The 72,089-nt window shown below is 40.2% G+C and overlaps 1 protein-coding gene across 1 annotated transcript; it reads right to left on the minus strand.

The window, feature by feature from the left end:
• Positions 1-5,949: 5,949 nt before the first annotated feature.
• Positions 5,950-45,962, minus strand: LOC135701427 (fatty acid hydroxylase domain-containing protein 2-like). The gene is made up of 3 exons (XM_065222220.1): positions 45,866-45,962; positions 12,018-12,654; positions 5,950-6,145 (listed from the first exon to the last, which is right to left on the minus strand). Exons 1-3 carry the CDS (start codon positions 45,960-45,962, stop codon positions 6,004-6,006), a joined length of 876 nt encoding a protein of 291 aa, XP_065078292.1. The 3' UTR covers positions 5,950-6,003.
• Between the last annotated feature and the right edge of the window lie 26,127 nt (positions 45,963-72,089).

Genomic DNA, 72,089 nt, shown 5'->3' on the forward strand with positions numbered 1-72,089 from the left:
GCCTCGAGATCAACAAACAACGTAATTCAACTTTACTCAACAGGGATCAAGGAAACGGACACACATGGCTTTTCAAGTTACTACCTAGGACACATCAACGAGTAAGCAGCAGAGTACCTGTTCCTATAGAAAATTAAATTTAAGTTTACCTAGTTTCTAAGTGAAAATGTTGGCTTCGGCAATACCTTAACCTATCATCGTCAGGGAGGTAAACAAAGTCCTAGAGCACTCAAATTTGGCCAATAGTTGCTCTGAAATACAATGTATCCACATGCCAAAATTGAGCTCTCAAGGACGTTGTTTACCCCCTCACGATAATAGGTTAAGGTATTGCCGAAGAGAACTTTTCCCCTATATATTCGGTAAATGCGATGTTTTTTTCAGTCGAGTATTAGTACAAGACACTGAAAAAGTCTGCACATTGTAGATGAAATACGCGTATCTGTCAAGGATAAGCAAATAAAGTAGTGGAATTAAATGGAAAATACTAATCCTTCTCTCACTCATTATACAGGTATTCCACTAAGACGCCCACATTCATCAGGAATCTAATTGTTGTTATTAGGGATGGTCCATTAATTATGTGGAACGCCCCCCCCCCTCCCCCCTTTGTCACATTTTTTGTATGGCTCGTCACAGTTTTCAAAACCCCCCTCCCCCCTAAATGTGTGACATAATTAATGGACGACCCCTTATGATCTATAAATGATTGATTTGATATAATGTTTGGGATCTCACAATTTGGTTCTGTAATTTTTGAACTTTACCTGTACAAAATAATTCGAATTTGCGTCTGTTTTGGTGAATTCGACATTTTTCAATATATCGTACATCACTTTTAATCGAAATGACGTCTGAGAGAAAGTTGTAGGGAAAAATAAAGTCTTTCAATGAATATTTTTTTATTATAATTATGTGAAATACAGAACAGAGACCGGCGTTAAATAAAGGAAAGAAGAAGAAGAAGAGGTTTTTTTTTCATAAGTCTGTGAAAACAGTCCAAGTTTTGGATTATTTTAATCCTTCAACACTTAAAAATAATGAAGAGCTTGTTTAGTGTGTTGATTTATTTCCTTTGAATTTCATTATAATTGCTAATTTTTTGACAGGTAGGCGTCGTATTTTGTCTACTTGCAGACTTCATTAGTGTCAAGTACTCAACACCACTGAAGAATCCAAATTTTATCCAAGACTTATAAGTATAAGTACTATAAATCCAACTGCTATGTTGCATGTACCTAACCAGTTTGGTTTGTACATAAATTTAGCCTCCAACAGGAAGAGGCATGTCAATGTGTGGTTTTAGATAGCATGCTAAAGAGTCTCGAGTATCCGTTTCGTTGATCTCTGTTAAGCAATGTTGATGAATTATATTTAAGACTAAAAACACCGTCACTAAATTTGAATTCAAGCAAAACTTTCTTTTTCTCGTTCTTGCCTACTGAACTGTTGTTTGTTACTGGTTGTTTGGTAGAATCCATGTTCAAGGCAAGTGATGTGCAAAGGTGAAGCCAAAAAAAAAATCAATATTAAATTGCAAATGCAAATGCACTGAAATTTTCTTTTTGAATCGAAACAAAAATCGAATGAAAATGATCGATCCAGTCGATTTTTGTCGTGTTTAGGATCGATTAAAAAAATCGATTAATCGAACCAAAAAAATCGATCTTTTGAGCTACGATCCAAGATCGCCCATTGCTATTCTCCATCCAACGCTTTCTTTGTGGCTTGCGATCCATCGAAATGGTTTCTATGTACTTTTTCAGAACACGCCATTCGGTATTTCTGGGAAAACCTAACACCACAAACGAAGTGACAGACGGAGTGGCTCGAAAACTTTGGTGACGCACCTGCTATTGCAATTTTTCAGTGTACCACATTTCAGCACCACTACTACTGGATTGTACCACATGGCAACACTAAATGTTCTATCTCTTTCACTCTACTCTAAACTGAAATGCATAAAAAAAATGACAAAATGATACACTCTTTGCACACTGTCAAAGATCATATTGCACACAAAATCAACTATGTTCAAATCAAAACAAAAATACTAGCCCATCTGGTGGCGGATGGCAAAAGCTTCTTAGAAAATTCTATTACAGCGAACCACATTATTTTAATTGATTTCTTCGCCAGTTAGTCGTCTGTCACTTCGTTTGTGCTAACACTTTTGCAAGCGCAGGTTCAGCCCACGAAGGGTTTTCCAAATGACAGCGCACAATTATTTTCATTATTTCTTCTTCCATGTTGAATTTCTCTGGAGCACGTTCGAACTGCGCTGTGAAAAAAATCTTCTGATGTGGTTATTGTTATAGCGAAGACAACAAACCAAGAAGACTGGCAACTCTTCCATTTTCTCATACACTCAAAAAATTCTACACGTCATCATCATGTGTCTCACACTTAATTTTGCGCTTATTGTGAAACACATCCATTTCATGTGTGAATCTTATGCTATGAATCATGCCTGAACACTATGGATTTGAATTGTTACACGTTTGGATTCTATGTACCTCATATGGTGATATCAATAGCTTTGCACATCATAGTTCAATATTCTACAATATTCTACATTATCGACTACTACTTTGCCGACTCTAAAAACGAATCGACAAATATATATAAACAAAACTGCCAGAGGCCAGAGCTTTCACATATCTTTTTAATGGGTCTGATTTGGGATTCGATCATGGACTGTTGAGGTGAGCTGCTGCCGGAGTCTTCGTTCGATCCCTTTGTGCCACGATTGTTCTCATATATGAGGCGGGTTGATAGGATAAAGTCACAACTCTTGTTTTCGATGTTTACCTTTCTGAGCAAGCAATTCACATCGCATTGAAATGCACAACACTTTAAATCCATCTGTTTTGAACAGTAATCCAATGTGCAATACACTTGAATAGATAGTGAAATAGTTTCAACATTTCAAAGCTTGAAACACTAGAAAATAACGTGTATAACACATTGAGCCAAGGTGAAATACACTTTAAGTAAATCTGATTGTGCATTTAAAAAATCAAGTGTTTAAACACTTCGATCAAACGTGTGGAATTTTTTGAGTATACGAACGCTATGAGCCAGGTACAATCGCGTCATCTGCCGCATAAAGGTAAATGCTTCGAACGAATTTGATAGCAAAGATTACATCCTCAGAAGAAAGGTTTGTGTATTTGCTAATTTTTCTATGCGTTGCTTCCACCTTCACTCAAGCGCAGCGCTATTGTATCTGTCGTTTGCATTCTGGCAAAGTTGGTGTCTTCGGTTATAGGAAACACATATTCGTCAAAAGTTTCCAAATCCGACCACTAGGGTCGATGTCAGATTAAAAAATGTTTGTTCCAATTAACCACTTTATTCGAGCACTTAAAATGACGTTTACTACCACTCGAACATTGAAATAAAACATCATTTTGATATTTTTTCTTCTATAACCTCGAGAAAACTTGCCAACGCACAAATGTTTCATAAAAATATATAAATTATTTGGTCCAGTTTTGTGAAACCGCTGGTAGAAAGTCACGCCAAAACTGCTTGACAAAGTGGTCAATTGACCAATCTAACTTAAACTAATGCACGCCTGGTGACAGGAATAAGCACTATCCGAAGGTGATCAGATAGTGACAGCCCTTGGAAATTTCATTATTTTTATGGAAATTTATTAAATTACCGTGCTAGTTCGTGGTGTAGTGGTAAGCGTGATTACCTCTCACCCCAACAGGCCTGGGTTCAATACCAGTCGGCGCCGCCGGGATGTTCTGAGGCATAACATCTCTGATCACGCCTTCCTTCGGATGGGAAGTAAAGCCGTTGGTCCCCGGTTCATGAGTTGATGGGTCGATAGGTAGGGTCCAGGTGTGGGAGCTGCCTTCCTGGCACGTCGGTAGCATTGGTGCTCAGCATGGAAAACAAGATCAACGGAAAAAACAAAACAAAGGAAAAAAAAAAGTGCTAGTTCGTGTAAATATGCTATTAAAATGAATGAATCTTGTACAAAACCTAAAAAAACTATTGTGATATGTGTCTATTCTATGTAATGTTAACAGCCATACCACATCGATTAATGTTGATATGGAGACACAATAAATAAAATTTTATGATTAATTTGTTTAACGACGTGTTCAAGGTATCATCCAAACCATTTGTTGAATAGTTCAATGATTTGGGTTATCGTTCGTTTATGGTAATTTTTAATTAGGGCGTGAAAAAATAGAAAAGCCCCTTTGCAAAATGTATTCCAATGCAGACACCCGATGCTGGTTGTTGGTTTAATACAGTAGGATTGTATTCGGATACGATTTGCAGCCATCGATCGAAGCATGCAGGGATTTAGTTGGTTTTATCATGTTTGTTCTACGATTTTTTATTGATTTCAATGCTATTTCAATAATTTAGCACTTTAATATCTAATTCTACTTACCAGAGAGATTCTATTTATGCCAGAGAAGAAAGGGTTTCCGTTCGGCTATATTCCTTCAGCTATAGGAAAGATGATGTTCCTGCGGATGGAACAATATATTGTTTTGATTGCTTCAATATGTAAAATTGTTCTAACAACTCACCTCAAACAGCAAAACTAATTGATTTAATTCAATCTCCGATGGGATGATCCTGCAGGATTGCATTCTCAGTTTGAATACTGTAAAAATATTGTTAACATTATTTGTTGATGTTTTGCTGAGAGCAACATATTTTTCATTTTGAAGAAATCTCAATAAGTTTGCATTTAAAAATTAGGATTTACTTACCGTTCTTACCGGCGCTACTTTTCTGTTCATATTTGCTTTCTGTTATTGAATAAAGCGATTACAATAACACGTAAAACATAGTTTTCTTATCACAAACTTGAAAATATATGCAGTTTGACAGATGATCTCAAGTTCATCACCGCTACGATTACAGCGCCGCGGTGGCCGGCATAAACTAGGATTTGTCAATTCTAAGTGGGCCACACCTTATGTTCAACAGTTTTGGAAGTAGATCAGTAAATTCTTAATGCTGCTTGAAAGCATCGTGAACAAAACTGTGGATTACCCAAGTAACCAACAAGCCCGATAACGGTCCTTTTTGCAATATAAAAGTGATATACGGCAGATACAAAACATGGGAGCGTTATATTCAACTTATATTGCAGAAAGGGCTCTTTTAGGGCTATTAGCAGGCTTCGTGGTTTCTTGGGTAGCTATTCCAGCACCACTTTCTCGGCAATTCGCTTCACGTTGGTAAGTTTTGTCTTTTATTTCCCAAAGAAAATAATGCTCATAATGTTGTCCGTTTTCAATGATTAACTCAGATTTCGAAGTTTGAAAACTACAATATTATTTACTTTATCGTGTTATTGTTTTTCAAAGAAGTTTTCCGTTGAAAAATCTTAGCATTGGAGAGTGGTTTCTTAAATTTTCGTCTACATTAGCTTGTTAGAATTCCGGGCGTCTAAACTGAGAGGAGGATTTTCTCATAAAAGCATACCACGATTGAATCTGACTGAGTCTTTATTTCCACAACATTCATCTACTTATAACAGGAAATGTGTTACCATCAGACCATCAGTAAATCTTACCCAACAAGTTTACAAGACTAGTTTTTCTTTCTATACATTATGATTTTTTTCACAAGGGTTGATGCATATATTGTGTCACGCTCTAAGGGGGGAGGGGAGGTCTAAGATTTTGTGACAAGCAATGCATTAGGTATAGGAAAAACGTCACGATAGGGGGGGAGGGGGTAATTTTTTGCTCGATTTAGCATGACATAATTAATGCATGGGCCCCAAGTAACATTCCATATCGCTTGGGTATAGATGCTTTTGTTGTCTTCTCAGCATATTGGTTACTCTGACTTATCTAGTTTAATGAAATGTAGTTATAGTAATATCTATTTGAGTAACAACTTCACCATAACGTGACCACCATTCGTGTTTAGATAAACTAGTTATGTTTTTGTTCTTATTTGTTTAGTGGCAACTCATTATGATTCCTCCAACCCTAAGTATTATACTCCAGTCTACTCGTCTGGAATCAGCTCACGTGCTGACTTCAGGGAGAATATTCTCTTGTCTCGTAGGTTTTGTTTCTTCTTGCGGAATTCTTCGTTCGTACCATGTAGGGTGTCCCACCAACCGAAGGGTCCGTAGCACTGGTTGAATCTATCAAAGAAGGGAAAGTGAAGCAGATAAAAAAGGAAACATTCATTAGTCAACTGGCAGATTAGGCACGGATTGATTGGAAATTGGAATTGTTTAGCAATGGTAAACAACCCGAGCAAAGTCGGAGAACAAATTGAAAACTAAATTCGATGTTAAAAGCCTTTTCTTTCTTTATTAAAAATACTTTTAGCCATCGTAAGGTTGCTATCGTTTTGGTCGATTTAACGGTTAAAATATCAATATTAAAAGCAACAAAATCATCCTGTTACATCAAATTGAAAACTAATTCTGCTAGCAGTAAAAGAAAACTGAAAATTCAATTTGATGTACCTCTTTCCTGTTGATAACAAAACTAGTATTAAATTTGCCAAGGCAATAAAAACAGAATTGCAACAATATTTTCAGTTGTTGATTTGCTGTAAACACTACTGTTAAAAATCAACAGAATGTTAAGATATTGATCAAAAGTACAGTAAAACGGCGGGTAGCTTTGATAGTATAATGTAAAGATTAAATTTACTCGCTGCGCTTTTTTCCAAATTAGAAACTTTGGTTCCATATTGTAGCTTAGGGTATTTCCATTGATATGGTGTATAGTTTTTATAAAGTATGTGTTACATTATTTTCAAAAATTTTAATTAACCATTTTCGTCGTTTTTCGCCTTTTTGAAAAAGCACTCAAACTATCACTTATGAAATGTATTTCCGATATAGCCATCACAAATTCAATATTGTATTCTTATTGCTTATGAATTTTCCTGATAATATACTCATTCAAAGTTTCATATTTAAAGAACTAAATTGTTTGAGTTTCACCCATTTTTTTTCAACATTCATCGAGCATTATCAAAGTAACCCCAAATCAAAAAACTGAAGTTCGGTCACAAAACTATAAAAATAGTGCAAATGCTTTAATTTTCGTTAAACATATTACTAACGAATTGACTCTTGGATCCTCAGTACTTGTTTTAAAAATATAAAATTTGAAAAACATCCATTGCTGTAAAGATTATTTAGAACATACTTTAAAAAACTATGTGACCCCGTTTCATGGTACAACAAAATGAATTCAAAATTTAATATTACCGGTAGGGTAAACGCGCCTATAGTTTTTTTTCCTTGATTAGTTTTTCGTCGATCTTGTTTTCCATGCTGAGCACCAATGCTACCGACGCCAGGGAGGCAGCTCCCACATCTGGACCCTACCTGTCGACCCATCAACTCATGAACCGGGAACCAAAGGCTTTACTTCCCTCAGAGGCGTAATCAGTAATGTAATGCCTCAGAACATCCCGGCGGCGCCGACTGTGATTGAACCCAGGCATGTTGGGGTTAGAGGTAATTACGCTTACCACTACACCACCGGCACCGCTGAGTTCCACTATTCGTCAACATAACAAATCACTGGCCAGCCGGCGCCGGTGGTATAGTGGTATGCGTGACTGATTTCTCACCCCAATGGGTCTGGGTTTAATCCCAGCCGAGGTCGCTGGGATTTTTCTGAGGCATAAAAATCTCCCGGCCCATGTGTGTTGAATGGGTGCGATATCCTACGCAGGTGTGGAAGCTGCCTTCCTGCACATTCGATTGCTGTCAAAGGATGGCAATCTATGTCCGTCGGTGATTGGCACTAAATTGCGGAACAGAGACCGACGTTAAATACAGTAAAGAAGAAGAAGAATCATCCTGGCCGAAACAGTGCGTGTGCAAATTTTTATTGCTTCGGTGATTCGTACTCCAGTATCCGGTAACGAGTCCTCGAACCACGAGAAGAGGTTGTGGACGATTCAGCTGTCGAAACATGTAAAGAAAGTATGATTATTTATGGAGATCGCTGATGGTCTTTGAAACAATTTCTGTGCAACCTGGTATCGTGGGTGAATAAATTGTTGGGCAGTTGAAGCTCTTCAGAATTACACTAAATCATCCTGAAGACATGAGAACATCCTGAGAAGTTTTTGGAGATCTCTGATCTCCTGAAGGCCTTTGGGATATTTCACCTGCTGGTATCATGGCAGAATATCTGGGAGATGTAATTTGAATTGTTGGATAGTTTGAGATCTTCGTCAGAATTGTACCTGATCAACCTGATGTCTTGAAAACGTATCCAGAGGACTTTATAGACATCTTAAAACACATGGAATAGTTTTTTTTGCACGAGAAAAAAAAAAGAGTTCCATTATCACCACAGTCGTGAACCATAGTTCACGGTATATATTTGAGAAAATTTTGTTCTGGATAGTTGGCCGTGATTTTTAGTTCACGGTCCGGATTTTTTCCCGGTTGGTATCATATGAGAGGATATCTGAGAGAAGTGATTTAGATTTTTGGATAGTTGCATAGTTTCAAAATGATACCAAATCAACCCGAAGCCTTGAAAACATATCTAAAGGACTTCATAGAGATCTTAGAACACCTGCAGATCATTGGAATAATTTCTGAGCAGTTGGTATCATGGAATATCTTCTTGATGTAATATACTCAAGCGTATTAATGAAATTCTTTGAAGAACCATGGATTTGTGTAATATACTATAAAAATTTTAGAACTGCTATGATGTTCCCCGATCTTTTATGAAATACCTCTCATTTCTTTGAAATTACCTAAACTTCAATGATACTCATTGAAAGTTTTTTTTTAAATACAATTTCTATACAGTTTACTTTTCTCTATGAAGTTATCAGATTTTTTTCTATAAACATTTCTATAAAATATCTTCACAATTTTTTTGGAAAATTCTCAAATTTCTATTGAATCTTCTCAACTTCTATGAAGTTCTCGGAACCTTTGCAAGAAACATCATTAAATACAGAGTTGGTTGGAAATGCTAACATGAAGCTTTAGTGTGATAATTTATTAGCTAGGGAATGATTTTTAGAAGAGGGTAGGTGGATAGTTCCGTTAGAGTACACTGAAAAAAGTTTTCATATGGTTTCCAATATCAAAATGAATGATTTTAATCTGAAATTCACATAATATGCATATGATAACATGAATTCTATGTGAAAATGTTGAAAATGAGCGAAGGGCCATTAATGCGACAGTATAAAGACAAACGCACATCTTTCGCCTAACCCGTACGATGTACACGGAGAATTGAAGTATGTCTTCAAGTCTACAGGCAAAAGATATGCGTCCTCCTTTTGCTCATTACTGAACATTACAACATCCAAAGAAATTTGAAACAGAGTTGCATTCGTGTTTCGTGCTCGAATAATGAAACTGCAACTCAGCATAGGCTCTTTTGATGCACCATCAATGTAGGGTGCGCTAGGCAGTTATGAGAGGAAATGTTATCCAAGCCGTTTACATCAAAATTTCTATTGGTTAAACTCAAAGAATGCATATTGAATCCATCGGGAGTGCTCTTATTTTAAGATTGTCTACAGATTATGATAATGATGAATTCTACCAACTGCAATGGATAAATTAATCAGGAAATGTGAAAATAGTTTCCCATCCTAATGCTTGACGGTGAAAAAATCAGCCTTATCACTATTTTGATGGTTCCCCTATTCATCACCAGAGGCTGAAACAATCGCTTAGTTTCTAACGAGTTTGCCTATTGGCAAATCAAAGTTGGCACTCGGCAAAGTGTGCCTATTGGCAAATCAAAGTTGGCACTAAGAGCTATGAGAGTGATAATGGTTTCAAAATTTTACACGGTGAGTTATACGAGTGCAATCTTTAAATGCTTTTATTTTGAAAATGGAGCATTTTATGTAAATATGGTTAATGCTACCAAATATATCATATTAACAATATGATCCATTCATGCCTTTTCCAAATATTGCAATGGCGACCCGCAAAATATTGCTGCACGCATCATCTAGCGTTGAAAAAGGTCAGCAACAATCATTCAATTACAATTGAGGGGTGCGAATATAGCACTTATTACAAAAGTAAGAGTCACATTATTTTCATTAATTACATTGTGTATATTACTTTAAAAATTGTCTGGCATGTCACTGTGTCATCAAATAAAATAATATGCTGAAATACATTCATTTGAAATACTAAACAAATTTTCATTTGGTTTACCCCTCGTGACGATAAACAAATACATTGGTAGCCTTTTTGGCCACAGAGGTGCTTTCATCGCTAAAAATATGGTTCGCCAGCGAAGCGAAAGAGTGGATCATATTGTTAATATAATATATTTGATGCTACGTTAGTAGAAAACTTAAGGACTACTCAATAGACATGTTATATAGAAAAAATAGTATGTGTATACATAGATTTCAGCTTTTTTACCACTGTAGCAGCAACCAGATTTAAATAAAATGCTCCATTTGCAAATAAAAGCATTTTAAGATTGCACTCGTATACCTTCCCGTGGAAAATTTTGAAACCATCATCACAAACGAAGAGACTCGAAAAATTTGGTGACGAACCTGCTATTGCAATTTTTCAGTGTACCACACGGCAACACCACTACTACTGGATTGTACCACATGACAATATAGCATTTTCACCAAATGTACTAGAATGTTTTGGATCTATCTTTTTCACTCTACTCAAAACTGAAATGCATAAAAAAATTACAAAATTATACACTACTTGCACACTGTCAAAGATCACTGCACGCAAAATCAACTTTGTTCAAATCAAAACATAAATACTAGCTCATCTGGCACAAACTTCTAAGAAAATTCTGTTACAGCGAACCACATTATTTTAATTGATTTCTTCACCAGTTAGTCGCCTGTTACTTCGTTTGTGCCATCATCACTTTCATAGTTCTTCTATTCTACACGAGTGCATTTCTGTTCTAGCTTCAAATTAAAACAGTCCATATAAAATACAACAGCATTGCGAACGGCCTAATGCAATAAATTGTACCCATATTCTAAAAAGCTTCTGAAAACACCCTCACTGATTTTCTTTTAAGAGCTCTTAAAATATTGTTTGCTATATTGACTATACTCGAAGACAACAAATCAAGAAGACTGGCAACTCTTCCATTTTCTCATATGAACGCTATGAGACAGGTACAATCGCGTCATCTTCCGCTAAAAGGTAAATGCTTCGAACGAATTTGATAGCAAAGATTACATCCTCAGAAGAAGGGTTTGTGTATTTGCTAATTTTTCTATGCGTTGCTTCCACCCTCACTCAAGCGCAGCGCTATTGTATCTGTCGCTTGGATTCAGGCAGAGTTGCCAGTCTTCTTGATTTGTTGTCTTCGCTATACTGCAGCTCATGGCAAGTCCGTCCCATAGCTAGTCGAAAAAAACGCGTTTTATATTTGCGTCGCACAATTGCGTCTTTTGTAATGGGACAACCCGTTTTACTGTTTTTCCAAACATTTCCAGAACAAAGTTATTGAGCTCATCCAGTATTATGTAAATATGGGTGATTAGTTACCATTACCATTGAAAAAATAAATAAATAAAATAAACAGTTTTGATAAACCGACTTGCGATGAGTGGCAGTATAGTGATAAATCACCAAGGTGTGTTACTGCTACCACAGAGAACAGACATTGAGGCTCGAACAAAATTTCTCTAAAAACTTGTGTAAAGATTCCTATTCGACTTAAGCGCCACTAACGGCGACTTCCCCACTTAAAAACCTCTTTGACAACATGATGGCACTGGCGTTGCAAAACTTACACTAGACACTAAGTGTTGGTAGTGCCAAGTGGCAATTTTAAACAGATAATTTATCGATACTAGCGCCAAATTGACCGAAAGTGCAAAATTTATAGCGGAAATCAGGAGATGCTAGCGCTACGTAACGGCGACGTTTCCACTTAACTATACACAAGTTTCTGACCGAGCTTGGACGTCTGTTCTCTGTGCTGCTACTCTGCAGATTCTGTTGTCAAGCAATGTTGTAACGTTGTTGTGCCAAGTAGCGATATACTTACTTCGAATGATGATAATCGTGCTGTTCGGAGCTTGCAAGCACCGGCAGGTGATAACCGGAATGATCAACAAGGGTGTCCATCATGACAAACACGAACCAGATGGCGATCGTCACTGGATGGGGAACCAAAATAGCGGGTCCAACGTACACCGGCAGCAGATCACTGATGATGAACTCGATTGGATGAGCGTACATGGCGGCCCAGGCGATTGGTGCTGACCACTCGTGATGCTTCTTGTGGATGTGCTTGTACCAGAAGTTGAGATGCAGCAGTCGATGGCTGTAGTAGAAGGTGGCTTCCCAGGCCACGATGCACACCAGCATGTCCCGAATGATGAGCTCAAGCGACGGGAGGGGTCGCAATTCTGGTACATCCATAGAAAGCCACATCCGGCCATGGAACGTTAGGTAGGACGTCGGGAGTCCAAACACCAGTTGGTTGATGATAACGGTCTTTATCACTGACTTCAGTTTACTCCATTCCAGTGGCTCATGTGTACCGGGTTGGTTTTTGTATTTGCGCATGAATTTCGGCTTGTTGGTGATGTCCATGAACACGAAGATGCCACCAATGGTCCAGAAGAGGCCGTAGGTCCAAATCGTTAGACACCAAACGTAGATGAACCCCGGGTCATCACCTGGTCATGGGAAGGACAAAATAACATGCTTTGAATACTATTTTTAATAGAAAATAAGCGATCTATTCAGTCTCTGGTGGTGAATAGGAGAACACCAAAAAGATTGTTGTGTTTTGGGGGCTCTCCTATTTTTCCTATTATCTCCAGAAATTTCTGCTGTGAGACAAAGGAAGCGGAGCACATTTTTACTATTCCTGATCAATTAATCAAGCTGTATCGTTTTTGCAAGAGCGCTGCTGGTGTTCATGAATATTTTTGTTGAAAAAAATGGAAAATTAGAATAATGCCTAGGTGGTTATGACCTTCTGGAATTCTTGTGTATGAATAGTTGAGATACAAATCAGTTCAGATCTATGGAAAATCGTGAAATAGGACAATTACTGATGGAAATTGGCATGATGTTATATGAAAAATGCCTTAATTTGCATTGTGAAAAATCCTTATTCTGATGTAAACAAATGGTTTGGTTGACGTTTCCTCTCGAACTCGCCTGGCGCTCTCCACATTGGTGGTGCATTAAAAAGGCCTACACACTTAGAAATTATCGCCGACTTCGGTTATTTTACCGAAATCTGAACAGCTGAACTGTGTGGTAAAATTTATGTAATTCAATTCAATTGCTTTTCAGCTACTTAGAAACTAAATCTCCACTAAAATGACAAGATTTGATCATTTAAACAAGGTTGAAAATGTTCAAATTATTTTCAAATTCAATAGCCTTCAAAATGAAAGTCAAAGTTTTACTGAACGTTCAACTGTTCTGATTTCGGTAAAATTTACCGAACACGGAACCAAAATCTTAGTGTACATACTTAGATTATTTTACTGAAATTTGTGAAATTTTACCGAAATCTCAACAGCTGAACGTTCGGTAAACAGTTCGGTGATTTTTCACAGATTTCCTGTAATTTTTCAACGAATGTCTGTGAAAAATCACAGAAAATTTGTGAAAAATCACCGAACCTTCTTACCGAACGTGTATACCAAGCTCTAATTTAATTTTTTTTGTGCAAAGCTTCAGTTTACTTAAAATCAGGGAGGGATAAGCAGACTCGAAAAATTTGAACGTCAAAAGTAGCCAAAATCAAGCTGTCATGAACTGTCATTGGGAGCCAAGCAGTTTGATGAAAAATACACAAGGGGGTATTGAAATCTTCCGTTTTTAAAATTCATTCATTGAATATACTCAAATATTGAAAAATACCATTTACCATGGTTTTTTATCAAAATATTTAGAAGCACATTAAACTAAAAAACAGAAAGTTCAGTTTGCACAATCTCAAACATTCAGTACACGGTCAAAGCAAAACAGGCTATTTTACTACGCCTATTTTGATTTGATTTCAATGGCACACATTTTCATGACAGGAGGAAAAAGTATAAAATGAATTTCATGTGTGCTATCTGCTTCTCCTCCCAGCTCAAAATGTTAGTGCCATAGCGCTAAACGAAATTCACCATTGTCGTATCCTCGATTCTCTCAGAAAATTTAAAAACTATCGAGATCCTGGACTTAAATCAAATTCATACAAACTGGGATGTGATCATCTTGCAGCTCATCATTCTTTGCTCGGCTGTTGAGCTGTTCAGTTCGTATTTTCGCTCGAGATCTCGTTTCGATTTTGTTCCGTTTTGTGCTGTCGCGTTGCGCCGTGAAATTGTCGCCGCCTTCTCGCGTTCTGATTACTAGTTTACTAGGACTTGCAAACTCGAAACAAATGGTGCGTAAACGTGCCAATGAGACAGCAGCGGGCCCTTCAAAGAAGGTGCTAATCAAGCCCAACGCGTCACAGGATGACGCCGGAAAACGGGTACTGCAAGCCAACCAGTCTGCAGTACTCCCGGAAGAAAATGGCGATGGTGACGCCGTTCTCATTGCAAGAAAAGAGCGCTTTTCACGCCCGTGAAGGATGTTGCCAAGTTAGGTGCCGAACTGGCAAAACACAATCTGCTGCCTCGCTTCAAGCTTTGCAGAATCGGTACCAAAATCATGTGCTCCAGCCTGGAGGAGTACAAACAAATAGGGTGTTTCCTGAAGGACAACAACGTGGACTTCTTCACGCATGATCTGCCATCGAGCACGCCACTGAAGGTGGTTTGCGTAGATTACCGTCGTTCGAGGCGGCTGCGGTGAAATCCGAGCTGGAGCGGCTTGGGCTCAAACCTGAGGCCATGTTCCAGATGAACCGGCGTTCCAACAACAATACCAGCTTCCGTGACCAGTTGTTCCTGGTGCACTTCACGAAGGGATCCACCAGTCTTGCGGCTCTGAGATCCAAAATCCGGGACCTGTTTCAGGTCATCATCAGTTGGGAGCATTACAAACCCCAACATCGAGCATTACAAACCCCAACTGTCTCTCCTATGGCCATAGCACCAAAAACTGCCATATGAAGACAAACTGCGGCAAGTGTGCTGGAACTCACTCTACTGCGTCCTGTGAGCAAGTTGATGACATAGAGCCAACGTGTGTCAACTGCGGTGGAAACCACCAAGCCTCCAATCGCGGATGTCCCAAGCGAGTGGAGTTCATTAAAATCCGTCGGAAGGCTACAATTAACAACCAGTTCGGTCGCCTCCGTAATCATCGTTCGCCTCCTGTACTCACGGAAGTCCAGTACCCAGCTCTCCAGCCCCATCGACATGTTCCGAACCTAGCCCCGCTTCCGCTCAACAACCAACAAGCCAATCCTGCGAGTATCCAAATGGTTCCCAACAGTCGGACAGTTCAGCATCGTCTCGCTGCTGCTGCGGCCCAGCCAATTCCAGGTTCATCCACCGCCCCTGGTTTATTATCATACGCTGGTGCTGTCTCAGGTGAACCTGTCGACGATTCTCCGTTCACCTCGGAGGAACTTGTGACGCTCGTGGCCGAAGTAATTATCATCATGCGCACCTGCAAGACTCGATCTGAACAGCTACATGCTGCCCTGTCCCTTGTCACTAAGTATGTAACGGTTCTAGAGTTACGAGGCCAGAACTATACACAACTCAGTCCACTTATGCGCCAAGCAAGCCAATTAATCTGCTTGCATGTGGACCAGCAAGTTCCTTCCCGGCGAGACTCCTCAAGGCGAGTCTTCTTAGTATATTAGTCGAATCCCGACCCACTCGCTTCGCAATTCACCGTTCAAATCGCACCAACGAAAAATAACCAATGAGGGGAAAATATCAACGAAACCGAACAAAGCTAGTGATCCACCTCTATCTTTCCCTTTCGGTGTGTTTATGGTGGTGCTACCTGCACTAATTAGTTAAGTTCTGCGTATGTAGGTTTGCAAATTTATTCCGGTAAAAAAATAATCTTAATCGAAGGTTAAAAAAAACACAATTCTTCCTTTTTTCTCTCTCGAGGTCTCGCTCTCTACCACTATCTCTTTCTCTAACCCGTGGTCGACCACTTCAATCTTTGCGAACTATTTTTGCTAGTTTTTTTTTATTTTGTTTGTTGAGATCCCTTGCGAACGTTCTTTGCATATATGTATAGATATAAAGGAAGGATCTGACCTGTATGCAAATGGTGATGGGTCCTTTCACACAAGAAGACTCCTTGCGCCACCGACGGTGAAAGGTACTGTCGTACTAAGCGGCGAGTCCACAGAACAGCCGACCGTGCGTGACTGCAGTAGCGACACTTGCTTGCAGCGGCGGGCTAGCAGAGGCACCAATGCTGTCGGTCTGTGAAGAAGGTTTGTGTCTGTGGTAACCGACCGTTGAACTTCACACCGATTTTTCTTCGGGGTGCGTAATTGTAGTACCGATGGCACCACCTCACCCCGCTTCCCTTCGAGACCGAAAGAGAATCAGTTCGGCAGTTGGCTTCCGAATTGTCCTCGTAAGGTATGGATGACCTTCGGATGGCCCTAGGGTACGTGCGGTTCGAATACTGGCGCGACGACGAGGGCAAGCCTACAAGCCGCCGGGCTTCGGATTCGTCCCTAGGAATAGCGTGGCTGTCGCTACTCCCTACGCCCTATGGTGACACCTTCACTTGAAGGAAGGTTATGTCCTTCAAGGATAAACGGAGAAATAAACGTTCGCATTACAATTTTTGGCTTGACCTGCTGAATTGACCATCCTCTACCATTTGTGAGGAATAGATATTTACCTTAGTCTCGAGGGAATATTGCACGTGCTGTATATCCGTACGGCACAGTTTATTTTAGTGTAGATCAATTGTGGCGGTTTTACTATAATTTAATTTGGTTTAGACTAACTAATAGAATTAAACTTTCGGGTTTACTCACAATTGCCGATTAACACTAACGCGCAGGGCCTATTTTTTAAATTATTATTTCCACTTAATCTTCTCACTAAAAGAATGAAAAAAAAAACTAGTAATAAGGTATAGTAGTTCCACTAGGGCTATAAACTCACATTAACTTTTTTCAATCTACTATCTATCCACTATCGTTTTATACTTTTTTTTTAACTTTTGTTCTTTAGCGTCTGAACAGTACACCGATCGAACGAGAAGAGGCAGATCAACGTCCCGAGGTATCGCATTACCCTCCAAGCTAACCCGACGCGTTTTCCCATTTCTTTTGTTCCATGTAGAACAATATAGAAGTTCATATCAGTTGGTCCTCGAACTGATATGGCTATAGGTTCATTTTTAGGTGATGAGAAGAAAACAAACAAATATACTGAGCGAGCGAGTGATCTTTTTCAAATTTTGGGGATTTAATCTCCCACCACCAGGGGCGCTCAGATAACTAGAAAAGTGCACGAATAACCCTTGCTGATCCCATGCTCAAATTTTATATTTTGCCTGAATTGAGGCAAGTGAAGTAACTTATATATACTTATAGCCTAGTATTTCTTGTAACATCGTTACAAGTATGGACCGTGAAACCATCAAGATCGTAAATTGGAATGCTTGCTCCTTGAAGAGCAAAAACATCGAGTTTGTTGACTTTCTCAACGAACGGCACATCGACATAGCCGTCATCACCGAGACTCACTTGAAGCCCGAGCTGAACGTCTTCCTTCGGCTCGTAAGGCTTGACCGCACCAGCTTCGGGGGAAGGGGATTGGCCATCGCTGTGAGATGGAACATCAGCTACCGGCTACTACCAAGCTTCTAGCTGAAAATTATCGAAGCCTTCGGAGTTGAGGTGAGCACATCACCATCATCGCGGTCTACTGCCCCAAGCAAACCAACATTAGGGACGGCCGCAGACCTCCGAAGAGACATCATCAAGCTAACACGACGGCGGCAAAATTTTGTCATCGCTGGCGACCTGAACGCCAAGCATCAAGACTGGGGCAATAGCCAGCGAAATCAGAACGGCACAATCTTATACAACGATCTGTAGGAAGCCCACTACAACATCCTGTGTCCGTACACTCCCACCCGGTTGAGTCGATCCGGAGCTCATGTCACCATCGATATCTTCATCAGCAACATTGGCGGTAAAATCTCCCAACCTATCGCCTATCAGGAAATGAGCTCGGACCACTATCCGGTGGTGGCCGAAGTAGGTTCCTCGGCCAATAGGTTTCAAGTTTCCCGGTGAAATTACCATCGTGTCAACTGGCAGCAGTATCAGCGCTAGGTGGACACAGCAATCGATTACGACGTCCTACCAGAGTCGTTCGAAGAAGTCGATCAGTGTCTGCAAACCATCGAAGAGGCAATATCCCGTGCTAGGGAACAACACGTACCAGCATCTAGACAGGTGAGTCATACTCTGAACCTTGACAGCCCAACCAAAGATCTTATCAGGCTCCGTAACACCATTCGTAGGCAGTTCCAGCGTTCTGGGCTGCCCCACTTGAAGACCAATGTCAATAGGCTAACCAAAATTATCCAGACCAGGATGGTGGAACTCAGAAATAACGATTTTGCCAACAAGATTCGCTCTCTCCCAGATTATGCAAAACCATTTTGGAAGATGACCAAAATTTTGAAAACCAAATCGAGACCGGAGGGTTTCCTCTGTTGAACAGAACTTGGACCCATCCCTACTCATAACCCCAGTTGAAAAGGCCAATGCTCTTGGCCAACATTTTGTGATTTCACATAACATTGGTCAAACCATAGTGAGCCCCCATGAGCCTGCCGTACTGGAGGCAATGTCTAGAGTTGCTGACACCCCCGTAGTAGGGCATGATGATAGTAGAATATCGGCTGATGAGGTGATAGCAGCTATTAGGAGCACTAAAAACATGAAAGCTGCGGGTATGGATGGTGTAGTCAACCTCGAGTTGAAAAACATGAGTATTGACTTCTTCAACCATCTTACCCTTATCTTCAACAAATGTTTGGAGCTTGGTTACTTCCCTGCATGCTGGAAGTTAGCCAAAGTGATTCCAATACGCAAGCCTGGCAAAGATCATACCAGTGCCAAAAGCTATCGCCCCATCAGCCTCTTGTCCTCCATCTCGAAGCTATTCGAAAAATTGATACTCAGCCGTCTGCTGGTGTTTTCAAATGATAATAACATCTTGCTCAAAGAGCAATTCGGGTTTAGGAAAGGCCACTCTACCATCCACCAACTCGCATGGGCTACTAACATCATCAAGCGGAACAAGTTCGCTTCCAATAAATCTGCCATGCCATTGTTGGACGTCGAGAAGGCGTTCGACAATGTCTGGCATGATGCTGCAACGATACAACTTTCCGATCTACCTCGTGAAGATCATCAAAAACTACTTGTCGGGCAGATCATTCCAGGTCTACTTGAACAGTGTCCCCTCTGATACGTTCAACGTTGATGCAGGGGTCCCTCAGCGTAGCCTGCTTGGGCCTATCCTATTCAACATTTTCACGTCAGACTTTCTCCCCTGCCGGGTGGTGGTATCCTGTCAATGTTCGCAGATCTATAAGGGTAGAGCGATCCGTGCTCTGGCGAGCAAACTACAATCAGGCCTGGATGTTCTGTCCGACTATTTCAAGAGCTAGAAGATTTATATCAATGCAGCTAAAACACAAACCATTCTGTTTCCACACTCGAATTCACCTCGGCTTGTTCCGCCTGCTAACGTCAAGATCCATCTTGATAGCACTCCCATTGAATGGTCGAGTGAAGTAGTCTACCTTGGTCTCACCCTCGATAGCAAATTGCTATTCCGATCCCATGTGGACAAGACATCCACCAAGTGTAACATCTTGATCAGGTCGCTCTACCCTCTGATAAACAGGAAGTCCACCCTGTCCCTCAAAAACAAGCTTGATGTCCACAAGCAGATCATTCTGCCGGCTATTGAATATGGTATACCAACCAGGGAGAGTTGTGCTAAGTGCCACCATCTAAAGCTTCAGAGGTTCCAAAACAAGATCCTCAGAATTATCCTTAACAGTCCACCGCGAACTCGTAATTCTGAGATTCACCACCTGGCCGGTCTTCAAACACTCGAGGAGCGAAAGACTTCCACGCTGAAAAGGCTCAGAGTCGCCTGTCTGCGATCAAACCACCAGATCATTCGTGATTTGGCAACCTAGTTTAAGTAGTTAGGTAGGTTCCTGTGCTCAAGTAGGTAGGTTATCAAATTAGTAGGTATCCTGTAAATTAGCGCTAAACGCAATCATCACATTAGAATAACCAATTAACTAAAACAAAGATGTAGAGCCAAAGGCTAACCAATTGAAATGTTAAACCAAATGTTGAAACATAAAAAAAACCAGGAAATAAACGTAAATGTTACTACTACTCTTGTAGCTCATTCCGTATCGAGCGTTGAGCCAGTTAGCACGGTCCCGTTCTCGTCACCATGCTTGGCATACACAGTTTTGGTCACAGTTGACGAAACATAGTTCTTTTTGAAGCAGTGGATAGAATAGAGTTAAAGCTTGTTATGAGCATTTCCAGCCCAAAACGCAAACCGGTTGGACATGAGTGTTTCCGATTTGAATGAAACATTTCTCACGTGTTCGCTGCTACTAATGGTTGCATTTTTCATTTAAATGTGATTTTTTCTTCCAGAGTAACTTTTGAAAAGGGCTTATAAAAAAATGGATTATTTGGCATATGAGGAAGTTTTAGGTAGTTAAATTATCTTTGCGGAAAAAAATACACTGAAAGAAAAACTAAGTAAATTAGTATTTAAAAAACGTAAAACGATGATTATCTCAAAACACCCCCCCTTCGATCTTTATAATTTTTTTTTCAAGAAAACTGAAAAAATGCCCTAATATTTGGTGAAGAGTGTATGCTGGTAGCCTTCTTAAAAAAAAATCTATATTTTTTGAAATTGTTGTTGGTTTTTACAAGTTGGTGAAATTGCATATTTTTTAGTAAAATAATAATTTATTTGGATTCTACGCATAATTTTCAAAAACTTTGCATACATAAACTTTTTTCCTAAGTCCAGCCGTTCTCAAGTTAATGCAATTTAAAAAAAATAATTATAATTATTTTCTACATTTTGGGCCATTTTCAAATGTTAGTCGTGATGCCCAGCAACGAGATGTTTTTCCATGAATATATATTAAAAACCAAACAATTCATTCTCAAATATGGTAGCTGTCAGACTTACCCGTTTATATTTAGACGCAGCGGAAAAGAAACAAGTTTATAAGTAAATACTCTCAAATATACCCAAATAATCAACAAACCCATTCATGTGCCTTTTTTCTGTCCTCTATTAGTTGTATACCTGGATAGAATTGTGTATGTCATAACAGAGACTCAAAACATAAACAGGTAAACAAATATGTTATTAAACCTGTAATTGAGATAAATTCTCTAGGTACTTCTCATCCCGCGATATCACCGATTACGACAAAGAGGCTGAGAAGCGCGTGTTATCCTCAACAGAAAACCAAAGAAATCATTGATTGGGTTAAGCGACACATATTCGATCTTTCGGAAGATGATGACCAAGGAATCCTCAACGCCAAGGCTAAGGATTACGATGAAATGATGAGCCAACTAAAGGAAAAATACGCAGATCCGGAATGCACTCGAGAAGAAAAGACACAAGTATTATCCGTATTACCGAAATCTTGGCCTGTACAAAGAATCATGGATGAATTCGGTGTCAACAGCTATACTGCAGCACAGGTAAGATTTATATTTTTTTTAAACACCATAATGGAAAAATTAAAAATAATTTTCATTTTCTTTCTTCCCAGGTAAAAGATTTGGTCGCCGAAGATGGAATATTATGTTCCCCTCGTTCCAAAGCAGGACATGGACTGAGAGCAAAGTAAGTAGATACAGTTGTGAAATTCTACGAAGATGACGATATAAGCAGAGTTATGCCGGGCCAAAGAGATTATGTCTCTGTAGTGACGGGTGGTGTACGCCAGGTAATACAAAAACGTCTACTAACAATGTCGCTCAAAGAAAGATATTAGCTTTAGCTCATTTGCAGCCTTACGGCCAAAAAATTGTAAACTTCTTAGTAAATCAGGATCTCATAATGTTTGTGTATGCACGATTCACGAAAATGTTAATCTAATGTTGAACAGCCTGAAAAAAGATCGCATATTGTGTGATCGCACTATCTAGGGGAAATGACGGCTTCGGCATGCCAGACTATTTTCGGCAACCCAAATTGAAACACTATTTTAACTGGATTTTCTTAGATGCTAATTTCAAATAACAGACTGTAGTGGTAATTTTTATACGATAGATGGAGTAGATGAAAGCATAGAGTTGATAGTTCCGTTAGAGTACGGCAGTGTGAAGATTGTATATAGATATTAGACAAGCGAGCTAGGACAACTTACGAAAACACTTCGCTGAATGCATACAAACGATTCTTTATGCTTTCAGCTTCAATTTGACTATATTATTACTACTGAGAAAAAGCAATCTAGCAAGGTTTTCTTGAAATGAAACACACGCACTACAAATTGTAGCTGATTTCGAGTTGCCGATAATAGAACAGCAGATTTACATGCAGTTCAAATGGAACGGTTGCCGAAGAAAAACTGGTTGCCGACAATACTCGCTCTCACTAGAGAAGAATGGAGCTTTGTAAAAGCGTTTCAAAACAGTTTTTGACAATTCTTTCGACTGAAATTGTTAGAGCAGCTGGCAGCAAAAGATTGTAAACAAACCAATACTGCATATGTGTGCGTTCCTTAGAGAAAAAGGCTATAGAAAGAAGGTCGCTGCTTAGGTTGCCGAGAATACGTAAATTCCCCTATATGGAACAACTTCTTTGCGATTTACAATCTAGAACAGACTTTTGCCATCTTCGAACGTGCATGAATTGTTACGATACGTCATTATCCGAAACAAAATTATTAGACATATTGGAAGAGAAACAAATATAAGAAGTGTCATTTGAACAGTGGACTACGACAGATAGGTGTAATATTGAGTTGAAAATTTTGCCTTCCGAAGATTTTTCATTTTTCTTTACGGAAAAGTTAGACAAATCAATATATCACGATTTTATAAAAAATAAGCAGGCAGAATTCTTAAAAACAAAAAAACAAACACTAGAAGATGGCGAAGTCGTTGTTATTTGCGACTTTTCTGAAAACTACACATTTGTTCTGCAAGATGAGGTTCAAAGCTATCATTGGAATAATTCTCAATGTACAATTCATCCATTTCGCAAGAAGTACGGTCGACTTGTTTCGCGCTCCGTTGTTTTGGAAGTTTTCTCGGTATTCGCTTGATATAAATTATCAGTTTTTTTTCTCACTAAGTGACTCCTGGCATAGTTCCCGGTAAATTGATCGAAAAGTGAGTTTTTTTTGTAGTAGAAAGTGACATTTTCGGAACGATTAATCCGTGCTATTGGTAATTCGCAAACCAATTTGGGCATCATCGTTGCGTGGTCACGCATACGCGCTCACGCATACCCGCTTACGTATCATCATCATCATCGAGTGTGAGCACCCGTTTCTACATCTACATCGTTCATCAATCATCGTGCGCCTGTGTGCGCTGAGTACCGAGCCTCGATCAAGTGCACCACAACGAAGGTCATCCACGCAGCGCGTCTCTTCCAGCCATCTGCGTAAACGCCTACACATATAACGCTCGGTGGTAGTAGTATAGAATTATCAGATAAGTTTTTGTTTTTTTTGTTTCTTTTCCTCCCCCATTAGTTAAATTTTCATTTTGTATTTCTGTGCTTGTAGTGTTTTCTGTGTATTGTGTCTGTGCGTTCAGTGGGAGAGCGTTTTGCGCTCCCACTAGTTGAACAAAATGGATGTTTTGTCAGAAGACGACATGGATGACCATTCATCTAAGAAAAATGATGATGTCATCCATGGTTCGTCGTCTCAGTCTGACAATGGGCAGGCTGAGAAAAGCTCCAGATTGCGGGCATACCCGAATGACTCGACTGGCCCATGGGTTGTCTATTTTCAGCCCAAAAACAAACCCTTGAATGTTGTTCAGATATCTGATGATCTGACAAAGCGATTCTCTGCCGTGACCGAAATAACGAAGGTTAGGCACAACAAATTTCGTGTGACCGTCGCTAACCTGAAACAGGCCAATGAAATTGCTGTTTCCCAGTTTTTCACACTGGAATATAGGGTGTACATTCCAGCCTCTGATGTGGAGATCGAAGGCGTGGTCACTGAGGCGAGCCTGAACCCCGAGATACTGGAGAAGCAAGCGGTTGGCCGATTTAAGAACCCCTTGCTTCCTCCGGTAAAGATACTGGCCGTTCATAGAATGAAGTCAGTATCGCTCAGCGAGGGTAAAAAGAGTTTTACCCCCACAGACTCGTTTCGGGTGACCTTTTCTGGATCTGCCCTTCCTCAATACATCGAGCTGGGAAAACTTCGTCTTCCTGTGCGGTTGTTTGTACCTCGGGTCAAGAACTGCCAGAATTGTAAGCGGTTGGGACATACGGTCTCACACTGCGGCAACAAGGCACGCTGCTCCACATGCGGGGAGAAGCATGAGGATGGCGCCTGCGCAGCTACTGCACCAAAATGCGTGTACTGCAACGGAACTCCTCCTCATGCTCTCTCGTCGTGCCCGGCGTACAAACAGCTCGGGGACAAAATGAAACGCTCCCTTAAGGAACGTTCCAGGCGGTCTTTTGCAGAAATGCTTAAGACAGCCACGCCATCGACCAATGACAAAAATCCCTTTTCTCTTTTGTCAGATGACGAGACTGACTCTGACTTGGCTGAGGAGGGAACTTCTTTCAGTTTTCCGGAAGGTTCTGCACGGAAACGAAAGCGCATCCGTTCGCGGATTGTTGCAAATAAAGAACCCCAAATCAGCTTGCCCAAATCAAGGAGTGGTGGAAAAAAGGAGACTTCTACTCCTCCTGGATTCCGCAGAACTGACTATACCCAGGATTTTCCACCTCTTCCGGGGACATCCAAAACCCCTGATGCCCCAATTTTAAGAACAGAAACCCCTTCTTCATCTGGGTTGTTCTCATTTGATGACATTGTGGACGGTATTCTCAAATACCTCAACATTTCTGATCCTCTGAAAAGCATTGTCCTCACATTGCTTCCCACTGTGAAATCCTTCTTGAAGCAATTGACTTCAAAATGGCCCCTTCTTGCAGCTATCATCTCCTTCGATGGATAATTTTCCAAACGAGGTCGGGGATTTGATCACTGTTCTACAGTGGAATTGTCGAAGTCTTATTCCTAAATTAGATTCGTTCAAGTATTTAGTCCATAACAATAATTGCGATGCATTTGCCCTCTGTGAAACATGGCTCTCTTCAGAAATTGATCTCCCTTTTTATGATTTTAACATTATTCGATTGGATCGTGAAGATTCACGTGGAGGAGGGGTACTATTGGGGATCAAAAAGTGCCATTCCTTCTATAGAGTAAATCTTCCCGAATTCCCCGGTATTGAAGTTGTCGCATGTCAGGCTACCATTAAAGGTAAGAGCCTTTGTATTGCTTCTGTATATATTGCTCCTAGAGTCTCTGTTAATCGCAAACAACTTTTCGACATATGTGCGGTACTTCCCGCTCCATGGTTGATCATGGGAGATTTTAACTCCCACGGTACAGGCTGGGGGGAGCTGTACGATGATAACCGTTCTACTTTGATTTATGATCTCTGCGACAACTTCAACATGACAATACTTAACAATGGAGAAGTAACACGTTTGGCTGGTCCATCCTCGAATGGTAGCAGATTAGACCTCACCTTTTGCTCCAATTCACTATCGTTGGATTGCACGTGGAATGTGATCCAGGATCCGCACGGTAGTGATCATCTGCCGATCAAAATTTCGATTGCCAGTGGGTTCAACTCGTCAGAATCCGTTAACGTCGCGTATGATCTAACCCGTAACATCGATTGGACTAAGTTCCAATCCGCGATAGGCGATACAGTATCGTCAGTGGAAGAGCTTCCGCCGTTGGAGGAATATAATTTCCTCTCTAATCTCATCGTCGACAGCGCACTTCAAGCTCAAACACGAGCGGTGACGCTATTGTCAATCCGTAAGAAAACACCATCGCTCTGGTGGGATCAACAATGCACGGAGGTTTACCGTAAAAAGTCCGACGCGTTTAAACTTTTTCGGAAGCGCGGAACACGCGAGCATTTCGACGCATACACATCTCTTGAACGCGAACTCAAGAGCCTCATCAAGGCCAAAAAACGGGGTTACTGGCGGCAGTTTGTAGACGGATTGTCGCGCGAAACGTCTATGAATACGCTTTGGAGTACGGCGCGAAGAATGCGTAACCGGTCCACTAACAACGAAAGCGAGGAATGCTCGGATCAATGGATTCTTAAATTCGCGCGAAAAGTGTGTCCGGATTCCGTGCCGTCGCAGTTGACTCCTCGCGAAACCGCGAATTCGGTAGACGAAATCAGTCAGCCTTTTTCAATGGTCGAACTTTCACTCGCTCTCCTTTCGTGTGGCAATTCTGCCCCGGGATCTGATAGAATCAAGTTCAACTTGCTGAAAAACCTCCCAGACGTTGCTAAGAGGCGCATGTTGAACATGTACAATCAGTTCTTGGAGCTCAATATTGTTCCCGACGATTGGAGACGAGTGAGGGTGATAGCCATTAAAAAGCCTGATAAACCCGCGTCGGATCACAATTCGTATCGGCCCATCGCGATGCTGTCGTGTATTCGGAAATTGATGGAGAAAATGATCCTTTTTCGCCTCGACAAATGGGTTGAGACGAACCACCTTCTTTCAGATACTCAATTTGGTTTCCGTAGGGGTAAGGGAACGAACGACTGTCTCGCGTTGCTTTCCTCGGAAATTCAGTTAGCATTTGCTAAGAAAGAGCAAATGGCTTCTGTGTTCTTGGATATCAAGGGGGCTTTTGATTCAGTATCCGTTGAAGTTCTTTCAGAGAAACTCCACGCTTGTGGATTGTCTCCATTAATGAATAACTTTTTGTACAATTTGCTGTCAGAAAAACATATGAGCTTTTCTCATGGAAACTCTACAGCTTTTCGATTTAGCTACATGGGTCTCCCCCAAGGCTCATGTTTAAGCCCCCTTTTGTACAATTTCTACGTTAGAGAAATTGACAATTGTCTTAATGACAATTGCACGTTGAGACAACTTGCAGATGACGGCGTAGTGTCTATCACAGGGCCAAAAGAGGTTGACCTGCAAGGACCCTTACAGGATACCTTGGACAATTTGTCTACTTGGGCTATTCAGCTGGGTATCGAATTCTCCACGGAGAAAACTGAGTTGGTCGTTTTTTCTAGGAAGCATAGCCCAGCACAACCGAAGCTTCAACTTTTGGGTAAACCGATCACTCATTCCATGTCTTTCAAATATCTTGGGGTCTGGTTCGATTCCAAATGATTAATTAATTAATTTAGCTTTATTTAGGAGGCTTTCAGCCTTAGGCTGGTTCGCCTCCGCGATTCCAAATGCACCTGGAGATCCCACATTGAGTATCTGAGACGAAAATGCCAACCAAGGATCAATTTCCTTCGATCAATTACCGGAACGTGGTGGGGAGCCCATCCACAAGATCTTCTGACGTTGTACCGTACAACGATTTTATCGGTTCTAGAATATGGTAGTTTTTGTTTTCAGTCGGCAGCTAAAACGCACATCATCAAGCTGGAACGGATCCAGTATCGTTGTCTTCGTATCGCGTTAGGATGCATGCACTCGACTCATACTATGAGTCTCGAAGTGCTGGCGGGCATGTTGCCACTATATGTCCGTTTTTCAGAGTTATCTCTTAGGCTCCTCACCCGTTGCGAAGTAATGAACCCACTGGTGATCGAAAATTTTGAGAAGCTTCTGGAGCTAAATCCTCAAACATGTTTTATGACTTTATACTACCTTTATTTAACACAGGATGTCAGCCCTTCAAGAAATATTCCCAATCGTGTAGTCTTCTCTGATTTTGGCAATTCAGTGAATTTTGATTTATCTATGACGCAGGAAATCCGCGGAATTCCAGAGCATCATCGTCCTATGATTGCTCCGTCATTATACGCTGCAAAGTTTGGCCATGTTGATTCTGCAAGAACGTTTTTCACAGATGGATCTCTAATAGAGGAGTCCGCTGGTTTTGGTGTATTTAATGAATTTCATAGCGCCTCTCGAAAACTTGAAGCTCCTTGTTCTGTGTATGTGGCTGAACTAGCAGCAATTCACTACACTTTGGAAACTATTGCTTCACTTCTTCCGCACCACTACTTTATTTTTACGGATAGTCTCAGTTCTGTCGAGGCTATCCGTTCCATTAGGCCGGTAAAGCACTTCTCGTATTTTCTCTTGAAAATACGAGAACTGCTTAGTGCTTTATCCGTGCGCTCTTTCATCATCACCTTCGCGTGGGTCCCTTCGCATTGCTCAATTTTGGGCAATGAGAAGGCGGATTCACTTGCGAAGGTGGGCGCTATGGAAGGCGACATTTATGATCGACAGATCGCCTATAGTGAATTTTTCTCTATTTATCGTCAGCAGTCGCTCGTTAGCTGGCAACATCAATGGAGTGAAGGGAGCTTGGGACGATGGCTACATTCAATTATCCCTAAGGTGTCAAAGTTTGCATGGTTCAAAGGGTTGGACTTCGGTCGAGACTTCATACGCGTGATGTCTCGTCTTATGTTCAATCACTATTGTCTAAACGCTCACTTGTTCCGTGTTACCAACCCCACAGCAATCTCTGTGAATGTGGACAAGGTTACCAGGACGCTGATCACATCCTTTGGTCTTGTGCGGAGTATCGTGGAGTCAGATCATAATTTTATGATTCCATTCGGGCTCGAGGTAGACAACCTAATGTTCCAGTTCGGGATATTTTGGCTAGACGCGATCTGGAGTTTATGAAACTCATATATGTTTACTTTAAGGATATTAACCTTAGATTGTAAGTTTGATTAACCGTGTGTTTAGTTTGTATTTTGTACGTGTGGGGTTTTTTTTTCAATGTTTGTTTCCAAGATGAATAGAAATAATTTCATGCTTTAGGATTAAGTAAATAGTTGTATCGTAAACCACATTTCAAACCTCCTTCTTCCCTTTTCCCATCCAAAAAATTGTAAATCTCCACTAACCTCGAGACAACCGCGAGTACTCGGTCCAGTTCCTTTAACTTTAAATTTAAGACAGCAATAATGTATAACGCAAAGGATAACTCGGCTCTGTAAAGTTTATTCGATTGAGCCTGTACAAATAAAGTAAATATAAAAAAAAAAAATTCATCCATTTGTCGTTTATTTTAATGATAATGGTACACTAAACCATTTAAGTTTTGTGGTTATTTCGGACATTTCAAAGCATGACACAGTAGCAGTTCGGTTGTTTTTCTCAAAATTATTAGAATTTTTAAAGTCGCAAATAACAATACAAAAACATAAAAAAAATTGCTAGCCTTTGTGGATTTAAAGATAAGCATAATGTAAAAATTGAATGGCATTTTTTTGCAACTTCACACGGAAAAGGTCCTTGTGATGCGATTGGCGGTACCCTTAAGAGAATGGCAACCAGAGCAAGTTTAGCTAAGCAACACGAGCACCCTATAACGAACCCTAAACAACTGTACGACTGGGCAAATAGTCGTAAAGAAGATCTTCAAACAAAAATGTCATTTTGTTATGTTTCTACGGAAGAATACAAAAAGGCTGACACGGAATTTGATCCAATTTTTAAGAAAGTGAAACCAATTCCTGGAACTCGAAAATATCATTGCTATATTCCAGTTTCAAACAACCAAATTGCAGTAAAAATATTCTCTAATTCAAACGACCCAAATTATTCAATGTATTCAAATAATATGAGTTGTAAAATAAAATAATAAATATATACTGTTTCTTATCTCAACAAATCTTTCATTTGACCACATCAACGTGCTTCTCTTCCGCTGCCTCTAGATAGAAACGGGTAAGTCTGACAGCTACCATATCTGAGAATGAATTGTTTGTTTTTTAATATACAATCATGAAAAAAAATCTCGTTACTGGACATCTCGACGAACATTTGAAAATGGCCTAAAATGTTGAAAATTGTTATAATTATATTTTTTTAATTCGCATTAATTTGAGAACGGCTGGACTTAGGAAAAAAGTTTCTATATGCAAAGTTATCGAAAATTATGCGTAGAATCAAAATAAATTATTATTTCACTAAAAAATATGCATTTTCATCAACTTGTAAAAATCAACAAAAATTTAAAAAATTATAGATTTCTTTTTAAGAAAGTTACCAGCATACACTTTTCACGAAATTTGAGGGTATTCCATCAATTTACTTGAAAAAAAAATCATTAAGGTCGAAGGGGGGTGTTTTGAGATAATCATCGTTTTACGTTTTTTAAATACTAATTTACGAAGTTTTTTCATTCAGTGTATTTTTTCCGCAAAGATAATTTAATTACCTAAACTTTTTCTCATATGCCTTTTTCATCAGATCAATTGTTTTCAAGTTATAATTTTTTGCAAAAAATTAATTCATTTTTTTATACGCCCTTTTCAAAAGTTACTCTGGAGGAAAAAATGATATTTAAATGAAAAATGCAACCATTAGTAGCAGCGAACACGTGAGCAATGTTTCATTCAAATCAGAAGGGGTCGAGACAAAATTGAAATTTTTTTTAACGATTTGAGCTGGAAATGCTCTATAGATACGTAAAAAAAGTAGGTTTTAATTCTAGTAATTAGCTGCATTTGTTATTGCGTTGTAAAAATGAAGTGACAACTGCTCGCTGCACATCTCGGACTTTAAGTATAAAAATTGGTGTTGATTCAATATTTAAGATTTACCTACTCTTTGCATATTTATAGTAAACTATGATCCTAATATATCAATTACTTTAAAGAAAAAAAATTTCAATAGCTGAGCGAGAATTTATTAACAAATGAGCAGTTGGTGTGTATAACTGTGCATGCCAAGCATGCTCGTCACACAGAATTCAGTTTTAATTGTGATTTTTTCCCACCCACAAGGTTTTTTTTTCGCATCGCAGTGCACAGTCTCCAGGTGACTAGCGCGCGTGTCTCAAAAGCACCGAAATTCGACGAGCCCGTTTATTTCGAGTGTTCATCTCTGAACCAGTGAAAGGCCATCATCACCATCATCGTCTTCATTATCGACACCACCATTGTCATCGCCATCTGCAGCCACATACAAGCAACAGCAAACGGACTACAGTGACTACCTACACTGAACCAATTTTTTTTTTTTTTTTTTTTTTTTTTTTTTTATCTGAACCAATATAACATAGGGGAAATGCAGGTAATGTCGGCCTAAGTGTCCCTAATTTAGGCCCATACATAAATTGAGCAATCGACAAAATTTTCAATAGCAACCAAAAATATCCTTTAGTAACGTCCCAATAACGCGTTCATCTAGATAAAATTTATAAATAGCAGATTTTTAGCGTTGGGCCCAATCTTAGATCCATAGGCCAACATTAATCGTCAATCAGTGTGGACGCGTTTTTCAGTCGCTCCTAGCCGCGTGCGCTTTAATTTCGTTTTCATTTAATTTTAATTTTTTTTTGCGTGCGGGTGCCGTTTTGCGTGTGTGTATTTTTTTTAACTTTTGTTGTTGTACGCCGTTAAAATGAGCTGTGAAATTTGTGCTGTGGATTCTTCCACTGACTCCGGCATGTGGAAATGTGCTGGATGCCCGCGTCAATTCCACGCAGCCTGCCTAGGATTATCTGTACCTGTGCCTGTTTAGAGGAGCTCAATTCGCAAGAGAGACAAGACAATCAACATTTTGTCTTATGTATTACCATGCTGTAGCTCACGCCAAACTATGATAACGGCTAGTTTTGAGTTCAACGCGCTTGTGGAGCAACAAGCGCGGCTGGTCGACCAAGTCAACAAAAACACGGAGGTGACTCATCGCTCCACGGTTCACCCAAATAATGCTGACATTGTCCATGAAGCGATCGACCGACTCGATGCTTTACTCGTCGATATAAAAAAAACAGCTGACGGCAACTGGAAGCAGTGGTTCTACTGACAACGTTAGTGCTATTAAAAACCACATTACCTCGCTTTTTGACATAGCGATGAAAGCTTCACAAGAAAATTTTGCAAATTCAATGCCAACAATGACATCAGGAATTTCCGAAGACCTTAACTTTCTCAAGGACGAGCTGAAAAATATCAGCAATATAACTTCTGACCTGTGCTCTACTGTTACAATGGTATTGTATTAGATGAGCTGAAATCGTTATCGGCTGGTATTGGCAACATCGAAACCCAAATTAACTGTGTCACACTTAATACGCCAGACTCCCCATACGAAGTGATATCACCATCACCTGACCCTCTCCCCAGTTTGCTGGAAGAGTTAAACAATGAGCAAAACGTTGATGACTCAGGGTGGCGTCTTTTGGGCATGAGGAGGGTCTGGAAGACAGACTGGTCAGATTACGACGCGCGCAAATCACGACGGCTAAATCAACAAAAACATGCTGAAAAAGCTAGAAGGAAAAGGAAACAAAATACAGCACGAAATTATTCTAACGTAAGGAACAACATACACAGCAACAGTTTAAAGCATCGTAATCATCGAAACATGAATTCCGACAACGGTTACAGTACCAATCACAGCAACATTTTCGGTCACCGGAGCATCATTCGACATAACGAACAGGATATTTAACATTAACAGCAATAACAAAAACAACAGTTCCTACCAGGTCCACATCAGAAATCATGGCAACCCCCGTTTTCTTCCACTTGATCGAGAGCTGCTTTCAGCAGCAAAAAATGTCTTCAACAAACCACCGGTTAATTATCAACCTACGATGCAGTTTGAAAAAAGGGAAACTATAAACCCGTACCCAGTAAGCGGTCTTCAGAATTCACATGGTATGGCTCCGTGGAATTCTTCCTCTACATCGTGTCAGCCGTGCACATGTAGACATACGTGTTTTCGGCACCACTGACGCACTCACCTGAGGTAGAATATGACAACATAGCTGAGCCCGAGGATCATAGCATCTCACATAACTTGAGGGATTTCGGACAGGATGCAGCCACTTCACCCCCTGACCAGCACGACGTAAGTGACCATGTCGCTAGTTTATCAAGTAGCTCTTTTTTAAGTGAAACTACAGTCTATTGCCAAAATTTTAACCGTATGCGTAGTGCGAATAAAATAAATGAAATTCAAAATAAAATAAGCGGATGCACATATGATATAATAATTGGAACAGAAACTAGTTGGTCTGATAGTATTAATAGCGAAGAGGTCTTTGGTAGTAAATTTTGTGTTTTTCGATGTGACCGCGATTTATCATTATCAGGTAAAAAATCAGGTGGTGGTGTACTTATTGCTGTGAATGCTACATTTCAAGCTGAACAAATTGTTAGTGAAAGCCAAAAAGAATTTGAAGATGTGTGGGTTAAAATTGTAATAAACGGCGAAGAACATCTTTTCGCTTCTGTCTACTTTCCTCCACACTTTTCCAAAAAACCAGCTTACGAAAAGTTTTTCACTGCTGCAGAACTGAAAATTCAAAGAGAAGATCTCAGAACCAAAATTCATAGGGGAATTTACGTATTCTCGTCAATCTAAGCAGTGTCCGCACTTCTATTAGCATTTTCCCAGCGTCACGCACATATATGACGTGTCTGTTAGTTTACATTCATCTGCTGCTTGCTTCTCTATCCATTCTAATCGACAGAATTCTTCAAAACTGTTTGAAAGGGTTTTTACAACGCTCCAAACTTCTCAGGTGAGTGTGACTATTGTCGGCAGCCTCGTTTTCTTCGGCAACCTTCCCATTAGAACTGCGTGTTAACCAGCTGTTCTATTATCGGCAACTTGAAATCAACCCCATTTTAGAGTACGTATGCTTCATTTGAATACAAATCTGGCATGACAGGACTGCTCAGACGTACACATACTATCAGATTGAAGCTGAAAGACTAAAGAATCGTTTGGATGCATTCAGGGAAGTGTGTTGATGGGAAAACATAGTGAAATTAACGTTTAAATTTTGGTTGCCGAAAACAGTCAATGAGTGCCGAAGCCGACATTTACCCTATTTATGGAGATTTTAACCAGAATACTGTTAATTTTATACAGGATAGTGATAATGATTCTCTGTTGTTACCAATTGTAGGTTAAAACGATACTTTGCAATTCATCTTTGATAAAAGCAGCCACTTGGGACTTCATCAAATTAACCATGTTCGTAACCAGCCTAATTCCTATTTGGATCTTATATTTACTAATTGTACAGAAGATTTTTGTATTGTAGAAGCAGCAGTTCCATTATGGAAGAATGAAAAATTTCATACGGCTATTGAATACTCAGTGTTCACAGACTCGCATCGGTCACGCCCAAGCGTTGTTGATTTTGAATTAGTTTATGATTTTAAAAATGCAAATGTTCCTGAATTTAACAACAGACTGAATAACATAAATTGGCAAAACCTTTTAAAAGATGAAAACAACATGGACAAGGCTGTTGACATATTTTATACTACCTTATTCAATATCATTGAAGTATTCGTTCCTAAAAGACTAAAGAGAATAATGAACAGCACCAAATATCCTGTGTGGTATACACAAGAAATCAGAAATATTAAAAACAGGAAGCAAAAAGCACACAAGGCGTATAAAAAGTTTAAAACGTCACAAAATTTAGAAAAATACGTTGAAATTTGCGGAGCACTTGAGGCAGAAATATCGTCAGCATATGAGAATTACAATTCAAGAGTAGAGAACAATATAAAATCTGATTCCAAAACGTTCTTTAACTTCGCGAACGAAAAAATGAAGTCATGTACATTCCCATCACGCATGCAGTTTGAAGAGTGTGATAGCACTGATAGTGAGGATATTTGTAACCTATTTGCTCGTTTTTTCCAAAACACATATAAGAAATCCAGTAATGCTCTCGATTTGAACTATTTTTCTTACCTACATGAAGGGGAAAATGACGTATCAGTTAATAATATCACTGTTAAAGAAATTTTTATGACTCTTGAAAGTCTCGATGCCGGCAAAGGACCTGCTCCTGATGAAATACCTCCATTTGTATTGAAAAAAATAGCAACAAGTTTTGTTAAACCATTGTTTTGGCTTTACAATTTATCTCTCAAAACAGGTGATTTTCCAAAAATTTGGAAGAAATCATTTTCAGTTCCAATATTTAAATCTGGCAAACGGTCAGATATTAAAAACTATAGAGGTATTGCAATTATGTCATGCATTCCTAAAATGTTTGAAGCAATTGTTAACCAGAAAATATTTAACCAGGTTAAGCATCGCATTTCAAATAATCAACATGGTTTTTTTAAAGGTCGGTCAACGTCTACTAACCTATTGGAATTTGTAAACTTTTCTATTGAAGCAATGGATAGAGGTAATACCGTTGAAACCTTATACACTGACTTTAGTAAGGCCTTTGACAGAGTAGACATTCCCTTACTTCTTTTTAAATTAAAACGTTTAGGTATGACAAGTACACTTGTAAAATGGATTGGATCATACTTGACAGAAAGCACACAGATGGTCCGCTTTAAAGGAAAAATATCTTCGCCAGTTAATGTTACCTCGGGAGTTCCACAGGGATCTCATTTAGGTCCTTTATTATTTATTTTATTTGTGGATGACGTGAAGTTTGTGTTAATCGTTTAAATGTGCTCATATATGCTGACGATATGAAACTGTACATGGAAATCTTTGACAATTCTGATTTGCTACATTTTAAAAATGAAATTGATGTTTCCTACAATTGGTGCGTTAAAAGTCTGCTGGACATTAATGTTAAAAAATGCAATATTATATCATATTCCAGAAAAAAACACTACTCTAGATTTTACATGTACTCTAGGAAACCAGCTGGTTGTAAGGTGCGATAAAATTAGGGACTTAGGAGTAATTCTTGACTCGAAGTTGACATTTGTAGATCATGTGAATACCACAATTCACAAAGCAAATAATATGTTGGGATTCATAAAAAGATTTAGTTATCATTTTAAAGACCCATATACCATCAAAACACTTTATATAGCTTACGTGAGATCAATTCTCGAATATTGCAGTGTGGTTTGGGCTCCATACCATGAAACTTATATAAATCGTATGGAATCAGTTCAAAAACAGTTTTTGTTATTTGCTCTTAGAAAACTAGGCTGGACCTCTTTTCCCCTTCCTTCTTATGAGTCCCGTTGCATGTTGATAAACATTGAAACACTTAAGAAACGAAGAGAAATTTCCATGATTTCCTTTGTAAATGATATTATCTCACAACGCGTAAATTCAGAAAAAAATATTAGCAAGATTAAATTTTTACGTACCATCACGCAGGTTAAGAACTCGAAATGTATTTCAACTGTCACCTCACAGAACGAATTATGTTAAAAATGGACCAATTAATAGAATGATGAGAGTTTATAATAATTATTGTGAGCATATAGATCTAACGATGTCTAAAGATACAGTAAGGAGAACACTAACTGCTAGGATTTCATCTCGTTAAGTTTAAAACAATTTTTATTTTTTAGATATTTGTATATGCAGTCTACATTTACTGACAATTTCAAATAAAACGTATGTTTTAAAATAGCATGTAAGGCAACAGCACTATTGTAAAACGGTCTACACTGATTGACGACAAATAAATAAATAAATTAGAGACATTTCCCCTATTCCCGTTATGTGGAAGTCCAATAAATTTCCGCTATGAGAAAATCCAGTTAAAACGCTATGATTGAAAATGTGTCAGGTAAATGCTACATGCATATATGATACAGTAACAATCCTGATAAGTGGATTTCTATTATATGATCGTCTTATGATAAATAAAAATCGGACAATTTTTAAGAATTAACTGAAATGGATTTGAAACCCATAAGCATATGTTTTATTTTCATTACAATATCATAAACATGATATTAATTAATCTAATTAAAGTTTATTTAAAAATCATTTTTTAAATTAACGTCTTGTTTTGGCACATATAGGCTTCGTCTTCATTTTTTTATAATCGTCTATAGATTTCGTTTAACGCAAATTTTTGCGATCCGATAGACGATTTCCATTCAAAATTTTATCGAAAGGCAGGGTGAGAATTTCAAATCGATCTAAAAAAGTTTGAGTCGAACGAAATTGAAATGGATTTTTTTAAATTACCCAACAGGTTTGGGCCGGAGGGTCTATGATTTCATCTAAATTATAATAAAATCAAATTTAATTATATTAAAATCAAAAGGTCGGCCGAGTTGGAACGTCTAAGTCAAACGATCTGGTCGAAATTATGAAACAGATCGTTCGGGTGATCGTCGTACTATCTATACCTAATAACGGAAAGTTTACCAACCCGAAAAAAAATTCGGTACGTTTTTATTTTTCTAAGAAATCAGTTTCTTCCTTAGATTTTTGTCAAAAAATAAATGTAAAAATATTTTTTTCTATCTCATCATGAAAAAAAAAAATGGATTCTCAGCCAAACCGAAAAGTCGAGAAAAGTATCCCTCAGTGAGGGTAAAAATAGTTTTACCCCCACAGACTCGTTTCGGGTGACCTTTTCTGGATCTGCCCTTCCTCAATACATCGAGCTGGGAAAACTTCGTCTTCCTGTGCGGTTGTTTGTACCTCGGGTCATGAACTGCCAGAATTGTAAGCGGTTGGGACATACGGCCTCCCACTGCGGCAACAAGGCACGCTGCTCCACATGCGGGGAGAAGCATGAGGATGGCGCCTGCGCAGCTACTGCACCAAAATGCGTGTACTGCAACGGAACTCCTCCTCGTCGTGCCCGGCGTACAAAAAGCTCGGGGATAAAATGAAACGGTCCCTTAAGGAACGTTCCAGGCGGTCTTTTGCAGAAATGATTAAGACAGCCACGCCATCGACCAATGACAAAAATCCCTTTTCTCTTTTGTCAGATGACGAGACTGACTCTGACTTGGCTGAGGAGGGAACTTCTTTCCGTTTTTCTGCACGGCAACGAAAACGCAACCGTTCGCGGAAAGTTGATAATCAAGAACCCTAAATCATCTTACCCAAATCAAGGAGTGGTGGAAAAAATGGAGACTTCTACGCAGAACTGACTAAACCCAGGATTTTCCACCTCTTTCGGGGACATCCAAAACCCCTGATGCCCCAATTTTAAGAACAGATACCCCTTCTTCATCTGGGTTGTTCTCATTTGATGACATTGTGGACGGTATTCTCAAATACCTCAACATTTCTGATCCTCTGAAAAGCATTGTCCTCACATTGCTTCCCACTGTGAAATCCTTCTTGAAGCAATTGACTTCAAAATGGCCCCTTCTTGCAGCTATCATCTCCTTCGATGGATAATTTTCCAAACGAGGTCGGGGATTTGATCACTGTTCTACAGTGGAATTGTCGAAGTCTTATTCCGAAATTAGATTCGTTCAAGTATTTAGTCCATAACAATAATTGCGATGCATTTGCCCTCTGTGAAACATGGCTCTCTTCAGAAATTGATCTCCCTTTTTATGATTTTAACATTATTCGATTGGATCGTGAGGATTCACGTGGAGCAGGGGTACTTTTGGGGATCAAAAAGTGCCATTCCTTCTATAGAGTGAATCTTCCCGAATTCCCTGGTATTGAAGTTGTCGCATGTCAGGCTACCATAAAAGGTAAGAGCCTTTGTATTGCTTCTGTATATATTGCTCCTAGAGTCTCTGTTAATTGCAAACAACTTATCGACATATGAGCGGTACTTCCCGCTCCATGGTTGATCATGGGAGATTTTAACTCCCACGGTACAGGCTGGGAGGAGCTGTACGATGATAACCGTTCTACTTTGATTTATGATCTCTGCGACAACTTCAACATGACAATACTTAACAATGGAGAAGTAACACGTTTGGCTGGTCCATCCTCGAATGGTAGCAGATTAGACCTCACCTTTTGCTCCAATTCACTATCGTTGGATTGCACTTGGCATGTAATCCAGGATCCGCACGGTAGTGATCATCTGCCGATCAAAATTTCGATTCCCAGTGGGTTCAACTCGTCAGAATCTGTTAACGTCGCGTATGCTCTAACATCGATTGGACTAAGTTCCAATCCGCGATAGGCGATACAGTATCGTCAGTGGAAGAGCTTCCGCCGTTGGAGGAATATAACTTCCTTTCTAATCTCATCGTCAACAGCGCACTTCAAGCTCAAACACGACCGGTGCCGCGATCGTCAATTCGTAAGAAAACACCATCGCTCTGGTGGGATCAACAATGCACGGAGGTTTACCGTAAAAAGTCCGACGCGTTTAAAATTTTTCGGAAACGCGGAACACGCGAGCATTTCGACGCATACACATCTCTTGAACGCGAACTCAAGAGCCTCATCAAGGCCAAAAAACGAGGTTACTGGCGGCAGTTTGTAGATGGATTGTCGCGCGAAACGTCTATGAATACGCTTTGGAGTACGGCGCGAAGAATGCGTAACCGGTCTACTAACAACGAAAGCGAGGAATACTCGGATCGATGGATTCTTAAATTCGCGCGAAAAGTGTGTCCGGATTCCGTGCCGTCGCAGTTGATTCCTCGCGAAACCACGAATTCGGTAGACGAAATCAGTCAGCCTTTTTCAATGGTCGAACTTTCACTCAACGGCGCCGGTGGTGTAGTGGTAAGCGTGATTACCTCTCACCCCAGCAGGCCTGGGTTCAATCCCAGTCGGCGCCGCCGGGATGTTCTGAGGCATAACATCTCTGATCACGCCTTCCTTCGGATGGGAAGTAAAGCCGTTGGTCCCCGGTTCATGAGTTGATGGGTCGATAGGTAGGGTCCAGGTGTGGGAGCTGCCTTCTTGGCACGTCGGTAGCATTGGTGCTCAGCACGGAAAACAAGATCGACGGAAAAAAACAACCAAAGGAAAAAAAAAAAATAAATTTCACTCGCTCTCCTTTCGTGTGGCAATTCTGCCCCGGGATCTGATAGAATCAAGTTCAACTTGCTGAAAAATATCCCGGATGTCGCTAAGAGGCGCATGTTGAACTTGTACAATCAGTTTTTGGAGCTCAATATTGTTCCCGATGATTGGAGACGAGTGAGGGTGATAGCCATTAAAACGCCTGATAAGCCCGCGTCGGATCACAATTCGTATCGGCCCATCGCGATGCTGTCGTGCATTCGGAAATTGATGGAGAAAATGATCCTTTTTCGCCTCGACAAATGGGTTGAGACCTTCTTTCAGATACTCAATTTGGTTTCCGTAGGGGTAAGGGAACGAACGACTGTCTCGCGTTGCTTTCCTCGGAAGTTCAGTTGGCTATTGCTAAGAAAGAGCAAATGGCTTCTGTGTTCTTGGATATCAAGGGAGCTTTTGATTCAGTATCCGTTGAAGTTCTTTCAGAGAAACTCCACGCTTGTGGATTGTCTCCATTTATGAATAATTTTTTGTACAATTTGCTGTCAGCAAAACATATGAGCTTTTCTCATGGAAACTCTACAGCTTTTGGATTTAGCTACATGGGTCTCCCCCAAGGCTCATGTTTAAGCCCCCTTTTGTACAATTTCTACGTTAGAGAAATTGATGGCTGTCTTAGTGACAATTGCACGTTGAGACAACTTGCAGATGATGGCGTAGTGTCTATCACAGGGCCAAAAAAGAGTTGACCTGCAAGGACCCTTACAGGATACCTTGGTCAATTTGTCTACTTGGGCTACTCAGCTAGGTATCGAATTCTCCACGGAGAAAACTGAGTTGGTCGTTTTTTCTAGGAAGCATAGCCCAGCACAACCGAAGCTTCTACTTTTGGGTAAACCGATCACTCATTCTATGTCTTTCAAATATCTCGGGGTCTGGTTCGATTCCAAATGCACCTGGAGATCCCACATTGAGTATCTGAAACGAAAATGCCAACTAAGGATCAATTTTCTTCGATCAATAACCGGAACGTGGTGCGGAGCCCATCCATCAAGATCGTTGTACCGGACAACGATTTTATCGGTTCTAGAATATGGTAGTTTTTGTTTGCAGTCGGCAGCTAAAACGCACATCATTAAGCTGGAACGGATCCAGTATCGTTGTCTTCGTATCGCGTTAGGATGCATGCACTCGACTCATACTATGAGTCTCGAAGTGCTGGCGGGCATGTTGCCACTATCCGTCCGTTTTTCAGAGTTATCTCTGAGGCTCCTCACCCGTTGCGAAGTAATGAACCCACTGGTGATCGAAAACTTTGAGAAGCTTCTGGAGCTAAATCCTCAAACATGTTTTATGACTTTGTACTACCTATATTTAACACAGGATGTCAGCCCTTCAAGAAATATTCCTAATCGTGCAGTCTTCTCCGATTTCGACAATTCAGTGAATTTTGATTTATCTATGACGCAGGAAATCCGCGGAATTCCAGAGCATCATCGTCCTATGATTGCTCCGTCATTATACTCTGCAAAGTTTGGCCATGTTGATTCTGCAAGAACGTTTTTCACAGATGGATCTCTAATAGAGGAGTCCGCTGGTTTTGGTGTATTTGATGCATTTCATAGCGCCTCTCGAAAACTTGAAGCTCCTTGTTCTGTAAATGTGATTGAACTGGCAGCAATTCACTACACTTTGAAAACTATTGCTTCACTTCTTCCAGACCACTACTTTACTTTTACGGATAGTCTCAGTTCTGTCGAGGCTATCCGTTCCATTAGGCCGGTAAGGCACTTCTCGTATGTTCTCTCGAAAATACGAGAGCTGCTTAGTGCTTTATCCGTACGCTCTTTAATCATCACCTTCACGTAGGTCCCTTCGCATTGCTCAATTTTGGGCAATGAGAAGGCGGATTCACTTGCGAAGGTGGGCGCTATGGAATTTTTCTTTATTTATCGTCAGCAGTCGCTCGTTAGCTGGCAACATCAATGGAGTGAAGGGAGCTTGGGACGATGGCTACATTCAATTATCCCTAAGGTGTCAAAGTTTGCATGGTTCAAAGGGTTGGACTTCGGTCGAGACTTCATACGCGTGATGTCTCGTCTTATGTCCAATCACTATTGTCTAAACGCTCACTTGTTCCGTGTGGGGTTGGTAGACAGCAATCTCTGTGAATGTGGACAAGGTTACCAGGACGCTGTCCGGAGTATCGTGGAGTCAGATCACAATTTTATGATTCCATTCGGGCTCGAGGTAGACAACCTAATGTTCCAGTTCGGGATATCTTGGCTAGACGCGATCTGGTGTTTATGAAACTCATATATGTTTACTTTAAGACTAGATTGTAAGTTTGATTAACCTTGTGTTTAGTTTGTATTTTGTACGTGTGGGGATTTTTTTTAATGTTTGTTTTCAAGATGAATAGAAATAATTTCATGTTTTAGGATTAATTAAATATTTGCATCGTAAACCGCATTTCAAACCTCCTTCTTCCCATCCAAAAAATTGTAAATCTCCACTAACCTCGAGACAACCGCGAGTACTCGGTCCAGTTCCTTTAACTTTAAATGTAAGACAGTAATAATGTATAACGGAAAGGATAACTCGGCTATGTAAAGTTTATTCGATTGAGCCTGTACAAATAAAGTAATTATAAAAATAAAAAAACAAGAAACGGTTATGTGCTCAAGTTATTAACGAAGGAGAAAATCGACGAAGAGAATCGATCAATGTTACTTAGGGCCTAATGCAATGTTCAGCTTGACTTGTGTGTTCCTTTCAACGATCATTTTCGCCATACGAACACCGGTTGAGATGCCAGGAAAATCGATTTAAGTTCCTTATCGCTGCTCTCGTACTGCGATGACGTCCCGTATCTTCCTAGGAAATCGGCGATTTTTAGGTCCGACACGTCCTCGGACAAATCGTACAGCCTCACCTCCACTGCTCCCTCCTCCAGTGTGATTCTCAACGGATACTTTTCCCGTCGACTGTAATCTCGTGCTTGTTGTCATGTTCCTCGCAAATCCGTTGCGCCAAAGCTAGGTCGACAACTTTCACGAAGGAAACACCTAAGGCTCTACTGTTTTGGATCCCCACACGTATCAATATATTGACGCGAAGGGGAATTATTGACAATAATATTGATGATGTGAATACAGAAATATTGTCAATATCGATGTATTGACGTCAATATAGAATGTATTGACAATACAATTATTGTCAATAAAAGCAACCGTGTAAGCTCCACTTCAGACCTAATATGGTCGCACAGAACTTGTGCACTTTGGCATTATCCGGTTTCTTCGACACGTTCGCAAAATCTATGAGAAAGGTGTTTTCCCAAAGGTCCATCGCGAAGTCGTTTATTAGCATTGTTTTGCAGCTACAAGTTGAAAGTTGATTAAAATTTGCATATAAGTGACATTAGCGTTTATTGGTTGCTGTTATTCAGTGCGACTGACACATTGTATAATGGTTTTGAAAAACTTGAGTAAACGCTCCCCAAAACTATTTTGTTAGCTTTTGGTTGTAGCTGTATTTGCAGCTTTTTTTCAGCTACTGTACTGTACAACGCTGGAAAAGATGGCTTATAAAGCTGAAAATGTTAGTTGGGTATACCAATTAAACATAATATTAAAATATTAGCTCCTAAATCATTCTCTTTAGGAGAGATCATGTTACTTTTCATTTGGAGAATGTTGAGTCCAATTCGATGCAGTGGTGTTCGAGTAAGACGTCTCTCAATATTTTGTAATTTCGTATACTCGCACTAAAAAAATATATATATGCATATATATATATATATTGTACATTGTACACCTTACTAAACTTGCTTGATTAGTCAAAGGCTTCAATGCTGCAAAAGCAGCAATGCGTTTTCCTGATCTGGGAAGGGTCTGGCTGAAATAACCCACTTACAATGAAATTTTTCTGCTTAGATTCAGAGCAAACACGAAACAGTTTGTGTCGAATAACTTTTTTCCTTTAAAAGTGCACATCTTGAGATGTATGGACGACTTGTAGATAAATGGTGTGTCTTTTTTGCAACAAAATAATTGCATACTTGCATAGATTATTATGTAGAAGATATCTTTACACCCACAAAGATTCATTGACATCTGAAAGGGTACTACTAATCCCATAGTCGAGTTGGCGTGAAATTCGTCTGATAAAAATTTAAAAAATAACAGAACATTTCTTTGACTATATGTTTTTAGTATTACTTCTACGTGAAGTCAACGATTTACATAGTTGAAGATGCTAATTTCAAATAACAGACTGTAGTGGTAATTTTTATACGATAGATGGAGTAGATGAAAGCATAGAGTTGATAGTTCCGTTAGAGTACGGCAGTGTGAAGATTGTATATAGATATTAGACAAGCGAGCTAGGACAACTTTTAAGGAAGGTACAAATCGGTTTTTTCATCTCTCTTTATCAAACTCCCCCTTTGGAGAGGGATGGTGAGGGGTGCCCCCCCCCCCGCCACCACTGGCAAAAAGAGATGAAAACCGACCCGCTCATGTACCAACTGTGTGTTTGAAACAGTTCTACCGATTTTTAACCGCACTTCAGTTGCAATTTCCAAACCTACGACTGGATGCCTTCCTTCAAATAACAACTGAAGTGCGGTAAAAAATCGGTAGAACTGTTTCAAACACACAGTTGGTACATGAGCGGGTCGGTTTTCATCTCTTTTTGCCAGTGATGGCGGGGGGGGGGACACCCCTCACCATCCCTCTCCAAAGGGGGAGTTTGGTAAAGAGAGATGAAAAAACCGATTTGTACCTTCCATAAAAGTTGTCCTAGCTCTCTGTTCTAATATCTATATGCAATCTTCACACTGCCGTACTCTAACGGAACTATCAACTCTATGCTTTCATCTACTCCATCTATCGTATAAAAATTACCACTACAGTCTGTTATTTGAAATTAGCATCTTCAACTAAGAACATTTCTGTTTGCAATATTTTTATTTATTTAAAAGTTTATAAGAAATTCTAAGATTGATAAAATTTCCAAATTGTCCATTTCAAAATTGGCAAAAATCATAGAAAATCAATTTTAGATTGTTTTTAACATATAATGTTATGAACATGAAATTAATGGGCATTTCTACACAAAAGAACAATGCTTAAGACTTGTTATAATAGTTTTCAGAGCAAGTATTTCCACGCTTTGAAAGTTTAAAAATTGTTAACATCATCAACGTAACGATTTTTCCATATAATTTTGAAATGTCCAATTTGATAATTTCTCAAAAGTTAGCCTTTTGATTATTCTTTGTGATGAAACATAATCAAGCAATTTAATAAATGGACACTTTTTAGGAATTTTTAAACAAAATTTTAATTTTTTTACCGTTTATATTTATCTTAGGAAGACTTTCCTGTTGTTTTCCTGCAATTTTGACTCAAACGTGATTTCGATTTTAAACGACGTTTTAATACGTTTTCATTGAATCATATTGAATAAGTCATTTTGAAAATTATTACATCATTCAGAATTCAATTCAGAATGATTGCACATAGAAAATAATTATACAAAGTTTCATGCAAATCCGAGAAGGTCACCTTCTGCTAGATATGTCATTTGGCGTGGAACTACTCTTTAGTTTTGTGTTTGTTCATAGGTAGCGGAAATGTACAGAGTAACAATTTTGGACAGTTGGGCCGTTCCTTCCGTTCAGGTGGTTCAATTTATGTATGTTGTTTGATTCCATATGCACAAGGCTGGGCGGCACAAAGCACACGAGCTTTGCATAGCTTTCCTCCTACCTTACACGAGTGACGCTCAATTGGATGCCGAAAATGAATCTCACCTTAAATTTCCGATTTCCAAGTTCCCTTTCTGAGCTTGGCCACCCGTTCTAATTTACTATCCATCACTTCACCTTCTAACTAATTATTTGAATTTTTTACTTGTATTGGAATTTCCTATGCATAATACTTTTCACATTTTTCACCTTTCACTGTTTGAATGAATCATTTGGCACTTGTTTGATTTTCTATCCCCTCAATATTATAAAAGCCATATTTACCAACAACATCGAGGAACGCATCCCATTTTCTCTGGAAAAACGAGCTGGAGTTGATGCCATCTGGGGTGGTCGTAATATTTACTAATGAATCGAACATTGCCGTTTGCACTTGTGGTACGAGGCGATTCTCCTGATATCTTCTGATTTTTATACTTTGATAAGTTTTCCTCGAAATTGCACAAACGTCCCCATTAATCACGACCGTTCGAAAAACTCACACGAAAAATACGCCGTTAACCGATCAAAAAATCGTGGTTAGTCGCCGGTAGGCAGAGAGCAACTGAAAATGTGCTGCGATTGGTGGCATGGGTTCTGTAGCCCAATCCAGAGCGGTGCGGTTAGTAGGGGGTGCACGAGCGTGAGCCGGCAATTGGCGATCTAACGATAGTGCTCTCTTGGCAAATCGGAGAAATATAAAAACGGTTATGATTACGAAATTTTGCACGGTGAGGTACACGCAAACCAAAAATGTACAACATTGAATGTTAGTTGCATTTCCTAGCATCCTCCGCAGCGAATGATATAAGTTGACCTTGCAGACGATTTTATGATTTTTTATCCCTTTTATTCCGTGCTCTGTCTACGCTCTCGGCTGTATCAGAATGCATTTTATTTATGATATTGTACGGAAATTTTAAGATTTTCTCTTCTGGAAATCACTTTTTAAAAAAGTTACAAGTTCACAAATTTATTCTTTCTTAGTTACACATGAACACTTATTACTAGCCACCTGCGTTGAAAGCTGGAAAAAGAGAACGAACCTCATGTTCACTACTTATTTATGCACTAAAAGTGCTTATTAAGCTATTCTACCCTACTTGCTTCGTATTGCTGGACTGCGCGCCAACTGCTGCTAGTGGTTAATTCTCCTAACATGACTTTCCTTACTACTCCCCGTCTGCTGGAAAGCCGTCCTCGGCTTTCACGATCCTCTGCTGCTATGGTCCATTGCTGCTGTCGGGTCGTCCTAGGCCTTCGGGATCCTCTTCTATTGTGGAATTAACCTCGGTCGCCTGGGGGGTGGAACAGATCTGCGTTCCTCTTCCGGTTCTGCCTGTACGTTCTCCTCTTTATCCGTGCATTTCCTACTACATCGATGTTTATTTCTAATAAGCCAAGCGATGATGATGCCTATGGTTATGATGGTGGTAGTTGAAATTGATCCAAAAGATAGCCATTTGAATAGGTGCAGCCCTCCTTGAATATTTTCCGTAGTGAGGTTCATCTTCCTAAGGGCAGCCCTACTTTTGCTCAATAAAACAGATGAAATTATCCTTAATAAGTAAAAAAATCTCCTTAAAATAGATCGGGTTGCTCCATAAATGATTGATCAAAATACGTTAAAAATCTTAAAATTCTCAGTAAATATTTAAAGTACGCTCCCTAAAATAGAGAAAACTGTACATTAAGCATTTGAAAATGCTCCTTAGTATGCACCGCTTTGCATCATTTTGAAATGTAATTGTACCATATATCATCGGAAAAGCTGCTGTAGAAAGGTTAATAAGTACCATGAAATGAGCTGAAATGTTCCGTTCTGTTAGCTATTGTTGCGACGGTTGCACTTAGCTAAGAAATCGTGCTCGGTCACTACACCCGTGTTCCTTTGCCATTTTCCTTATTAAACGCACTGGATTCACCCGAATCTTCCTTTTGATAGCAGCGATAACCCTCGGAACCCAAGCTGACCTCGGACGACCTGTGGCCACCTTCGCGGATAGTTGTCCTTTCTTTTCTTGGTCTAAAACCCTTTTGACGGCTCACCAGGACACTCCCACGGCGATTGAAAAGTCTTTTTGCGACATTTGCGCGTGGGACAAATCACGAATACGCTGCCACTTCGTCATGATGCAACTGTCTAACTAAGTAAATCATTTTCTTTTTTACACAGCCTACTATGGTATGAGCTATAGGTTACGTGCATGCAAAGAAAACCAAGGCATTGTATGCACAGGTGAAACGGGAACCTTATTTTTACGATTGTGCAATGATTATCACGCATACTCTAGTTCAATTTGAACAGACGATCTAGTCATCCCATATGACCGTTTCTCTTGAAACCACCTGAAAATTTACGTAAAAATCACCCTCATTCCAGCCGTCACACACAACTGCAACTGGTGGAGGACGAAGGAACGGCTTACCCAAATGCTAGCAAGCCGGTCAAGAAGAAAGTCTACGTGGATGACCACATCGGATGGGAGTATACTGTGGATGGCGCTATTCAACTTCAGTTGGAGCAAACGCAGCTGATGCAAAAAGGAGGACTTCGTCTTCACAAATGGGTGTCTACCTCGCCGGAGGTGATGGTAAAAATTCCTCAGGAGCTTCTTGGAACGCAGTCTCCACCCAAGATCATTCCCGAAGAAATCATCAAGACACTAGGAATTTGCTGGAAACCGAAAGCGAATGTATCTCGTTTCAACGTATCCGTCGCCTTGAAGTCGCAAACTGCAATAAAACGTAGTATATTGTCTGCCATCGCTCAGCTGTATGATCCCCTAGGTCTCGTATCCCCAGTCATCGTCCAGGCAAAGATAATGATGCAATATCTGTGGCTTCTCTCGTTGAATTAGGACGATCAGGTAACCCCGGAGATGCAACGCAAATGGGATCACCTTCCGTCTACTATGACAAGACTTAAATGGAATTTTGAGAAGGCAGATTGGGACAGCTTTTGCAAAGAAGTCTGTCGCCAACTGCCTGATACTGAGACCAGGTGACTGGACCCAAATCTTGAGTAAGGCCCCTCATCGTCACATCCCAAAGGCCGACAGATTCTAGGGCCGACAGATTGAGGGAGTTTCAGCTCGCTCGATCCAAATCTAGGAGTGTACTCAAAGCTGCAAAGCGGGATATATGGTCTGCTTTCACTGTGGACATATCTGAAGCCACTAGCTCTGGTGAACTATGGCGAAAGGTAAAGTCTGTCGGTGGTAAGAATAGACATGTTGAATGGGTTATTAAGTTGAATGGTGATTACACGAAAGACCCAGGACTAATCACTGAAGCCTTTGCCAAGGTGTCGGCAAACAGCAATCACAGTGATAAATAACTGCGTGTAGAGTCATTGGCTGAGAGGGAGTACTGCTACTCCCGTGACAGGCAGAATAGTCTTGTTAAATACTATAACAGGGTCTTCGAACTTGAAGAGCTCAATTGGGCCCTGCGCCGCGGCATTGGTAAGGCTGCGGGCCCTGACGATATTGGGTATCCCCTGCTTAGGAGATTACCTCTTATCGGCCGATTGGTTCTTCTTGACACAATGGATGAGGTCTGGCTTTCAGGCCAGACACCTGATGAGTGGAAAGAAGGGTTGGTTATACCCATTCCCAAACCTGGTAAGGATAGAACCCAAATGGATGGTTATCGACCGATAACCCTGCTGAGCTGCATGGGAAAAACACTTGAACGGATGGTTAATCGTCGTCTGTTAACAGAGTTGGAGAGGCATGGACGGACCCACCCACAACAACACGCATTTCGATGCGGTTATGGATCGGAGACGTTCTTCTCTGAGCTCGATCATTTATTGGACAAGGCCTCGTCGGAAGATTTGCATGTAGATGTAGTCTCCCTCGATTTGTCCAAGGCATATGATATAACATGGATGCTTCCTATCTTAGCTTCCCTCAAGAAGTGGGACTTCCAAGGATGTATGTTTAACTACGTATACAGAACCATACGTTCCGAGTTTTGAACGCTGGTGCAACCTCTAGCAGAGATGAAACTGCTTGGTGTGACTATTGATAACAAACTCCGATTTGTTAAGCACACCAAGTTGGTGAAGGATAATGTCAACAGCAAGTTGTATATTCTTCGGACCTTAAATGGTCGCTTCTCTGAAGCCTCTCGTTGTACAGTGACCAAGGTTGCTAGGGCTCTGGTTGTCGCTAGCATCCTTTACGGGGCGGAACTGTGGAGCAGGGGTGGTGTCTCACTGCTCAAGATTCTGGAACCTCAGTACAATGAGGCGTATAGAATTTGTAGTGGAGCGCTGAGGTCTTCACCAATAGCTTCCATGTTGGTGGAGAGTGGAAAGGTACCTTTGGTGAATGTTGTCACCGAAGACGTAGCCACTAAGGCGCTGCGGTTGTTAGAAAGGAATCCCATCCTCAATGACAGGCCCACGGTTGCAAGGGGGAGGGGATGGTGGAGCGAATTGACGGGAGTAGACTTTCCCACGTTAGCCCGGTGAGTTAGGCTGTGGCAACGGGCTGTGGAAACGGGCATGGACTGCCCCGAAAGTCGATTGGAGGGTTCCCAAGTAACCAAAAGTTCCACATTCCGACCGAACCTTCAAGTTCCATAAAGTTCAAATAAAGTTCCGACAGAACTTTCAAGTTCCATAAAGTTCAAATAAAGTTCCGACAGAACTTTCAAGTTCCATAAAGTTCAAATAAAGTTCCGACAGAACTTTCAAGTTCCATAAAGTTCAAATAAAGTTCCGACAGAACTTTTAAGTTCAATAAAGTTCAAATAAGTTCAAGCCACATGAAGGAATCCGCACAAGTCTTTATTAGTAACAAAATTTAATGTACGTAACTATTAAATGATCAGTGGCCCGAATATATCATAATTCTTTTATTTATGCAGTGCATCAACATTCTATCCAAACATAAAAAAATAATTAAAAAGTAGAAGGGTCTGTGCCTAGGGGCACGAACGGAAGCTTGACGTAGGACCGCTAGTGGACGGAATATGTGAAGAGCATTAAGTTCTTTTAATTGATCAAATATCTATTATCTCAACTCTTTCCGTTTTTGAATTGTAGGCGTACCAAATTTGTAGTAATCTTTTTCAAAGAGAAAGTTGATTACGAAAATCAATCAAAATCACTTGCACCCCTGCTTCCAAGTTTGTGTGGTCGTTGAGGGCTTGTGGTTCTGAATATGGACGAACAAGCACAGATACATTCTATTCCAACTCTTTACTGATGTAAGCTTGATGGCCCTGAAAAGGGCCGTTTTATTGAAGAGGACATCCATGGCCACTTACGCTTGGCGTGTTTAGTGTAGGTGACAGCATCACGGACCTCATTTTCCAGGAACACCTTCAACACACCTCGTAGATCAGACCGGAGATACGTCCGACACCGCCACGGCGAGCCAGACGACGGATGCACAGTGGTCCAGGAAGCAAAATTAGGTGGAATAAATTAATAACTCGAAAAATATTAGAGATAGCGTATTGACGTCTTCTAAACATTTTCTTGTGAGCTTTATTCGCGTTGGTTGCAAAAGTGTCCTAAACGCCAAATTCTACCAGCAACGTTATTTGGCTTCTAACTTTTTTATTTCAATAGATAGAGAAACTAAATATTGTACAAAGTTGTGAATTATAAAAAATTAGAAAACTTTTTTGAACATCGTTTTTGTTTATCTCTTCTATATTTGGAGATATAAGCCATTTAAAAAACAAAAGCCAAAAATCAGTTTTTCTGTCATATTTTTTTTAAATATCACTTTTTCGGCCTACTATGTTCAGAACGATTATAGTTAATTTTAAAATACATATTTGCTCCAAAGACACTATACCAGTACACGTCTCCTGTCAAAAGTTATCGTCAGTTTTGTAGTCTTTAAGCTCAAATTTTCAAGCGTAATATTTCAAAATGGCGTAAGTACAACCGATAGTGAAACATATCACTTTAAAAAGCATATCAAGAAGTACATTTTAGCAACTTTTGGTGAAGGTAATTTTTGATTTTTTTTAAATAAATGCACTTTGAAAATAGGGGTTTTATTCCATAAATCTTCATTGTTCGGACTTCTTTCGAGTATCAAAGAACCAGATCGATGATACACTATTTTGTGAATACATTTATAGATTATATAGCATATAATCTTCAAAATAGCATAAGAAATGGAACCCAAGCAAGACTGCTAATGCCCTTAACATAAACAAGAATATTATTTATAGGTATGCGTATTTCATACACAAACAGACGAATTTGAAAATTTTAATCAATCATTCACTGCGGTATGAGTTAAAGCAAGCGTTGATTTTTGAGACGCTGAATTGTTCATTTCAAAACGTTGCAAAATGAGAAAAGGTATTTTTTTTTTCAAGTGCTTTCATTATATTAACTAAGATTTTATTTATCAGCGATTCGTTTGGCCGATCTTACCCTTCTTCTCATGAACGGAGATAAGGTAAAAGATTTATTGGAATTTGTAAAGAAAAAGTTTTCTGGAGAAGAGCTGGACGTAAGTTTGGTGCAAAGGAAGCTTACCCTGGTGATGCTGAAGTTTCAGAAACTTTGGCGAGCAGCTGGAAGAAAACGTGAACGATTTTTGAAGATCAATGACGCTTGGCTTGGAGGAGAATTTATTGTCGATGTCCTTTCGCCCTCAAAATCATTCGTTGGTCGTCCTTCTAAGCCGTTCAAAGATGCACACAGAAAATCAAAGAAAAGCAGGGTTCAATCTCTTCTTAATCAATTTTCGGCAGAAGAAATTTCGTTTGCTGCAGAAACATCTGTAGCCTCCGCAGGGTTTCGTAAAGCCGGCAAATTGATAGGAAAAATAGCACAAAACCCCGAGACGGCAATCGAGCTACAGCGTTCAGCAGATCGATCAAAACACGGATTCGAAGCTCTTACAGCAGAGGAAGCTCTTGCATTCTTATGCAAAAACGAGTTTCCAAAGGCTCAGTACATGAACATCCGGCAGATGAATATAAGCAAGGGCGTGGACATGTACCCAGCTTATAACAAATTGGTTGAAGCTAAGAAACTATGCTATCCTTCAGGTATGTTAAACATAGAGTCAATAATATTGAATAATACCTATATAATGATATATTATATATTATATTATTATTATCCTTCAGGTATGTTAAACATAGAGTCAATAATATTGAATAATACCTATATAATGATATATTAGGTCTCTCATTCATCTGTTGCTGAAGTGCCTTTACAGGAACTTGTGGAGCACACCACGAAACGGCTTTTTGCAAGCGTGATGAGCAGAGCGACGTCCCAAAAGGTGGTACCATACAACGATTATACACTTATCTACAAATGGGGTTGTGATGGGAGCAGCAACCATGCTAGATATAAACAATGTTTTTTCGAGGAGGACGAGGATGAAGAGTTACAGGAATACAGCGATTCCCATATATTCGCGTTTTCATTAGTTCCTTTAAGGTTAACTGGACATCGTGAAGCAGAAGAAACCCAAGAAATTGTTTGGAATAATGATCTGCCATCGTCAATTTCGCTTTGCAGACCGATAAAATTGATATTTGCAAAAGAGTCAACCGAGTTGACAAAACGGGAGGTTTCGCTTATGAATACGCAAATACAAAATTTGATGAATGTGGAAGTAATGTTGGAGAACCGATCTGTTTGTGTAAAACCCCAAATGATGTTCACAATGCTGGATACAAAAGTCGTAAATGATTTAACCGGAACGAACTCTCAATCATGCTACATTTGTGGAAGGTCTGGAAAATGTTTGAACGATTCCAGAAGCGATCCAGATTCTGATGATCCAGCCAAGTACAAATTCGGGTTTTCTCCTCTGCATGCATATATTAGAACGATGGAAATGGTTCTGAAAGTGTCGTATAGACTGGCCCTTGATAAACCTACATGGCGTGTAAGCAAGGCAAATGAAGCGGTGAAAGCTAGAGAAATCGAAATTCGAAGCAAGATACGTGCGGAATTAGGTACGCATGGTTAGCAATTTGCAACATTATATTTTTGTTTTTGAAGATATAAGATTTTACCAGATTTTGTCCTTTTTAACAGGATTACGCATCAGTGAGCCTATGCCTGGTGGCGGAAATTCTAATGACGGAAATACCGCCCGGAAGTTTTTCCGTGAATGGAAAGCTGCAGCAAAAATTACCGGTCTCAATGAAAATCTGTTGGAGCGATTTCATATTCTGCTTACTGTAATTAACTGTAAGTCGGAGATTAATTATAATTCTTTTGAAATTTATGCTGAAGAGACTAGAGCTTTATACCAGAAATTATACGGTTGGTATGCATTGTCTCCAACAGTGCACAAATTGCTAGTCCATGGGGCTGGCATTATTAAATACACGGTACTTCCGATTGGAATGTGCAGCGAAGAGGTTCAGGAGACGAGGAATAAATGCATCCGGAGATATTGCGAGCTCCACTCCCGAAAATTCAACAGAACGGTTAATATTACGGATGTATTCAACAGATTGCTTTTATCATCAGATCTTGTGATTTCATTAAGCAATAGAGCATCTTTGTCTTTGAACAATCCTGCACTACCAGATAAAGCTAAGCAGTTAATTTTTGAAAACTAGCTTTATTTTTTATGTATTTTTTGTTTTTGGTTTAGTCAGTAGCATATAACTAGTTGTAAATATAAATATTTACTGTAAATCATCCATCTGGTTCTTTAATACTCGAAAGAAGTCCGAACAATGTAGATTTATGGAATAAAAACCCCTATTTTCAAAGTGCATTTATTTAAAAAAATCAAAAATTACCTTCACCAAAAGTTGCTAAAATGTACTTCTTGATATGCTTTTTAAAGTGATATGTATCACTATCGGTTGTACTTGCGCCATTTTGAAATATTACGCGTGAAAATTTGAGCTAAAAGACTACAAAACTGACGATAACTTTTGACAGGAGACTTGTACTGGTATAGTGTCTTTGGAGCAAATATGTATTTTAAAATTAACTATAATCGTTCTGAACATAGTAGGCCGAAAAAGTGATATTTAAAAAAAATATGACAGAAAAACTGATTTTTGGCTTTTGTTTTTTTAAATGGCTTATATCTCCAAATATAGAAGAGATAAACAAAAACGATGTTCAAGAAAGTTTTCTAATTTTTTATAATTCACAACTTTGTACAATATTTAGTTTCTCTATCTATTGAAATAAAAAAGTTAGAGACCAAATAACGTTGCTGGTAGAATTTGGCGTTTAGGACACTTTTGCAACCAACGCGAATAAAGCTCACAAGAAAATGTTTAGAAGACGTCAATACGCTATCTCTAATATTTTTCGAGTTATTAATTTATTCCACCTAATTTTGCTTCCTGGACCACTGTGGGATGGTGGTTATCTCGAAGAATTTGCTATGACGATTGGCACCTCCTTTGCCACGACCAGTCAATTGTTGCTTGTTAGGTTATAGAAAAGTGGACTAACCACCTTCCTACTGCTGCTATTGCTGGCCACGCCGTCCGAAGCGAAAATGAGCTGATCCCAGACAGCAGCGCTGCTTTATATCTTTTTAGGTTAAAGCAGAATGATGTGCAACCAAGTGGTATAAAAGCTACAAAGACTCCTCCCATTATGAGTAGTTTGCTATCAAGTAGCGACACTGGCTATTTTCTTTTTGCGTACACGGCGAATGAGAACGACCCAAATTTGAGTTTAGTTCACTCATAATCGCCAAAAGTGTAGGAACTCAGCGATGAGTAAATTTGTCTCATGGTTTCCTGTGGAAAACCTAAAAAATCTGCCAGAAAATGAATAAATTGACGAAAATTTAATTCAGTCTCGGAGTAGTACCAATAGACTGAGTGAATCCAATTTTTACTTTTCTCAAATTCGGGAATTTTCCCATGGAAAATCCTGGAAAAACCTGGGAAAACATGAGGCAAATTTACTCATCGCTGAGTTTCTGTACTTTATTTCTTATTTCTGAGATAACTAAACTCAAATTTGGGTTGTTCTCATTCGCCGTGATAGATATCGGCGCCGGTGGTTAGCGTGATTACCTCTCACCCCAGCTGGCCTGGGTCCAATCTCAGTCGGCGCCACCAGCATGTTCTAAGGCATAACATCGCTGGGAGCTGCCTCCCTGGTGTCGGTAGCATTGGAGCTCAGTACGGAAAACAAATCTCGCGTCACTTTTCAATAGGTCCTATCTACATTGATCGATTGTCTTCATCGACACTCTCTTTCGTAAATATCTCGGCTTCACAAATTCTGGATCAACAATAGAAAAGGGACCATCAGCATTTGTGAACAAACCGTTCCAAAGCCCTTTACTCACAAAGCGAAGGCCACCCACACAAACCAACACCATCATCGGATAGGGGAAACTTCTACCTACACGATGATAGTATTGGTTTGTATGAGCGGCCTTCGATTTGTGAGGAATGGGCTTTGGAACGGTTTGTTTACTAATGCTGATGGGCCCTTTTCTGTTGTTGATCCAAAAATTTTTCCTGCCGTCTTCGTCGAATTAGATGCTCGATTGTTGCTTTTTCCATCTTTTTTTTTTTTTTTTTTTTTTTTATTATTATAGTCACTTTAACGCTCTTGGGTCATTCAAGACTTGTCCGGGGGTGAGATTTGAACTCGTGACTTTGGCGTGAGAGGTATGGATGCTAACCACTACGCCGGGGTCGCCCCGCTTCTTCCATCGAAAATATCCGGCCGTGGCGATTCAAAGTTGATCAAGGTTGATCAAAATAATTTGTACCCCTGCTTCCAGTTTGATTACATGAGCATTTTGTGTGATCGTTGGTTCTGAATATAGACAAACAGGCAGATGAATTCTATTCCTACTCTTTACTGTAATAAGCTTGGTGGCCCTGAAAAGAGCCGTTTTGTTTCCAAAGTTGGTAATGATTTAACCTACGAAACCAAACAGAGTGCATCTCTGTCACTTCAAAAACGTAGATGACATCCATGGCCACTTACACTTGGCGTGTTTAGTGTAGGTGACAGCATCACGGATCTCATTTTTCAAGAACACCTTCAGCACGCCTCGTAAATCAAACCGGAGATACGACAGACACCGCCACGGCGAGCCAGACAACGCATGGTGGTTATCTTGAAGAAATAAGTTTGGTTCTGAATATGGCGATGAGTGTGCAAATATTACGCAATTACATCCTCCCTATTCGCACGCACCCGAGGATCGGAGGCGAATGCCACTTCGACTTGTTTCGTCTACTTACTACTCTCTGACGACTGTGCTGGGGAAGCAGCATATGCATATAGGTAATTGGTGGATTTGTTAGTTAATTCGACGCGTTTGGGCAATGCTGGACATGTACCAGTTTTTCAATAGTTTCTTGTTGAAAATCAACATCCGGAAGCATTGTTATCGATGCGTAGCCATATTTCTGATTGATTGGTGATAAAATTATTGAAATTGGACCAGGGGCAGCTGAGTTATTAACGTTCAAAATCTTTCTTAATTTGTTACATGTTACATTTTCGGTTTTCACAAAGTGTACCCCCATATAGAAATCAAAGACGTAGTCCTACGTCAAAAGTAATTTCCTGGATTCGAACCCGTGTATTCGGCATGTGATCTACGAACGCTAACCACTGCGCCACAAATGCGTTGGAATATCATGCGGACAAACACCAATTTAAAATTCATCAAGGTGTTGTGTTTCGTATTCAAGTCAGTCAGCTGGCACTGAAAACTCCAACAGTAGGCGGGACAACAGCTCATTTTATTATTTCTCAGATGACGCAGCGGTTCGCGGTTCTACTACTAATGCTGATAAATCAATACACATTAATACCTGCCTTAAGAAATAACTTTCATAAAAGTGCGAACATAGAATTGGTGTACAGAACAAAAACCTTTTTTAATTTATTTTCTAAAAGTTCCGTTCAAGTTCCGCCAGAAGCTGCTTAGAATGCTCTTCAATTATGATATCGGAACTTTCAAGTTCTTATAACGACTTAAAAATGAGGCTGCTTAGAATTCCATAGACCACCACCAACCAAGCTGCTTAAGCCACAAATAGCCTTTTATCAGAACTTTTGGTTACTTCGGTTAGGGCTATGTGTGGGCGGGGGCCAGCTCTGGTGTGGCGAAAGCTGCATTCAGGGAGGTTGCTGCCTCATACGAGGGAAGGCCTATGCTATTTACGGATGGTTCTTTGATCGATGAGAAAGTTGGTTATTGAGAGTCTGGGGAGCATGCTTGGCATGCACAGTTGTACACACCAACTGCTCATTTGCTAATAACTTTTCACTCAGTTGTTGAAATTTTGTTTTCTTCAAGGTAATTGATAGATTAGGATCATAGTTAACTGTAGACATGCAAAGAGTAGGTCAATCTTATCATTTGAATCAACACTAATCAATTTAACACTTAAATTCCGAGATGTGTAGTGAGCATTTCTCACCTCATTTTTACAACGCAAAAACAAATACAGTTTACTACTAGCATTAAAATCTACTTTTTTTTACATATCTATAACAAGCTTACACTCTATTCTATCTACTGCTTCAAAAAGAACTATGTTCCGTCAACTGTGTGCAAAGTTATTAGCAATTGAGCAGTTCGTGACCAAAACTGTGTATGCCAAGCATGCTGGGGAGGCCATAAGCCACTGTGGTCGGTTATCCGGTCTCTGTGGTATCTTCACAGCTGAGGCCTATGCTCTCCTGCAAGCTTGTAGGCTAGCAACCGGGTATCAGGCCGTTGTATTCTCTGACTCAGCGAGTTGTCTTTCTGCCCCTGAGCATGGGCAGGTTGGACTCCCGTGGCTGTTTGAGGTGCAGCGGTACGCTAACATAACCTTTGTGTGAGTACCTGGACACGCAGGTATACCAGGGAATGAGGCTGCTGATAGACTACACAGAAAAAAAAAATCTGAATTTTAACTATCGAGTAAAATATCCCATCGTTTAATTTTGAGCTATACTTGGCATAAACAGCGAAATCGTTTACAAGCTTGTATACAATATTGCTAATTTATGTGATATTGCGTTTAAATTTACAAGAAATATCGCGTAAATTTAGGCCAAATCTAGCGTTAATTTTATGTGCGCTATTTCTCGCAGAAATTTACATGAATTTTTCGAACGGTGTAGCTAACCAGAGTCGTCTTGCTCAGCTAGAGGTCACTTTGGTGCCCTATAGTGAAGCAGACCTCACGATTCGCATGGAATGTATCTTGGCATAACAACCGTGATGAGTTCCTGAGTAGAATCAAGAACACTACACAAGAGTGAAAAGATGTACCCAATTCTCGAGATAAGAAAGTTCTGACTCGGCTGAGGATTGGTCATACAAGAAGGAGGACTTCGTCTTCGCAAATTGGGTGATGGTCGGCCGGAGGTGATGGTAAAAATTCCTCATGAGCTTCTTAGAACGCAGTCTGCACTCATGATCGATCCCGACGAAATCATCAAGACACTAGGAATTTGCTGGGAACCGGAAGCGAATGTATTTCGTTTCAACGTATCCGTCGCCTTGAAGTCGCAAACTGTAACAATACGTAGTATGTTGTCTGAAATCGCTCTGCTGTACGATCCCCTAGGTATCGTATCCCCCGTCATCGTCCAGGCACCACATCGAACCTAGAACCTGCCGAAATCCACACGTTTGCTGATGCATCAGAGGCAGTTTATGGAGCCCGCGTGTACGTGCAATCCGAAGCTATGGACAGCATCATCAAGGTGAGCCTGCTAGCATCGAAATCAAAAGTAGCCCCGCTGGAGAGACTCAGCATCCCGCGTCTATGCGCCACACTGGTTGGTTCCCATTTATGTGAGAAAAACATTATAGCGACCAATGCCCCAACATTATCCACTTACATTTGGAGCGACTCAACGGTAGTTTTTCAGTGGATGAAATCGTCTCCTCGAACGTGGAAGATGTTCGTCGCAAACCGTATCTCAGAGATACAATCAACCGCTCACGGTTTGGAATGGTTGCACGTTTCCGGAGATCAAAAATCCGATGATCTTGTATGCCGAGGAGTTTCTGTGAACGAACTGGTGGACATCGATAAATGAAAGCAGGGTGCCTTGAATTCATTTTGGCTAAAAAATGTTTTATAAAATTATGGAATAATATGATATTGGTCTATCCAAACGTACGAAGAAAGCCATCTTCCAGCGGACGAGTTGGATCACAAGAAACCCACGATGCTTGCCGTTCTAACGCCCGCACCTGATACGTTGTTCCTGCGATACTCGAAGTAAACACGGTTGTAAAACCTAGTTGGATTTATTCAGCGATTTGTTCGGAATGCTCGTTCTAATCCCGAGGAGCGATCACTTGAAAGGGTATTGGACGCTGAGGAGTTAGATGCTGCTAGGTTAGTGCTGGCTAAATGGGTGCAACGAGAAGTATTTCCCGAGGACCTGAAGCTACTACGAAAAGTAATGTCTGTTTCCAGCCAATCGAAGCTACGGCTACTCAACCCATTCCAGGAAGCGAACGGCATTTTTTGTGTCGGTGGCAGGTTAAAGATGTCGACAACACCCAATCGTTCATCCTGGTTTCCACACTTTTACGAAACTCCTTATCAAATACCATCACGAAAAGCTAATTCACGGAGGGAGTGCCACGACACTCGCCATCGTGAGGGATCAATTCTGGCCTCTCAGTGGTCTCAGAGCAGTAGTTAGCGTCATCAGCAAGTGCTTCAGATGTCGTAGAGCAACTCATTAGACAACTATCCACTGCTCGTGTTACCGCATGCGAAGCCTTCCCCTACAACGGGGTTACTGTGGACCAATCTACTTGAAGCCAGTACAACGCAAAGGACCGTCCATAAAAACCGACATCTGTGTCTTTGTCTGTCTGAGCACGAAGGCAATTCATCTGGAGCTGTTGAGTGAGCTGTCTACCACCGCATTCCTGATAGCTTTGAATCGTTTCATCTGGAGGAGGAATAAGGCGAAGCACATCTATTCCGATAATGGAACCAACTTTGTCGGTGCGAAAAATATTCTCAATCAACTCTACACTGTGCTCCAAACTGGTAACGTTCATGACCACATCAAGAAACAACTGGCTCAACACGGAATACAGCACTTGATTCCCCCTCGTGTGCCAATTTTTTGGGGCCTTTTGGAGGCCGCTGTCAAAGTGTCCAAAAAGCAATTTGTGAGGCAGCTCGAGGACTCTCTACAGTCCTACGAAGAAATCCACAATGTACTCGTTTCGATAGAAGGCAGTATGAAATCTCGTCCGCTCATGCCGTTGTCGGACGATTCAAATGATTGCAGTGCGTTGACCCCATCACACTTTATCGTTCGGAATATGATTCGCCCTTTTCCTGCACCAGACGTTTGAAACGTGCCTCTGAACCGCCGGGCAGTATCAACATTTTCAAGCGTACTCCCAAAGGTTCTGGCACCAATTGCGGACCGAATACTTGAAGGAGCCAAGCAGTTCAAGATTGACGTTGGAAGCGTTGTAATCCTGAAGGACGATTCTCTACCACCAGCAAGATGGCCTCTAGTACGTATCGTCAAGACCCATCCAGGACCAGATGGAGTGACTTGTGTGGTAACTTTGAAGATATCCGGAGGAGAATGCAAAAGATCTAAGTCGAAGATTTGTGCTTTGTCATGCACTGAAGATGACTTAACAGATTGAAATTGATTAGTTAGTTTATCTGGACCCTACCTATCGACTCATCAACTCATGAACCGAGGACCAACGGCTTTACTTCCTTTCGTGATCAGAGATGTTATGATGCCTCAGAACATCTCGGCGGTGCCGACTGGGATTGAACCCAGGCCGGCTGGGTTGAGAGGTAATCACACTTACCACTACACCACCGGCACCGCTAAATCTCAAAGGTGGCCGGTATGTTAAGTTTCAAAATCGAATTCTCCCTGTAAAATGTTAGTCCTCTGAAATATTTCATGCCACCCATCTTTGTCCCAGCATAAAACGGCTGCGCAGACAGTTATGTTGTTGTTTACCTCCCGCTGCAATTCAGTTGTCTTATCACCGTAGATTTTCTATTTTAGTTTTTTTTTATAGCCGTTAAAGTGTTTTCCGGTTTGCACATTTGAGACAGTTGAAATTGTAATCAAATCGCGGTAAAATGAAGAGATTGCGAAACCCCTTCCCGAAGGTAAACAGCCCGATCCATCAACGCATCTTCTTTCATTCCGTTCCAAAAACATCATCAACACATTATCAGTGGTGGCAATAATCAATTGTGATGATGTCGGCTTTCTCACAAATGAGCGGGATGAGAATGAAAATTATTTTTAAATCTTCAGCAGTTACGCGTAGGAAACATTTTTGGAGCAACCTTGTGTAATACATTGATAATTTTATGGAAAAATTGCAATGATGAATGTTGGCCTAAGCCTAACAATTTTAATTTGTTACGTAATCGAAACGCATTTTACTCATGGCTGAGTGACATGAATGTTATAGCAAACTCTGTTTTTGACCCATGAGCTTGTCTGAATCACAGTCACAACAATATGCTCAAAGTTCGAGACCAGTTAACAGGTTTAAATACAGAGCAGATTGCAAATGATCAATAAACGAAAACGATAGCCAGAGGCTCTTTCAATCAGTAGAAATACGCTTACCGCAACACAACCAGCCATTAGTGGCTCCTTCAACAACTCTCTACTGATTCAGATAGTGCCAGTTCAAAAAAAAAAACATGCTTCCAGCTACAATTACTATCTACCGTGCACAAGGTAGCAAAATAATAAAAAAAAAATGGTTTCTTTTAGTATCTATTTGATATTTAAAATTTGAGTTGCAAATATAAAAATTAATGCATCTATCGTACCGTTCAAGGTTAGCGTTGTGAACGAAAATGTTTTATTGTTGCTATCCAACGCACAGTGGGACGAAATCAAAATTAGTGGGACATGGCTATTTGCGATCCCATTGATTCAAAATAAAAGCAATTCAAATATGACACACTACTAGGTAGCTTAATTTTACCCCTGGAAAAGCGCAAAGCTGTATTTTATGCATAATGCATTTCTGATAATGTTTATAATTATTAATATGAATGGCAATGTTTCATATCATGCGTGTTAGAGAATATGTTTAATCATTGTAAATGTTTACCGATAATAATGTTTTCAGTGACGTCGCCCTAACCTCAATCTACCTGTTCAACAACTCTCAAAACGTAAACAAACAAAACAATATTGGTTCCAATGGATACAAATCAGTGAAACAAGAAGACCCTATACCTTTTGAAACTGATTTGAACAAAAACATGATCCTAAATGACGTTTTCAAATTTGTTGAACAGGTAAAAAGTAAGGTTACGCGACGCCACTGAATGTTTTACTGGAATGGCAGAACAACGGTAAAAAGGCGTGTTTATAGCATGACCGCAGAGAAAAAAAGAAAAACATACACACTTAGAAATAACCAATTTTACATGTGACGTAATCCATCTTGGACATTAAAGATGAGACGTAAACAAACATGTCATGTAATATAAAGTGCTCCAATACTGAAAAGTTCGTGACTTAACTTTATGTCAAATTTAATGCTCCTATATGTCACTCTGAGAGCACCAAAATTTAAATGATTTTTTCTAAGTGTGTATACCCGAGTAGACTCGGCCATGAATTTTAGTTCACTAATACATTATATTATGGCTAATCAAAACATGCTTATTTTGTCTGCCAGAAACTGCCATCTTCAGAGAAATTGTAATTGCAGAGTTGCTAATTATTTTCCTTAAAACCGCTTTACAAAGCAAATAAAGCGATATACATAATTTCTGTCTTTCGAAAAGTTATACATTTTGATGATATTGAAATGTTTGTAGAACATTTCAAATCGATTAGTTAAGATTTATGATACAAAAATTGGTGGGGTTGTGTACAAGACACCGAAGGGTAGACGTAGACTACGTTAAGCGGTGTAGTGAAATTCTAGTGCATTTTTTTTTCTAGATATTGATTTAAAATACAGTAGAAGTAACCTATGATTTCGGTCCTATGTACATATTTTGGACTTCCTACTTAGTAAAACTTGGTTAATTTCAGGACCTAATGGAAATGCGAGTACATATTCTATTTCATTTGGTTCCTAAACTACAATCAGATATGAGTAAGGCTTTCTTCAAGCGATTCTTTGAAGCGTCCAACAATGACCGTCATGATGGCTGGTATTCCCTATCAGTTCAAGATTTCTAGGACACAAATCTTGGACGGTTGTGACATCACTCATGAAATTGAAACTCCTTGTGTACTGGACTGCAACAAACGTGAAGATCCAGTTTCTTTGTTATAAGTTTTGTGAGAGCTGATATCTGAACTCTTGAAATTTTTCTATGGTAATGAGATTGATCCTCAGCGATTCAACTTCATGGGTTCACTCAGGCGAACATTTTTCCCAACCGTAATGGACGTTTGTTAGATCTTGTTCTGGCAAATGACTCAGCATTACCAGACACTTCTGTTTCTCTACCGGTCGAGCCACTGATCGATCTAGATGCCGACCATCCCGCTCTCGTCGTGTCACTAAGTTTATCCACTCCAATTGAATATATACCGTTTTCCGAGTGCTGCTTTCTGGACTTTCGCCGGGCCGATTACACTGCATTGAACAATGCGCTTGCGGAAATAGATTGGCACTGTATCGAAACGGCCGCTAGTGTCAATGATGCTGTGGATTGTTTCAGCTCTGCGCTGGAAGAAGTTATTTTCCGCACTGTCCCAGCAAGACGTCCCCCGCAGAAGCCTCCATGGTCGAACCCACGCCTACGTAAACTAAAACGTCAGCGCTCCGCCGCACTCCGAAGGTACTGCAGCTCTCGCTTACCGTTCTACAAGCAACAGTTTAAATTCGCAAGTCGTCGGTATCGAAACTACAGCCACTTCCTCTATAATCGGCACGTGAGACGCACGGAAGCGAACCTTCGGTCGAACCCGAAAGGTTTTTGGTCGTTTGTAAATTCAAAACGGAAAGAATCCGGGCTGCCTTGTTCCATGTTCCTCGGAGATGATACGGCCTGCAGCGAAAGTGAAAAATGCAGCTTGTTTGCTCGTCAATTCAAACAAGTCTTCCACGATTTTTCCGCTTCACCGACACAGGTGTTGGTCTCAACCTCCGGGATGCCACGTGATGTTTTTAGTTTTGACATACCTCACATCACTGAAGACATGGTGATAGCCGCAACACGCAAAATGAAGAACTCATTCGCCGCTGGTCCTGACGGAATTCCCTCGTCAGTTTTAAAACGATGTGCAGTCAACCTCTGCCTTCCACTTGCGCGACTTTTTAATTTCTCGGCACAGCAAAGTGAATTCCCCTCCCGCTGGAAGCTTTCCTATCTGCTTCCAATTCACAAAAAAGGAGACAAACGGAATGTCGCTAATTATCGTGGGATTTCCTCCATGTGCGCCTGCTCTAAACTTTTCGAGATTATTGTAAATGATGCTCTGTTTATGTGCTGTAAAAATTATATCGATACGGACCAACATGGTTTTTACCCCAAGCGATCGGTTTCCACGAACCTGGTGCAGTTTACCTCTGACTGTCTGCGAAGCTTGGATGCTGGATGGCAAGTTGATGCTGCATACATGGACTTAAAAGCCGCTTTTGACAGGGTGGATCATGAAATCCTGCTTGCTAAGTTGGAGATACTAGGTGTCTCGTCTACGGCTGTGAAATGGTTCAGATCGTACTTAGTGAATCGCTCTGTACGAGTCAAGATTGGCGCGACAGATTCAAATGTTTTCTCCAACAACTCGGGAGTCCCGCAAGGCAGCAACCTGGGACCTCTGCTGTTTTCGATCTTTTTAAACGACATCGCTCTGTTGTTACCATCTGGATGTCGTCTTTTCTACGCAGATGACGCCAAAATCTACAAAATTATCAAAAGCCTCTCGGACTGTTGGGATCACCAGCATATGCTATGTATTTTCGCTGACTGGTGCACGAGAAATTTGATGGGCCTGAGCATCGAAAAATGCAACGTCATCTCCTATCACCGTAAAAACGAACCAATTATGTTTGACTATGTGCTCTTTGGACGTTGCATTGCCCGTGTAGAACAAATAAAGGATCTCGGTGTTACTCTGGACTGCGGACTCACCTTCAAAATCCATTATAACGACATCATTTCCCGAGCCAATCGCCAACTGGGTTTTATTTTCAAAATTGCCGATGAGTTCCGGGACCCGTTATGCCTCAGATCACTTTACTGCTCACTTGTGCGGTCTATATTAGAATCAAGTGCAGTTGTATGGTGCCCTTTCCAAGCCACTTGGATCGTTAGAATCGAATCTGTTCAACGAAAGTTTGTGAGATATGCTCTTCGTTTCTTGAACTGGCGTGACTCATCGAACCTGCCACCGTACGAGGAGCGTTGCCGTCTTCTGGGCATCGAACCGCTAGTGGTGCGACGGACGGTCGCTCAAGCTATGTTTGCTGGAAAGCTTCTCATGGGTGACATCGACTGTCCAACGTTGCTGGCCCAGCTAAATATGTATGCTCCTGAGAGACCTCTTCGTCAACGCGAATTTCTGTTTTTGGAGCCACGAGGCAGAAATTATACGCAGAATGAGCCAATTCGTGCAATCAGCCGACAATTTAACTACTTTTATTGCGAATTTGACTTTAACGTATCAGCAAATGTGTTTCGTCACCGGTTACTTGACCGTTTTCGTTTCGTTGACCATAACTATTTAGATTAAGTTTTATTCATTAAGACATTAATTGTCAGTTGAATTATTAAATAAACAAATAAACAAATAAAACACTAAACATAAATGCACACACAAAAACGGAGTGCACAATTTTGCATCAATGTTATGCAGCATTTCATAGTTGATCGAGATGATATCAATTAGCCATGAATCCTTCCAATAAGTTCTCGGTACATCTGGAAAATTTTCACTTAGATTTGACACTTCGAAAATAAATTAACATGTTCGAAAATCCCTCTGTTGTACATCGGCCGATATTCGAGAAAGCGTCTGTCAAATTGATTCCTTGTCTGTCAGAAATAAGTCTGCTAGATAGGCAGGTTTATTTGAAAATTTTCCATCTGTCAAATTTAAGTAAACATTCACCAAATGGAACACAGCCTTAATAACTTGAGCACAGGATCGTTTCTTGTTGTGTTTGTCGTATTAGATGCTAGATAAAAACTTATTTTATCGATATGTGTGCTGAAAATACCTGGGCCGAGTGGATTCAAAGAGAAAGTCGACGAAGAGAATCTTGTCAGTGTTACTTAGGACCTAATGCAATGTTCAGCTTGAATTGTTTTGCTTAGCTGTAAACAGAAAATCGATGAAGAGAATCGGACATTACAAGTAGGCCCTTTTGAACGCTCACTGTCACCTAGCACTGAAAAAACTCGACGGTACCTCTATTTATGCTAAGAGTTAAGCATTGCAAGTCCCTCCTACTTGAAGAATTAGGCAAAAAAAAAACTGGGGTTGTATAATCCGTTCTATAGCATAATTTTCCAAGTATGAGGGACTTTCATAGCTAATCTAAAAGCATAAATAGAGGTACAGTCTGATAATTTATCACATTTCAAGACCAACAATTGAAATGGCCTTAACTCCATTTTGTAAACAAACCTTGTAAGGCCATTTTCTTTAGTGGAAATGACACTGATAAAGACTGCAGATTGTAATCGAAATACGTATCTGTCATGGATACCAAAATTAATTAAGTGGAATTAAATGGAAGATAACCTTTTTGCTGTTTTATGGTTAGAATTGTATATGAACTGTTACTTTTTTTTAAAAAATAATGAGAATCAAAGAATCTAGGAAATTTGATGGGATGTTTTTTTGAACTAATAGTTGATGTAGTCCTTACTTTTTGATGCAGTACCAGAATTTAAAGATTTTATTAGTTCTTAATAATTCTTATATTACTCTGAGGTTGATCAGATTTACAATTTAATTCTTGACATCATACAACACACAACACCCAGCAGACCAGTAGGCAATTTTATTTTGAAGCAAAATTCACCGGGCTGAAGTGGGAATCAAAGCCTAATATCGTGGAACTCACACACAGTATACCTAAGCTACGGGTAACTCCACTATTCGCGTAACCTTTATGCCAAAGAATAATTATATTATATTACTAAAATGAAAGTCTGATAGCTTCATTTTTGAAGTCTCAGGATCTTGCAATGATTCTCAATCCCGGATTTTATATTTTTCCTGCGTCCCAGATCATGATTTTTTTGTAAGTCTGAATTTACTTGGAACTCTTCACAGGATATCTTCGCCTTTTTTGTAGCAATTTGAATCATTCTAGAATTCCATCGTATTTCTTTTCTATATTCCCCTTAAATAATCTTGAAAACATCTAAACTTTTCCAGCAACATTCTAAGAGTTCTAAGCATTACCTCTTGTAATATCTTATAAATTACTCTTCAACTTCACAACTCCCTCAAACTGGTAATAATTCCCAAGAATTGGCTCAATTTTGGGTTCATTTTCTCTATGAAATTCTTTAAATATTTTTAACAATTTCCTTGGTACACTTTTCAGAATGACCGTCACACTCTTCTCAGACTTATCCGATAATTCCCTTTGAACTGCTTTGTAGGTAAGGTCAGAATTGTTTTGAAATCCTTTTCAGTATTATCTAAATACTCAAGTACTTTGCCAACATGTTTTTGAAAGTCTCCCAGAAATTGCGCTTAAAATTTTATTAAAATAAATCTCCACAAAAACATGGGTCAGAATTCCATTGAAATTATTCTCACGATTCGTATCAGCATACTCCTTAAGTTTCATCATAGGAATTTTCTATGATTTCTCTACCGGATTCTTCCAATTGACACTGTCTTCAACCAGAGGTCGCACAGACTGAATATTCAACACACGACACCCATTAGACCAGCAGGGAAATTTTCAGGTTACCAAAATTTGCACCGGCTGGAGCGGGAATCAAACCCTCACTTCATGGCACTCACAATACGCTTGAATGATGGGTGACGCCGCACGACCCTGAAGCCCACAAAGATGGATGTAACTCTACACAGAATTTGCTTGAAATTCTTCTTTGATTTCACAAAGAATTCGCCTCACACTTTACTGTGAACTATTTTCAGAATTCAGAATTACCATTACATTATCAACGTTGATGGCCTTTTATAATTAAAGTTGCAAGTTTGGCTTTTAATTTTTTTATTAAAGGATATGGGAAAATTTTCCCAACCTGTTAGCGGTGTTAGTATGAGGGGCGAGCTATTAGTTATGCCAAATCGACGATAAAATGCGTTGTTTACAAAAGCTGATACGTTCCTTAGAAAAGTAATCGAGAAATACTTCTTGAGCTGTGTACCAATTGCCGAGCTACATTTAACTCGTGGTTAAACGTGACATTTCGTAAGTTATTATCAATGTTCGAAAATGACGGAAATTGATCAGTTTTCAAACAGAACTCAGCCACGGTTACCAAAATTTAACTTCTAGTCGGTCGACTAGACTATCGAATAACCCACGCTCGTATAGCAGGGTTATTCGATAACTTATCTGTCACTTTTAAACACGAGTTAAATTCAACTCACTTCAAAGGCTGATATGTCCTTCCGAAAAGTAATCGAGATTTCTAGAGTAACATTTGAAATGGGCCTATGTCCAAAACGTAAACAAACCATATTTAAGAAAATTCAAGTATTTTAGGCATTTATGTTGTTCATAATAACAAACGTAACTGTATCTCAGTATACATCCTCCGAAATATGCGAAAAGCTTTCAAAAATGTATGAAAATCGATAACAATTTAATTTCAGAAAATTAATAAGCCTTTTTGTGCATCTTTCAATGGATAGGCTCTTTTTGTTAAGCCGTTGTTCTTGTCATCACGAATGGTACGCCCTTTGTTAAGCCTTTTCGCAACGACAAATAAATTCAAAACAAATCATCGGCCCTGCCTCAACCAGTAGGGCCTAGCTTTGGTTTGAAAATTTTCAATCATCGGCCCTTCTGCGTCACTAGGCTTATCAATGAAATGACATAAATGAATGATTGGCCGTTTCAGCGTGCGGGCCTATTAATGAATCGAAAAATTTCGTTGATCGGCCGTTTCGAAAATCGAGTTATTTTTAATGATTTCTTTTGATTATGCGGAATTTTCCTACACGATTAGTGGCTATCAAGCGGCACTAAAGAATGGTATCAAAACCCGATTTGTTTACGTTTTAGACATAGGCCCATTTCAAATGTTACTCAAGATTTGTAGTTATCATTCAGGCAAGGAGCGCTTGCGCCATCGAGGCCACGCCGCTACCAGCAGCCAATGATCTCAACGGGAACGACGCGCAAAGTTCGAGGTGCAAAACTCGAACTCTGCGCGTTTGACAGGAACCGCCTTCCTAGTTCCTACTGCTGCTGCTACCTGCTTACCCGGCGTCTGAAGCGAAAATGAGTTGAGACAGTAGTAATAAAATTATGTTTATTTCTGTTAATTATGGTAGTACATTGATTTATCATTTTAATTGATTAGACTACTTGGCTCTTAATCTTTGTTTAATTTGATATTCTAATTTAATATTTGCGTTTTTCAACTAGTTTACAGAATATCCCTTTGGGGATGTGTTTTATTTGAATTGAAAAAAGTGATAACCTACCTAACTACGAGTATAACTTAACCTAACGTGCTAGATCACGTGAAATCTGATTATTTGATCTCAGACAGGTGTCTCTGACCCTTTCCAGGATGAATACTCTCCGTTCTTCTAATGTCTGAATTCCAGCCAGGAGGTGGATCTCAGAATTTCTAGTCCGTGGGGGACTGTTTAGGACCATCCTAAGGATCTTGTTTTGGATCCTTTGGAGTTTAAGGTGATGGCATTTTGATGATTTGTTTGTAGACAGCAAGCTTATTTTTCAGGGACAGGGTTGACTTTCTGTTGATAAGTGGATACAACGATCTTATCAAGATGGTGCACTTGGTGTTAGTTTTGTCAACGTGCTCCCTGAAAAGAAGCATGCTGTCTAGTGTTAGCCCGAGGTACACGATCTCTTTGGACCATTCCACCACTGTGCCGTTCAGGCAGATCTTGTTATTCTCCGACGGATCAATTCTGGGAGATTTAGAGTGTGGATACGGATCTTTGCCGTGTTGCCGTGTTGATACGGATCTTTCAGCTGTTGAAATATTCAGACAGGACGTCCAGGCCTCTCTGAAGTTTGATAGTCGGAGCTCCGATGACCCTACCTTTTTTTTTATACAGGGGGGAATCTGCTCCCAGACACCTGAGAAGATAACTCAGGGTGTGGGGATGGAAGAAGTAGCTCTCCCGACCCACTAAACCTTACCCTGTGCTCTAGGCCCTTGCCCTCCCCGGAACCGCCCGAAAGCATTACGTCATGGGAGGGGGCCGGTTGCGCTATGGCGCATCACTAGGTGTTATGACGACGTGACACTCGCTACTGCACAGTGAGCAGCTGTGCAGGGCCTTCCTCTTGTTGTTCGCTGTTCGTTGTTCGCCTGAGTTCTAGAGCAGACGTGATAGCCAGCCAACTGTCCAGGACCCATACAGGACAGATGTGACCGCTTACCAGCTGCGTGTGCTAAGCACTCTAAGAACCCGGCATCACTCCTGCCTTTGCACAACGAGGGTTTGTGCAGGGCTTCTCAACCTCCTCTTGTTGTTCACTGTTCGTTGTTCGCCTCGGTTCTAGAGCAGACGTGATAGCCAGCCAACTGTCCAACAGGGTAGCTTAGGACAGATGTGACCGCTTACCAACTGCGTGTGCTAAGCACTCTAAGAACCCGGCGTCACTCCTGCCTTTGCACAACGAGGGTTTGTGCAGGGCTTCTCAACCACCTGGGACGAGCTGGATGGGGTTCCAGCGTCCCTACTCTGCGGTAGTTCGTTTAGCCGCAATATCTCTCCCTTGGGTTCGATAATTAACGTTTCCAGGGCACACCACGAGGAGGCGAACTACTTCATGACCCTACCCTTGTAGACGATGGATGTGTCATCTGCGAACAGAGACAACGACCCACCATCAGGGAGAGCCGGCATATCGTAGGTAAACAGGTTGAATAGGATGGGGCCAAGGATCCTTCCTTGTGGAACCCCGGCACCGATGTTGAAAGCATCCGATGTGATGCCATTCAGAGAGACTCGGAACGTCCTGTCTGATAGATAGTTGTTTATGATCTTCACTAGGAAGATTGGAAGACCGTACTGGTGCAATTTAAATACCAGGCCATCATGCCAGACATTGTCGAACGCTTTTTCAACGTCCAACAACGCCATGGCAGATGTTTTCGAAACAGACTTGTTTCGTCTGAGAATGTTTGTTACTCGAGTCAGCTGGTGGACGGTCGAACGACCTTTCCGAAAACCAAACTGTTCCTCGAGTAACAAGTTGTTTTCATCGGCAGATGTTAGGAGCCGGTGGTACAGTGCTCTTTCGAACAGTTTTGATAACCCTGAGAGAAGGCTGATTGGTCGATAACTTGAAGGAGAGGACGGATCCTTCCCAGGTATCCGGATGGGTATGACTTTAGCTGACTTCCAACACGAGGGGAAGTAGCCAAGTCTGAGGCACTGATT

Source organism: Ochlerotatus camptorhynchus, unplaced genomic scaffold (assembly GCF_037179485.1).
Source record: "Ochlerotatus camptorhynchus isolate MF236.1 unplaced genomic scaffold, CSIRO-AGI_Acam_v1.1 ptg000161l, whole genome shotgun sequence".
In the NCBI taxonomy this organism is placed as follows: domain Eukaryota; kingdom Metazoa; phylum Arthropoda; class Insecta; order Diptera; family Culicidae; genus Ochlerotatus; species Ochlerotatus camptorhynchus.

Excerpts from the sequence above, each read along its gene's own strand:
- LOC135701427 (XM_065222220.1), bottom strand. The coding sequence starts at position 45,962 with ATGTTCGATTCATTAGTAAATATTACGACCACCCCAGATGGCATCAAC. Across the intron at positions 12,655-45,865 it reads TGCGTTCCTCGATGTTGTTG|GTGATGACCCGGGGTTCATC; the intron begins GTAAATATGGCT and ends TCCCATGACCAG. Across the intron at positions 6,146-12,017 it reads CACGATTATCATCATTCGAA|ATTCAACCAGTGCTACGGAC; the intron begins GTAAGTATATCG and ends CTTCTTTGATAG.